At 36.3% G+C, this 72,089-nt stretch overlaps 1 protein-coding gene across 1 annotated transcript; it reads left to right on the forward strand.

Moving 5' to 3' along the window:
- The first annotated feature begins 23,550 nt into the window (after positions 1-23,550).
- LOC150076064 (voltage-gated delayed rectifier potassium channel KCNH8-like) lies at positions 23,551-51,127 on the forward strand. The gene is made up of 14 exons (XM_090387247.1): positions 23,551-23,626; positions 26,078-26,311; positions 28,140-28,286; positions 32,036-32,172; positions 32,299-32,536; positions 32,825-32,985; positions 33,974-34,178; positions 34,911-35,093; positions 41,226-41,425; positions 41,782-42,031; positions 44,542-44,762; positions 47,088-47,224; positions 50,205-50,335; positions 50,436-51,127. The coding sequence occupies exons 1-14, from the start codon at positions 23,551-23,553 to the stop codon at positions 51,125-51,127; spliced, it is 3,012 nt and encodes a 1,003-aa protein (XP_090243373.1).
- Positions 51,128-72,089: the final 20,962 nt, after the last annotated feature.

Below are 72,089 nucleotides of genomic sequence, written 5' to 3' on the forward strand. Positions count from 1 at the left end.
CCCGACCCGCGCACGCGCCGTAGTTCACCTAGAGTGCTTCGATTTGCATAACGACTAGCTGGTCATAATGTGTGTGTGTGTGTGTGTGTGTGTGTGTGTGTGTGTGTGTGTGTGTGTGTGTGTGTGTGTGTGTGTGTGTGTTTATTGGCACATTAGCTGCTGGTCATACTCGTTGGTATATATATCAAGTCTACCAGTAAGGAAAAACTATTCGAAGAGCAAATGTTTTCTCTCCAGGCCCTTTTTGGGTTCAAGTTTCAGCAGTGGACCCCCAAAATATTTCTAATTTACTTTCAATATTTGTACTTTCACCATTCAAAATATGTATGTAGCTTTAAAAAAATAAAATTAAAAATCTATTCCTCTGTCTATATGCAGTCTGCTCAATATACAATACTTATGGTCTTCCAGAAATACTAGAGCAGTGTTCCTCAACCTTCTTTTGCTCGTGGCCCCACGCCTCATAGTTGCTGTTGACAAAAAAACCTTTCGTGGCGTCCTGTGGAAGGCACGAAAGTTTGCGTGTTCCCCCTGGGGGAACTATATGGCCCGTGTTGAGAATGACTGTTGAGCAGGGGCGTTAAACCTTTGTTGGCAAAGAGTCAGAAGCGATAAAATGCTGTTGGTTGAGGGCCACAAGAAGAGAGTTTTACCACTAATCGTTTTTCAAAATGGAGTTTAGCTTTGGACGATCTTGTTTATATTTACAACTTATTATTTTTTACATGTAATAATTAAATAGGAAAATCTCATACCATTATTATATTACACTAACAATGTTCTCATCACATGGTTCAATCATAAATACATATTAATACAACATCAATAAAGCTAACAGTAATATATTTATCTTCCACAATAATAAATTGATAAAGATATAATAAAAGATTACAAGAAAGTAATTCATAAAAATGGGATCAGACTAAAAATGGGTATTTTCCAAAGTCAATTTAAGAAATAATTCATTCTTGCCTTTCAGAATTAGTGTGAAGGGTAAACTTCGGACTGTATTTGTGATCAGCAGAATTTAAACTTGCCTTTTGCAACGAGTTTCCCTGGTATTGCACTTACATTCAAACAGATGGTCACTACAAAAAGTTAAATGTCCATTTTCTTTAAGAGATGAGACTACTATAACAGCCTGTTTCAGGACCAACTGGTCCCTCATTAGATAATAGGTGGCAAACGCTGTCCATTGCGAGCTGCCATGCGGTATACGAAATCAGTTTCAAAAGTTGTAATGTAGCCATCTCTTGAAAGTAGTGCAATACCAAAGCATCTCGTTACTTTTTTTAATTTGACTGCTAACCCAAGGTGGTCAGCGGATTTTGAAAGCCACTACTCTATAAGATAGATTTTCAAACAGAAAATCTATCTTATAGAGATAGATCATCATCAAAAATTCCTAGCGATTATTACCCTTCCATCTAGTTCCAAATCTGCCCTTCTCTTGACCTATTATTGGACAACTAGTTGTTAGATTCATTCGCAGATTAGTTTGCTAATATTAGCGCCGTTAATTTAGAATAACTTTTCACAAACTTTAAGTTCTCTGTAATAAGCAAACAACTGTAGACTCGTTTCATCTTAGTCGAGGCCGTTTGACATCTTTTAGAGAATTTAACCTGCTTACAAACGACTTATTTCCCCTTTATTGCTTTGAATTACTTAGGTTCTAGGAGTTCATTTTAATTTCGCTGCAAGGTCATTCTATCTTTCTCGAAGATTCGGTTGTCAACCTCTCAGCGATGCTGGAACTTTTTCTCCAGGTTAATTACTCCAAATAGAAGTAGCAACGTGGCAATTAGGACAGAGAAATGGTAAGTCATATTACCATGGTAACCAGCAGTTAGGAGAATTAAGAGTTTCCTCACTTGATACAAAGACAACGCCCCCTTTTATTGGTGAACTGATGCAGCAAAACACGACCAACCCACGTGAAAGAGAGATAAGGATGAGAGTAGGGAAACTTAAGAGCACCCTCCAGGCACAAATTCAAAAATAGCTGCAGTTGGAGATTCAAGAATAACACGCGTTTATTCTGTTTTATACGCCTTAAGAATCATTCAAGACAGAATAAGATATTTTATCAACGAACAATTCGTATTTTATTTTAAATACGAATTCATGAAGTTATGACTTAAGTGACTTCAAACCTATGAAAAACAGAGTTTAAGTTATCTAATAAATTAAATGGTTTTAATACTCAAATTAGAAGGAACTTCGTCTTTACCACGAGTTGCCTTTGTATTGTACCACTTTTAAACAACGAGAAGGTGATTTATAAACATCGCCTGCTATTTTATGAGGATCCAGTAAGTACCAAAACAGGCTGTTATAGCAGTGTTCCAACTTTTAAAACTTTCTGGAGTTGCCATTTTTTTTAAAGTAGCAGATTGTAAACAAAAATATGCAATTTTAAATATAGAAACACTCATTTTTGTGTAACTTTGTACAGAGCTAAAGCAAGAGTATGTTTTTGTTGTTGCTTTGGCTGTTTACATAATTTATCTTTAATTGCACTGGTATGAATGGTATTTTAGTAAAACAAAATAAAATTTTATCATTGCGTATAAACTGAGTAGAGTCAAGTCCCGATTCAGTATTCTAAATTAACTTAAAAGATGCAAATTTTTATAATAGAACAATTAGAGAACATTCTTCATTAAAACAAAAACAAAACATTTTTCTCATTCAGATAAATAACTCTAATTTAAAAAAGAAAAGAAAAGGAAAGATAAATTATGTAGCATTACAAACAGCTGTATGTCAGAGTAATTAAATAAAATGCCGAAAGGATAGAAAATGTTTTAGATAAGTGGCAAAATTATTTATTTGTATGAAAATGATAAATCGATTACGTTTAGTGTCTTGTATCTGAGCCACAGAACTACTTTTATAATGGACTGTCATTAAAATAGGCTCTACATTTGAACTCCTTCTTCCAATTGCGAGTACATCGCATACAAATGGAGCTCGGGGACTGTGCCAGTCTCCGAGTGACTGTTTTTGACAGCAAATAAATTTAATTGCTCGGAGAAAAGAGATTTCTCGCAGAATTTGTTTAGAGTGAAATATTCCTAACTCAATAAATCTAACTCGTCACGGTAGTACGAAAAAAAAAGAAGAAAGAAAGAAAGAAAAAATAAATCTTATGTTGCAGGTAGCAGAAACGGATTATTATATTATTGGAAAAATCATTTTTAATCCAATCTCTTCTTTTTTTCACTCACTCTTTGAATATTTGTAATTTAATTCCCTTTATTGTTTTCTAATGGTATTAACAAACAGGAAAGGCTGGTGAAATCTATATTATAATAGCGTAGATGAGTTGAAGGTTGGGAAGTTGGAGGTGCAACGTTGTAATTAAAATGCTATTTTCGCAAAGAAAGTTGAGAGAACGTCTCAAGAATATCTCTGCAAGAAGTTCGGCGATTAGCGAGGGGAAGAAAGCCGTCTCCGATACATAATGCATGACTCTATTTAGGTTAAATGGAAACAGATATTCTCTGTGAGGGAACAGTACATGGATCTCTCCCTAAATACGCTGCTGGCGATTTTTGTATGCGGTATTATCGGAAACAGCTGCCACCTAATTATTAGATGGACAGGAAGAGTCTGGTTCTCTGTTGCAATTTGTCGGTTAATCGATTTTCTGTGATAGCAATTGGGAAGTGTGGATATTCAGAAAGCAATCTGATCGTTCCCTTGTCTGTCACCCTGTCAACGACGCTCAATAAATGCCATAAAATATTCACGTGGCTGATATCCGATTTTTATCCCAGCTTTACGTATCTGAGATACCAAAAGTGACTTTCATCAACTGTCTAAGTAAATTAAATCTACGTTTAGTTAGTCATTTATAAAAATTAAATTAAAGAAATTAAAGAAAAAATTAAATTAAATTGTCGTCTAGCCTGTACACGGCTAGACGACAAGGTGGGCACGATACAATTCTAGTTTCTAGACCATTCTACCCCGACCTGTTCTCTGCATGTCATATTGATAGAAAGCAAACCTCCCAAAAAAATGACATTTATAAATGCCATTATTTATTTATTATCATTTTTTTATTAATAATTGATTAACTAATAATGTATAAAACTGATTGTTTTCACTTCTTAGCACATACCTTAATATAATATTTACTACTCCTTTTCGTAATGCAATTTACTTATTTTTGGAATTTAATTAAAAATTCAATTGTAATGCGCATTTCACGCTCTCTGATTTAATTAAACAAATAACAACAAGTATTTTGCATACTTGTTGCTACTTGTTAGACTATTATATTGTCAACATTTCGTAATGAACTTTACTCATTTCTTCCTTTCCTTCTGAATTTTAATAAGAATTCAAATACGTATATTAAAAATTCATGACATTTATTTAATAAACTGATAACAAAAAACGAGATACTCAAACAACAACAAATTTTATGCATGAAGCGAAAACCTAGAACATTCGTTTCTGGGCATCCACCAATCAGCTCACGACAACAAACATAATATCCAATATTTTAGCTGTAATATAAAATATATGAATAGCTTATGTGATATGTATGAAATTTAACATAGCTGGACCAGTCTTTCGAAAAGAGCTAAATATAAAATTTCGTGAAATTCCGTCCGTTAGGAGTCGAGTTATACATGCGAACGAACTTACGGACATAGTGAAGATAAGTACTTCATGCATATTATTATTATTATATAAAAATTATCGCAGAGCTTTAAATTCATCATGCTCGATTTTGGAGACTTCGGATTTAATGCACGAAAAATTGACTAACATGCATACAAAAATAAAGTTAAGTTAGGAGGCATAAATAACTGCAAACAAATATTCTTTATGCTCAGGAAAGAACAAATTTTTTCTTGACGGAGTTGCACTGGTATTGCACTACTTTCAAATAATTGCCATCTTCCATTTATTAAATAACTATCGGCAGTCTAAAGGGAGGTTATTTGAATTACGAACAAAAACAATTCCAAGATTCATAGCAATAATGTAATAGTCTTTACGCACAGAGCAGAAAAAAAAATATTGCCTTCACAACGAGTTGCATTGGTGTAGCACCACTATCGATTAATAAAACACGAGAGTGGTGCTCCAACGGTTAATGCAGGTTCCTTATCTTAGAAAGGAACCTCACAGGAGGGCCGGCACCGCAAGATTAAGGCGTTTTCACATTTATTTTAAGGATATTCAGCAGTAACAGACATCCTTGTCATACTCTATAAATTTGAATTCAAAGTTACCACGATTTCAGTGATCCCAAAGTGCAGTACTGCACCTTAGGATTAAGTTTCTAATATTTATGCTCGAGCATACTGCTCTAATTATTAATATATGTAAGAAACTATTTAAGAAGGGTGTATAATCTTCTCATACGATATCATTATTCTATTAAAGCCTTTGCAAAAATCTTAAATACTTCATAATTCTTTAATTATGATTTAATATTTGAATTGCTTGTCACGTTGACGTTACAAAGTTAACAACGCAAAAGCACTTTTCAGAATGTTTATGTGATTGAAATCATGTGGGTAGACATTGGTTAAAGGGTATCGTTTAAAGTCACTCAGCCTTTTGCTCACAGCTGCTCGCCTTTAAAATGCACATGAGAAAGAATTAGCCATTATCTTTCTTGGAAAGTGCATTAATGAGCTTAATCGCTAAGAAGCAGACAAAAACAACAACCACACACAAAAAAACTTCGGTCTTTGAAGAATGCTAATCTTGAGAGACAGTATCCACACTTCGAATGTTGATCTTTTCTCGCTGCTTTTTTTCTTGAATTAAAATTTACAAAATCTACATTTCCAAGGAATTATGCTTTTTTCTTTTTTTTTTTATCATTGCCTTCTCTTAGCAAAGCGTGTTAATCAATGCTCCAAACTGAAATACCATCTCACCAATCTTTAAAAACCGCTGCATCGACACGTCTGTGAAAACAAGATAATTAATTGTGGGCGTGTATTAGTCGCTAAGATTATAACACAGACCATTAGAAAGAGAAAGGTGTTGGGGGGGGGGGGATAACAGACATAAGCGCCACCTGACGTAATTTCTCACAATCAAAAACTCAATAGCACATTTCTGTAAAGTCGATGTTCGCCAGATTTAACAGGTCAAAATGTTCACTATGTTTGAATCAACCTTGACATCCATTGTTCCGTTTCCATGGTTACAGCGTAGTTTAGCAATTCGTTACTGTTCCTCTTTTCCGCATCACTCCTCTTCAGTGTAAGCGTTGGAAAATAATGTTTTCTTCAGAAAGCAGCCAGTGTAAAGAAAAAAAAAAAGAAAACAAATTACTGAATGAAATGTTTTACAATCAGTAAGACGAGTGCACGTTGAGCATAAGAAGGACACAGGAAGGAATTCAACTAAAAGAGGAAAGCCTCCCTAATCCGAAATACAAACAAAAGATAAATAAAAATCCCCGATGTTTTTAGAGTACTAATATTTCGATAAAGTTTGTCAAATCGCCAAAGTAAGATAGAAAGAAATCGTTTCTTTAAAGCTGTCTTTTCAAGTGTACCCTCTCGTGTCTGTCTTTCTTGTTAAAATATCTCAGAAGTATCCTTACAAATGGGAAACGAAAAAGTTCATTTGGTACCGACCTTTCGAAGAACTATATCTAAGAAACAAGCACATCGATGGATCAATAGGAACGAAAACTTTTCTTTTTTGTTTCTTTTTTGTTATTCTGTTACTTAAATTACTTTTATGGATAATAAAAACTAAACCGGTTTACAACCATTTACTGGCATTACTATGATAGGCAAAAGCGTTCTTGAGCAATTTGATTGAAAACAATAGAACCTTATTTAGATTAATTTTTAATGTGTTTTGGTTTCTTCGTTTATTAAAAAAATAGTTTTATTCATTTCAATTTGAAATAGCCCAAAACCTTATTGAAACCTTTTGCAAGAATCTTATATTAATAGCATTTTCGTCTTGGGATGTTAATTAGCGAAAGACTGCACTCAATAATCTTCGTGTGTCTGCAGTGTCGACATTTCTCATTTAATGAATGTCTTACCATCCGTTTCTCCACAGCCAAACGTTTATTGCTGCGATAAACAACCATAATTGTGTCCTTAATGATTACACTCGTCGGAAGTATTTTTAATTAGTAATTAATTTCTAGGATCTTCTTTGAACTTAGTTAAAATCATTACGTGTAAACTGGTAGAATATTCTGATTTTACGATGCAGCATGTGTTTATTTGTCCTGACTTAGAGAGAGATATCATTTCTCATTTACAAACGTAGCTGAAAGCACGAATCACTTTCACAAGGAAGCGCTACCTATCGGAATATTTGGGAACAAGATAAAATTCAAAGTCTCTGAATAATTGGCATTACGGGACTATTTTTGACTCGCATATTTAATGTATCGAACTTTAACTCCATCTTATGACTCATTTTATAGGTATACTTCTTAGAAGTGATTAAAAGATTTTCTATAAGCTCCAACTGTATTCGGACACTTGTGAATGTCTGATCTCCCTCATTTTTCTGATATCAACTCTTCCAAATATCTAGAAACCACAACATTCCGGTGAAGGAAAAGCTAAGTGGGCACTGGATGATCTCTATCTTGATACGTTCTTGGTACAAATTACAATGTGGTCAGCAATGACAAGAACGTCACTGAAGTATTTTTGTGGATCTGTTAAAACGGTTTTAATGCTTGATGGAACTGAAAGGTGGAAAGTTGTAGTAAGCAAGCCATTGGAACTAATTCAAGGTCGTGTTATCATGTTTAAGATAAATGTAGGATGTAATTAAAAAATTCAGCTGGGATCGTGCAGTACATTTGGAATATTCCCAAGACTCTGGTATAACTTGGAAATTACTGTTTGTTTTAAATCTTTAAATCTTTTGATTCCAATGCTTGCTCAGACTGTATCAAGAGATTTTATCCTTGTAGGAATGAAATCCTTTAGTTAACATTCCACCTAAAAAAACCTTGTCCTTTATCTAAATCGTAGTTCTCCAATAAATGTGCTAAGACTGTTCAAGATAAGAATGTTGCATATTAGAGATTACATCCAAATCTCCAGATTCATTTTCTGCCTACACCAAAGCTCACAACAGTTGTAAAGCAGTTACTAACAATTCAAACTATATTTTGAACAAAGTAAGAATAGAAAACTTTCTCTTGTTCAAACCGTAGTCGAACTACAAGTGACTGGAACAGAACTGGCAAATAAGATCCAGACAACGAGGACAAAAAAGAAAGCACGTGTGTCTGCCAACACAGCGCCAACTCATTCAGATCGCATTCCCTAACTAAAACATCGTACAACCGGGACAAGCGTGCTAATTAGATTAAAAATGTAATCTAATTAGATTACACGTTGCGAATAATATCATAATTATGTTCTTTGGAATTCGAAGGGAATCATTTCCCCTTTAGAGTTTGCTCAGCTTTTAATGAATACGTGATCTGTTGGGCGTTAGTTGGGGGATCCCTGATGTACGTGTGTGAGCGCGTGTGTCCAGAATAACTGAGAAAAATATATTTATTCCCTTCGCCTAAGATGGGTTAACTACAGCCTTGACTTTAAGATTACCTCCACTCTCCGAAAGGATTTGAACCGAGAATTTCCCAAGCCAATGACAACTGGAGAACCCACCATACTGTAGTGGAGTGGAGAAAGATGGTGTGTGAGGGAAATTTGTGTAATTATAATTACTCGGGGATACTCAAAGGGATTATTTTATTTTCACTCTCTTTAAGCTATGCAAAAACATAAGGAAGTGAAGGATGAAGAAAGCACAGGGACATGAGCGAGAGAGAAGAAAAAGCGGTGCAGTGTGGATAAATGGAAAGTGCACTACACCATCCGATATCCGTTGTACATCCTTTGTTCCAACATACCGACGATAAGCACGTTCTAAAAGGGAGGGAAACACTGCTCCTAAAAATAGCCGCACAAACGTTTCTGACTTAACATCTGGTGCTGTGAATTATTTATGTTCTTTCCATCGCACCGTTGGTATATTTTTTCCATCGACGCCTCATTAGGACAACATCGATCTGTATTTTTCTGTCAGTCTCATAAAAACGTCCCATTCCATGCATCGTGGCCAGAAGGGCGAGGGTAATTGGTCTGCGAGTAATTAATTAAAGCGAAAAACAAGTAACTGGAGGAGTTCGAGTGGCTCGATAACCCTAAAGAATTGTTCGCCAAATAAATTTCGCTCTTTCTAAAAAAAAAAGTAACTTCGTAGGATGAAAGTTACAAAACTGAGTAATTTAGTTTCATATTTTTAATTTCCGAAATGTTTTCCGTTGGAAATAATCCACAATCATCGCTTGATGAGGGTTGGTTGTCAAAACAACCGTTGTTCGATTTTCAACTAATTGGACTGCTCTGAGACACAGCAATTGGTATTTTAAACGAAATGTTTGGATGCTTTCTAACTGACAATCTAAGTCCAGGTAAAAAATTTTCCTCTCAGCTAATCAACTTCGATACGAACCATAATCGAAATGTCTTTATTTTCCAAATGGATCTTAGCTTTCTATCCATTCTCCTAGCAACAAGGAGAAACAGCTCTTTCCTCTTAATTTTTGTTTTCGTTGACTTAAACTAATGGGCATTACCATAGCAACTTAACTTCTCGAGAATAAATTAATCTGATTAGCTAATTCGAGTATACTCATCTCTTATGCATAAGACTTTAAGGATTAAGTGGTTAAAGTGTAAATGATGTGTGTGTGTTTGAGAGGGGAGAGAAAAACCCCTCCAGCTATCTATAAAGTACGTAGATCGCTTAGCAACATACAGAGATCCATTGAAAAAAGAATTCAACCTGTACAACAGCCTGATAGTAAAGATGAAGATAGAAACAATTGATGGAGATGAAAAGATAGATAAAGAGTGACAGTAGATTACTTAGTGCATTCGCAACTTGGTTTTAAACAGTGTACTTAATTTGTCACTCATAAGCGATATCTGTGCTGTTGTCAACAGAGTGATTCTTTGATATTAAGGCAATGAATTGGTAACAGGCCACTTTGCGAGATATCTATATTTAGACGAGAAATGTTTACTTTTGTCACAGCAAATTGCTGGCTATTATTATGAAGCGTTCTAAAAGAAACGACTTTGTAGCTGGATTTAGAAAAAGCCCTATTGATTTTGCTATATTTGTCTGGTCGTCAGCTGTTACTTCTGATGATCTAGGTCAAGGCAGCATAAAGTGATCATTAACTCTATATATAGGCCACAACTCAAGGGAACACAATTGGTCGTTGGTCGAAAGCACCTGTAATATCTTGGCACCCTTTTCTCTCCCCCTTTTTGGGGCCATGGTAGAACTGAGGGACATCTGTAGAACTCCCTGGACGTGGTAGTCACCATTGTAATTGCAAAGCGGGCAGAAAGCGAAAGCAGAGCTTTCGAATAGGCAGATTCCTGGTCAAACGTGTTCAGGTAAGTTTGTAATGAATAGTTGCGTAATTTAAAACGCAATTTATAGTAGCGATTAAAGTATAACGACTAGCAAATGAATAGATGATGGTAAAGTTAAGCCTAACGCCACAGAAGAAAACAAACATTCGAATTAATAGACTTAGCCTTCAGCATTTGTTGTAGTTCTGTCATCTAGAAATGTAGAATGCCTATACAAGGCCTTATCAAGAATGTATTAGTTCAGAATTCGTGTTATTCATAAATATGTCTAAGCAAGTTCAATGTTTTCGTTATTTGTAAATACGCAAACAACAGAAACGTGAGTTTCCAAAGCACGTTGCATTTCTCTCGCGTTTCCAGCACGCAAGAGAAATGATTCCACTCCGAACAGGTGTTATATGGAATTATAACGATCGTGTTAGATGTATATTTGCACCAGTCACGTTATCAACGTAATTTCGCTGATGGAAGAGTGTGTGGTGAAGTTGAACGCACACAGCTGGTATATTAAACATGTTTATGACTTATGTAAACCGAGATTAAGTTTGAGTTTCACGCGTATTGAGATCGATCTTATTTACGTGGTCGTTTATACCTTCTTAAACGTACAAGATTTTTCTGACCGCCCTTTTATTAGTGGTCATGTACTGATAGATCATATTAAAATAACTTATAAAGAACAGTCTGTACTTAAAACTGCTTTGCACAACATCTAATGTACATCACACCAGAAATCCCATTCATGATCGCAAATGGGAGAATAGATTGTTAATACCTCCGATAAGGTGGATATAAAAGCTTGTCAGATGAATCCTTGTTGATTCCCAATGGTGGTGTTTTTAAAGAGAACACGTGAGTGATCAGAAAAAAAATTCGGAAGATATTGCACCTGCCATCGGATTTCAGCTCAGCCGAGCACTTATGAAATGAAAAGAGCTATCTGGGGTTTACATCTTTCTCCATCTCAGTAGGACACAAACTCGAATTCAAGCGGTGGCTTAGACATGGGAGTATGTAAGGTCCTTTTACGGCTCTCTCATACACGCTAAAGGAAACCTAATATGGTCGATGTTCGCTAATATAAAATAAAAGATAGATGCAAAACCACAGTGTACGATTCGATGGTTCTTTTGGGAAAGCCAAACGTCTCTATTATTATTTAAGACATCAAGAACCTTGATGTCTTGTATTAGACAATTTAGGGTCATTCAATCTCATGTCTAGCAAAGAAAGTTAATAGATCCATTATAGTAGCATTTATGTGCTATTCCTATAGACTAGAGAAAACCAAAAGGCTTTGGTTGCATGCGTTTTGTGATCAACTGAAAAATCCGAGTTTATGGGAGAGAAAAATCTTTCAACTTTGCCTAACAAAAAGGTCAGGGTTCGGATAGCTAGCTTTGTTTCAGCTTTAAAGGTGCGAGGCAGTAACAATGAATTGTCTCAGTACTACACTACAAAATAGCAATACCTCCCAAAGAGAAGTATAATATTACTTTGTAATACGGTGTCGCTCTTCAAACCGCTGTTTTCGCTTATTGACACCTCATCAGTGAGTAGCGAACCATCCATTGGTGAATCACTTTGCAACCTATTGTGATGCCAAAAAATATATCGAGCAGACTTAGGGCATGAACCTCATTGTGCAGTTGCTCTTGGAACAATGTGAGACATCAGTGCCATATAAAAAAGACTTTTATGTTCTTCAGATAATCTTTTAGCTCCATCTATAGTGGACATCCGTTATAACGAGTACTGTCTAGAATGATACGTCCCCTATTAGGAGCGTTTTTGAACTGTCAGTTCAATAACGTTAAAAAAAAATTCTACCATTAGAACAAGCGAAATGTGCTTGCTCATTTTGTCTCTCCTTCTGTGTGTCAGTAGCTGTAATTGTATGCGTTTTTTTAGCTCTCGTTATAGAGGACTTTCATTCCGATTCGCTTCGATATTTCTCTCATGAAGCCTTGACACGCCATTCCATCAAGGACAAAAATTACAGGAAAAGCTTCTTCGTACAACCCCCAGAAACCACTAAGTCTTGAGCGAAGATAAAGCCGCATAACCTACTGTCTCGCGAGACTCTTTTTCATCTTTAAACTGAGAATGTGTGCCAAGAAGTTTTTACTGCTCACAGCCAAAGTACTGGCAGTCCACACGGTTTCTACCAAGCTCGCTGAACTGTCTACAAAGAGATAAGCTCTACTGGTAAACACGGATTTTGCTTCTTCAATATACTTTGCTGGTTCTTAGAGTTTCCAACACCGGTGTCAAAAATCCCCTGGAAACGTTTGTCTTGCATGCTTTATGACAAAAAGCCTATTTTTGCGAAATTGAAAAACATCTATTTGACTAGTACTGCTGTTCAGTCAGTTTGTTTTCTGCATTTATTGAAAGCATTTCAAAGTTAGATATAATTTCATTGGAACTTTAACGTTACTCTAAAAATTTAAATACTTTAAGAATAATTTAAAAAATACTAAAAAAACTCTTAGATATTTGAATACCCACTTATTGTTAGTAATGATTAAAATATCAATAATGAATGGAGTTAATAACAATGGGTTAAGAATTGTGACGAAAAAAATACATACAATGATAATCCAGTTTAGCATACACAGGATGTCCAAAAATATCGGTACAAACGTTTAGGGGAGGTAGGTAACATCTAAAGGAATGTGAATCACGTAGGAACCCATAACCGGAAACGTCACGGGAAAGTAGTAGCAGAGGCACAAGAAGCAGAAATAACACAAAACAGTAATTAGTGGCAAACATTTATTTGACATATATTAACAATGGAGTACGAGATGGATGCATTTCATGATGTTACAACAGATGCTCGAAGGTTCCACCATGGAATGCGATGCATGCGTGATGACACCGACGCAGCATGGATTGGCGGACACGGTCGAACACACCTGGAGTTTCTTTGACAGTAGTAGCAGCAGCGCAGATGAGTCTCGCCACGAGATCCATTCCCGTCTCCACAGGCAATTCATACACGATAGATTTGAGGGCCCCCCACAGAAAGAAATCAAGGCTCGATAAATCAGGTGAGCCTAGGGGCCAGGCAACGGGTCCACCACGGCCAATCCATCGATGCCCAAAACGCCTGTTCAAATGGTCACGAACACACCTTCCATAATGGGCAGGCGCCCCGCCATGTTGAAACCAAATGTTGCGTCTCACATTTGCTGGAACATCGTCAAGTAACCCTGGTAGAACTTGTTCAAGAAAAATCTGATATTTAGCGGAGTTCATGCGGGATGGTAACAGGTATGGGCCGACTAAGCAGTCACCGACCATACCTGCCCACAGATTTATGGAAACGATGTTGTGCCGCTTGGGGGCGCACACCGTGTGGGTTGTCGTGAGCCCACACATGAGCATTGTGCTGATTGAATAAGCCTTCCCGAGTGAAATAAGCCTCATCCGTGAACAAAACATAGGCTGAAAATTCGTCTTGAACACTTTCTTGGAGAAACCACTGCGCAAAAGCCACACGTGCAGGATGATCTTGGGGGAGCAGTAACTGAACCCTTTGGAGATGAAAGGGGTGTAAGGAATCGTCGTGCCAGACACGCTGCACAGTGCAACGAGACACTCCTAAGGCAGAGGCAACGGCACGTGTGCTGCTAGTAGGATTATTCTGGACGGCATTCAACACACTTTATTCCATGGCGGGAGTTCGTGTCGAACGTGGTCAGCCCGCACTACCACAGATGGATAACCACATTTGGTTAGGTCTGCCTTCGCACGAGAAATCTCGTTACGTCTAATTGCAATGACTCCAAGCCCTGGAGAATAGGGTGCGGGCAGTGCTATTGAGATGACTGGGTGCATGGCCGGATCTGTAGTTAGTAAATTGTCCGCACCACATTGGTTTGCGGTATACCGAAGTCTCTAGACGTGGGCCTACGCGATGCACTACGACATCCAGGAACGGGAGCGCGTCGTTGACCTCTAACTCTATAATTGTTCTTCGGCAAGAATCGCTTATTACTGTACTTTTGATTGAAAAGTATTTGGAGAAAAATTTGCATATTGTTATTATAAGAAGGTGGGTACGGTTCGAGGGTAAAACTATTAAACGGTGCTCACGGGTCAGCTGCCAGGCTGTCCACCGGACCGAACCTATGTGCTAACTCTCTAGAAGGCCATTCTCAACCTCCTGTTGTTTGGCATTACAAGAATCCAAAATGGGATGATCTGCGAGATTTCTTTTTTTCTTTTCCTTTGGCGGATTACTGTTTCAAATCTTTTGATGTTAAAATTTCTTAGTCAATGAAATTATTGTAGGGGTAAAATCCTTTATTCCACACTCCACCTTAAAATCTTTTCCTTTATCTAAACCTTTCTGTCTACACCAAAGCTCGCAATAATTGTAAAGCAGTTATTAATCAGTACAAACTAAATTTTGAACATATTAAAAGTAGGAAACTTGCTCCTGGTTCAAATGATAGCCGAGCATTCCAATCATTTTAACTTTTGCCAATCTCTGCTCCCACCTATGTCAAAACCAGATGTTTCTGTTGTCACTTCAGCCAAACATAAAGCTAACCTGCTAGCATCATATTTTTCTTCCAACTCGTGTATTAATGATCTTGGTAAACCACCTCCCAACATTCCCAGTACTCTGCATTCAATTTGTGGAGTTTCGCGTACTATGTATACTTTACCTTGGAACCACTATACCGCAGTTGTAAAATCTCCAAAAACAAAAAAGAAAAGAGGCACAGGTTCCTCATTTCCTCGAAGGTCCCTATACGTCATCTGACTGCAACATTCTCCAGAAGATACCCAGGTCTGGAGGATATTTTATTTTCCATTCCCAGGATAAATTACAATGATTTTTCAGAGTGGCAGTGTATATTTCTCTTGAATAATGAGAAAAAATTATATAACATGGTATTTAAAGCACGCATATTTGCACTTCACCTCAGACCAGCTATGTTTTAAATAGTTCTAGGTTTTCTCTCTACATCAACATCTCATTAGCATAATTAGTACCTCTAACTTTTAACGTATGCCTTTTAATCTATAACATCAATCAGACCAGTTTTCCTAACAGTGTTTTAACCGCACTCCACTTCAAACAAAAATCCCACCGGAAGTTCTTCATGAACAAACTATTTACCGAAACCTACTGTTTCAAATTCCTAATCTCATCAAATAAAAAAACGGATAGATGGATATCTTACAATTCCTCTTATGGTTTTCCTTTAAAAGAATGTCAGAAGGGATTTTCCACAATCTTGATGCTAAGAATGCTACAGGTCCTCATTGTATTTTTCCCTTTTTTTTTTTTTTAATCTGCGCTCCTGAACTTTCTTCTGTTCTGTGTTGCCTTTTTTCACTTTCTTATTCGAAAGGTGTTTTTTCCTTCTGCTTAGAAATTTGCTCATATCCAGCCAGTTCCTAAAAAGGGTGACAAATCCCTCCCACCCAATCATCGTCCCATTGCAATTACTTCTACTCTTTCTAAAGTAATGGAGACATCAATTAACTGTCAACTCTTAAACTACCTAGAAACCTTCCGTCTGATCAACGATCGCCAGTATGGATTCCGTCGGTGTCGATCCACTGGTGATATTCTGGCTTATGTTACCCATTTATGGACAAATTCAATGGAAAACGTTTGGTGAAACGCAAGCAGTTGCGCTTGACATTCCAAAGACTTTTGATCGTGTTTACATAAAGGTCTTCTAAACAAGCTTCCATCTTATGGTTTGCCAACTGTTTTTAGTAATTGGTTTTCCAGTTTTCTCTCTGAACGCTCACTGAGGGTGATGGTAGATGGCTCTCTGTCTTCTAACTTCGCCACAACTGCTGGTGTCCCCCAAGGTTCAGTTCTTTCCCCCACTCTTTTCCTCTTGTATATCAATGACCTTCTTCCATTGACTGGAAATCCTATCTAGTTTTTCAGATGATAGCACATTCCACTTTCCATTTTGAGAAACCTTGTCCTGCTCAATCAGCTTCAACTTCTCGAAAATCTGCTGCCAATTCCTTAAATGCCGATCTTCAGGTAATTCTCCAGTGGGGCAAAGACAACTTAGTTGATTTCAATCCTTCTAAAACTCAGTCCTGTCTTATATCTCGCAAAAAGGATTCTTCTGCTCCTATGTTTATCTTTAGTGACACTCCGATTTCTAGGCAAGATGATATATATCTCTTTTGGGGATTACCCTGACTTCCAATCTCTCTTGGCACAAGCACATTACAAATATTGCTTCCTCTGCATCTAAAAAACTTGGTTTTCTCTTTCGCTCTCGGCGTTACTTTTCTTCCAAACAGCTGCTCACTCTGTATAAATCGCAAATCCGCCCAGCCATGGAATATTGTTCCCACATCTCGGGTGGTGCCCCCAAAACCTCTCTCAGGCTTCTTGATTCCATTCAGAAGAGGGCAGTTAGGTTAATTAATGATTCATCTCTAACAGAGTCTCTCCACTCGTTTTCTCATAGACGCACTGTTTCTTCTGCATGCCTCTTCTACAGATACTTCCATGGGCACTGAATTGGCTTCTATAATTCCCGCTCTCTCTTTCAAAACAGTCCGAACACGTGCCGCCACTAGCCAACATCCATTTACTGTCCAACTTCGAACTCACAGAACCAACTTTTCATCTTCCTCATTTATTCATTCAACTGCCGTTTTCTGGAACAACCTTCCTTCATACGTATTTCCTGAAAATTACAATCTACAGAAGTTCAAGTCCAATGTCAACAAATATCTTCTTTCGTCTTCTCAACCTCCAACCCAAGCACGGTACTAAGTACTATAGGTTATAATACCTCTCGTGTTTGGGGTTCTCATAAAAAAAATGAGGATAATTATGAACAAGGCACCGGGTTTACATATGTGGATTAAACAAGAATTTGGCGAGAGTGCGAATGAAGAAGCTTTCAATGTTCGAATTTGGCCCCAAAAAAATCTTGAAGCTGTCAGGGATAAACAAGGGGAAAGTTTTCACTCGGCTGGAAACGCTTTATGAGGGAAGCTGAACTCTGACCACCTTAAGATTTGTCTATTAATAATAGTTTATAACTGGAATTCAGTTTTGTTAAATTTATCGCACAACCTGTTTGAGTGTTATTATTGCGTGAATGCGAATGTTGACTGAGTTCTTTGGCTGAATAATTAGCATGAAGGCTGATTTGGCGATATAAGCTCTGTTATTTGCAGTTTTAGTGGATTCAAATTTGGCGGTAATACTACCAATGTCGTATGTATATGATGAAAGCAGCCTTGTGCAGGCGAAGTGTTTACTGCTCCTGGAATAGAGAAGTTTTTTCTGTTTTATTAGCTTAAATTGACATATTAACTTATTTTCAAGAGTAGCTTTATATTCCTAGTTACGATACTTAGTTTAAAGTTTAACTTGGATAGATATTTTGTAGGTATTACTCAGTATCGGTAAGGGTATCAAATCCACGTGTTACAAGTTGCAGCTCCGCTGAACGAGACGTTTTTTTGTCAAATTTAGCCGCTTTATTGACCAATTCTTATATCAAATTATTTTTTGTAAGTAGCTTATAGATCTAGTCAGGATCCTTAAGTTTATTCTGAATTGAGACAGCGAAATTTGGAAGTTAATTAATATATATAACGTATCGTATATAACCATACGTTATATACGAACTAGATAGCGTTGGCTTAGTATAATATAGTACATAATATAATATTGTCAATTAATCAGTAAAATCTATTAATTTTGTTAAACTTCGTTGTCAATTAAATTGTACTTTTTAAATAAATACATATAACGACTTGGATTGCAAACGAAACATAATTAATTAATACATAACTTGATACGGAAGTTATATAAACGGAACTTGTAGATAATACTCGATACTGAAAAATATATATAGCGTTATAACTGTGATGGGATACAAGTTTAGGGTTATAATTTTGTACTGAAATTGAAATTAAATGGAAATCATGACTCAGACCAGAGCAGCAAAGCAAAAGGCTCAAGCTAATGGGAGTGCTGTGGCTCAGGGGAGAACTGAGGGGGGCAGTTGCCCTCTGAATCACAGCCTTTTAAAATGCACTACTTGCATGATGTTTGTGGAGCAATCGGGTACGGGACATGATATTGCCATGGGGGATGTCTTTGTGTGTGCACCATGTAAGGAGTGTGAGGAAATGAGGCGACAACTCAGCGTTGTTATGGGCCTATATGAGAGCTTGAAGGACAGGGTGGATGCCCTCGAAGAATCTAAATTGAGGGACTAAATTGAAGGATCTAAATTGTTGGTGACTCTATTTTCAGGGAAACGAGAAACATCCTTTGTAAAAAGGATAGGTGGAACAGGACCAGGGTATGTCTGCCAGGGGTAAAGGTTGCTGACGCTGTAGAGCGGATATCATCTTTTAAGGGCACAAAAGGTGATATAGTTGTACACGTTGGCACAAATGATATTAAGAGTAGGAGATCGGCAGAATTGCTTAGCAAGTACAGGTCACTGTTGAAAAAAAGCCGTGAATTAGGGTTGAATTTGAAAGTGTCTGCAATTCTGCCCAGACACAATAGGACGGAGTATATGATGAGAGCCCTGTCGATCAATTCGGCCCTGGAAAGATTGTGCAAGGCTCAAGGGGTAGAATTTTTTTCAGCCTGGTCTGTACTTGTTAACAGGAGAGACTGCTTCTACAGGGATGGGATACACTTAAATAGAAAGGGTGCAAGAATATTTGCTGATGCTATCGAGGCAGTGTTAGGTGGGTCGGAAAACTGCTAGCTTGGGGGAATACAAAGACGAATAGATTAACAGTAGCCACTGGCAGAGGTGAAAGTGATTCTTGCACTGCTTCTATTGGAATGAGCAGAAGCCTGGAAAACAATATGCAGGGTATTTCAGAGACTGCTGGCAGTCATTGCGGTACAAGTAAACACATGGGTTGTGTTAGGGTAGCTAAGCATAGGAACAGGTGCATGTATACTTGTGTGTACACCAATGCTAGGAGTTTAGTAAATAAATTTGATGAATTTGAGGTATTGCTCAAAACATCAAAGGCAGATATTGTGGGGATATCAAAGACGTGGTGTCATACAGATAAAAGGAATGCAGAACTGAATTTGGGGAGTACAATGTATACAGAAAGGATAGACAGGATAGAAAGGGAGGAGGGGGTTATGCTATTAGTTAAGAAATACATAAAATCCAAGGAAGTGAAGCCAGTCGACATCGCTGGACAGTGCAGTGTTGAGTCAGTTTGGTGTGACATAAGCATTGGGAGATCAAAATTGAGAGTAGGAGTGTGCTATAGGCCTAAAGACTCTGATGAGTATAATAAGAAACTGTACAGGGAAATAGAGTGGGCCAGTAAAGCAGAGAGTCTTATAATGGAGGATTTTAATTTCCCAGATATTGACTGGAATTTGGGGGCTGGATACTCTCACACTAGCAGGGCTTTTGTGGATTTATTGGATGATTGTTTTCTACATCAGCATGTTCGGGAGGCAACTAGAGGGAGTAATACTCTTCATTTGATTATCAGCAGTGATTCTTCATGCATTAAGAATCTGTAGATACAGGAACCACTAGGTGGCAGTGATCACAGTGTGCTGAAGTGGGATTTACTCAAAGAAGTAACTGCCATTAGGGGTAAAGGGAAGGGTTATTGCTTCTGTAAAGGCGACTACGATGGACTGAGACACTATTTAAATTCTATACAGTGGGACCAACTGATGATGTTACCAACAGCAAATTCAAAATGGGAAGCATTCAAAGAATTAATCTTGGAAGCTACTAGGCTTTACATACCAACTAAGAAATATTGTTCAAGGTTTGGGCCTAAATGGATGTCAGATGAACTAATGAGACATATGGCAGAGAAGAAAAATGCATGGGATACATACAAATTAACACGTGACACAGAAGCCTATGATAGATATAAGCTGGTCTGTAACCAAGTTACAAAGGAGGTTAGGCAGGCGAAGGCAGATTACGAGAAATCATTGACAAGGGATGCAAAGAAAAACAGCAAAGAGTTCTTCACCTATGTAAACTCTAGAAGGAAGGAGATGAATCAGATTGGTCCACTGGATATTGATGGTTCAACAGGTGAGGATCCTGCTCAGGTGGCTAACAAACTAAACGAGTATTTTGCATCTACATTCACACATGAGAAGTTATTCAGGAAGGGGAATGCCAGAGGTGAAGTAAACTCTGGCAGTGAGCTAGAGAATCTTGTAATAACTGAGAGGAAAGTGGAGGAGAAATTGTTGAGGATAAACATTTATAGCTTGGACAGAGCATGGTTTTGTTAAGGGAAAGTCTTGCCTGACCAATTTGATTGGATACTATGATGCAGTCACAAAGGAACTGGATGCAGGGAATAACTTTGATATTATATACTTGGATCTTAGAAAGGCTTCTGATACTGTTGCACAGGGAAGACTGCTGCACAAATTGGATCAGTGTGGCATTAGAGACAAATTGCTGCTGTGGAAAGAGGGGTGGCTGAGGGGGAGAAGACAGAGAGTGGTAATCAATGGACACTGCTCGTCGTGGACTAATGTTATTAGTGGAGTCCCTCAGGGTTCAGTGTTGTGTCCATTGTTGTTTTCTGTATTTATAAATGATATTGATGATGGTATATCAAGCTTAATGTCCAAGTTTGCAGACGATATGAAGGTTTGCAGGGTTGTTAAGGACACTACTGACGCTATGCTGCTGCAAGAGATTTTGGAAAGGTTGAGCAGATGGGCTGAGAGGTGGCAAATGAAGTTTAACATTGACAAATGTAAAGTACTACATATGGGAAGCAGTAACCCCAGAGCAACGTATCAACTCTGTGGTACTACACTGACAGTGGTAGAGAATGAAAGGGACCTGGGGGTGGTTGTGCAGGCAGATATGAAGTTCTCTGAGTAGTGCAGACGGGCTGCAAGAGTAGCTCATGGTGTATTGTCGATGATATATATGAATTTTTCTAGCAGGAATAAGGAGGTGATTATTCCATTGTATAAAGCAATGGTCAGACCACACCTAGAGTACTGTATACAGGTCTGGAGGCCTCATTTCAAAAAGGATGTGGAGATGCTGGAACGAGTACAGAGAAGGGCAACAAGATTAGTGAATGGAACAAAGGGGTGCTCTTACGAAGAAAGGCTTAAGTTTTGCAAATTACAGTGTCTGGAGACTAGGCACCAGCGAGGTGATCTGATAGAGGTGTACAAAGCCTTGAATGATTTAAGCATGCTCAATGCTGATGGGATTCTTCCTCATGCTCAGAATAATCACCTGAGAGGGCATAAATTCAAATTGAGGAAAGACAGATGTAGGATAGATGTTCGGAAATTTGCCTTTAGTCAGCGGGTGGTTGGTTGGTGGAACAGACTTCCATCCCTTGTCGTGGAAGTTGATAGCCTAAATAAGTTTAAGGCTCATTTGGACAGGTATTTCGAACGAACGGAGGGGTGAAATGGAAGCGGTTTTTTTTTTTTTTTTTTGTATTGGCTGATGCTGCATAAGCTTGCTTTCTTGCATCAAATGCCTCTACTAATGCTAATGCTAATATTAATGATAACTGCTGAACGCGAATGGCAGAGTCGTAGTCACCCGATTACGAACTCTAATGTGCAGCAAAATGTGGTTTAAATATTCTGTAATGCAGTATATTCCAGTGTACGATAACGTAAGACATTTTGAATTGTCAAATAAGGATGAGAGCGTAGAAAGGAAGTTGGAACTCGGAGCAAGATCGAATGATCAAGTTTCCCGTCCACGAGCTTGTAGCTAACCACTGTCAGCGTGTCCCATGCAAAGTGTTGCGTCTCATTTAACCGTGTTACCACAATGTATGTAATTGGATGCCCCTTGATTGCTTCCCCATTGTGTAATATCATCAACCTCCCCATCACTGTATCACTTGTACTCAGCTGAGCATGCGCATAACCTCATTAACTCTGTACGGATGCTCTTTCTATACATTTACGCAATTTGTATTCGATCTAATACTCGCACTGCAATAAGGGTCGATATTATTTTCTTTATTCCTCTCTCTGTTTATCTTTCTCACTCTCTTTCTCTGGCTATCTTTCTCGCGTTCCGTTTATCCTTCTCACTTTCGCTCTTATTCTCTCTCTCTCTTTGTTTATCTTTTATTTTCTCCTTTGTCTTTTTTTCTTATTTTTGCTCTCTCTCTCTTTCCCCTTTGGTTTTTCTTCTCTCTCTCTTCCTGTCCTTCATTGTCTCCTTTTATCTCTTTCTCTGCTTTTGGCATCTCTTATGCTCTCTCTCTCTCTCTCTGCCCCGTCCTTTCCGATATTTCAATCTCCATCTTCCCGTTTATTTTGTATTATAATTTATCTGTCTTTCTGCATCCCTATGTGTGTGTGTGTCTGTGTGGTGTCTGCGTTCTCTCCTGTCCTCACTGCCGTCTGTCTACGATATCTTTGCGCACTGTTAATGCAGTGATCAGACCCGGGGACGCCGTGAAGTGTTTGCGATCGTGTTGGATGGAGGGGGAAGCCTCGGAGGTTTTGAACCTCGCAAAATCTTCGACAAAAGTGCTGTAAAAAAGTGGGAGGCTTCGATCACTTCTGGTTTCTTCAGATAGTTTGGCGTCGACTGGCCGTCGCCAGAGTTGCATTACTTAAGTGCCAGTGACATCGCATGAACGCCGCTTAAATCACAATACCGCACGAGCTAAGCGATGTCATCTGTACCCATGACAACCACACAATGCGAGGAACAGACTCTGCCTTCGCTCTTAGCAAATTTTGCGAGAGATACCTAGTCGGGAGAGATAGAAAGAACGAGAAGGAAGACACAGAGGGGAGGGGAGGGGGTAGGAGAGAGTAGGGGACAATTAAGGTAAGGGAGTGCGTAGTAATATCGATGGGGCCCTTTTGGTTTTAATTTAACCTTTCTTTCTTTCTTTCAGTTTGTGAAATCCTGATGCGCTCTGGGAACTCCCGAAGATAAGGAACATATGTGCCTCTCCAGTGCTCAGCATCTTCCACAATACAAGAGGAAAAAGAGTTTGCCTTATTCTAGCCATCTGTGTCCTCACACCAGGTGTCGCTGCACTCCTCAAAGATCGTTTGTACTCAGTCTGGTTGCCGTGTTGCCCAACTCGATTCCCTGCTTGACCAATGCCTGCAAGGAAGGGTCTTCTCGCTCCACAAAATACATTTCTGGACACAATTGCTACCAGGTTCGATGGCACCCGTAAGTAAACAAACAAATCAAAAATCCTTTTGTGCGCGCGCTTCTGTTTGCGACGACGCCACACGGTTGCCCATCGCGATCAGTTTGCTCTCGGTTTTCTTTTTGCTTCTTTAGGACTGTTCAGACGCGTTTCGGATCTCAAAACTCTTTTATATGACAACGGCGTCTATAACTTAATACATCGATGCATGCTGGGGAAAAACGTGCACCGAATCTAATATCCTAAACCTCTTTCGGCTATCGAGTCTAATGCGACGCGCTTTCATTGTTCTGCACGTGCGGCTATTCTTTTAATGTTCCGACTTAAGAGAATCAGGGGGGTGTGGGGGGTGGGGGGAGAAGCCACATCAACCGGCAGCAGTATATATTCGATTGCTTCGATTAAGGAACATTTATAATTCGGGTTTAGAATGGATCCATTTAAGGTTTCAATTCGAATTAAATATCGATCATTTCTTTGATTAAATGAAGAGCAAATTCTATTATTATTCTATATACCGATACATTAGTGGGGGAATAGTAGTGAAAACCTTGGAGACAGTGATTAAGTGCGCAATCCAGGGATATTTAGATAGACATAACTTAGTTGGCTATTTTGAGACAGTTACTCATGAGCTGGATGTAGGGAACAATTTCTGTATAGTTTATTTGGATTTTAGCAAAGTATTTGATTCCTCCCTCATGAGAAGTTACTGTACAAGCTGGAACACGTTGGGATTACTGGAAAGATTCTAAGATGGATTGGTGAATGGCTACATAGCAGAAGATAGATGGTTGGGATTAATGAATATTCTGATTGGAATATTCATTAATATTCCATTTAGAATATTAATCACGTCTGGCTCAATCACGTCATTCTTACAAATAATTTTGTGTAACTTTACTTAAAATCTTTAAAAACGTGATTCAGCCAGCAATTGCCCAGCACTGCTTTGGTCACAGGCCCGAGTACCTTCATACCGTTTTGCGCAAGAGATCAACAACCACCAATCTTCTAGATACTCCTCTCTTCAGAATCCAACAACCCATCAACAGCAAATCCCAGATCGACATCATCTTCCTGGACATTAAATCGGCATATGACAGAATATACCTTCCAGCTCTGTTTACCATACTTAAGCACTACTTCGGTCTGGCAGGTACCTTGCTACAAACAAATCTTGAAGTCAATTCTATTTCCCAGACATCTGTCTGTTACCGTCAACGACATCCAGGTGACTTTCGATGTCGCAAGAGGCATCCCGCAGGGGAGTGTGCTTTCAACTATCCTCTTTGCAGCTGTTTTGGAACCTTTCCTAGCATGTAATTCTAACTTCGTTTCTTATTCAGATGATCTGAAGTTCTACGTGAGTTCAAATCATCCTCATCAGATTTTTGATATTAACCAACATGCCTCTACACAGATAACGAAACTGGAAAACTATCTAGCCACAATTGGGCTGCAGCTGAACCCTTCCAAATCTGCTCAACTACCGATAACCAAAAAAAAAAAAAAGAGTCAAAAACGATGTTCAAATCTTCGTTTGTGGTGAAAGGGTGCAAAGGGTAACTTCTCATATAGACCTAGGCCTCACCTGGGACGTTGGACTCACCTTCCAGCCTCACTTTGCCAGGATGACACAGAAGACGTACACAGCACTTTGGGCAGTGCGTCAGGAGCTCGTTGGTGTGCATCAGTAAGCACTGCTTGTTCGGCACATCCTGAGGTGCATTACCACTATCCCTCTCTACGCATCTAAAATTTGGTCATGTGCTCCTGCCTCCCACCTAAAAAAGTACCTCAGTCTGGAATATTGGTTACTCAGATGAATGAACAGGGTGGTGGGTCACCCTTTTACTACCTCCAGATCCATCCTCCAAGCTAATCTATGCAGCACTCCCTGGAGACTTCTAATCACGAAAAGAAATGCACTCAGGCTGGCTCGGCTTATCACAGGTCGAATTGATGCTTCTTCTATATCTCCAGTAATCTCTGGGCCAAAGAAGACAAGAGGAGAACACCCCGATTCCTGCCTCCCTATGCGGCTTAACCTTACAAACACTGATTCCCTTAGGGACATGTCCCCGGCCAGTTGCCTTCATTATTTCGGCTGGTATGCTTTCTTGAGTCCATCTTGGTCTCTTGTGATCTTCGATTTGTCTTTTTCTGAGGTTTTTTCCTATGGAAAGCATCTCAGGCTGTTCAGAAACAACTGAACAGCCTGATGTGGTTAAGAATGCTGTTTGCTGCGTCATTATTGACCAAGTACACAAATGCTTGTGGAACCTTGAGAAATTCTGTTTTAATGGTTGCTGCAGACAGCACGCGTATTTTCCCGATAACAGATCCGTATTTTGTTCCTGTGAGAAGTTAGTTATGCAATAAATAACTATTTTTATCTTCCTAAATTGATTTTTGATACTGTTAATGCTCACATATTACTATTTACACTTTCTTTCTATTTCCAATAGACAGCAATTTTGTCCTGGGTAATGCCCAAGTTCCTACACTGTATCCTATTGTTTACTGTTCCGATGGGTTCTGCGAACTGACTGGCTTCTCTAGGGCTCAAATAATGCAGAAAGGTTGCGCCTGCATGTTCCTGTATGGCTCGGAAACCACAGAAGAGCACAAGCAAGAGATAGAAATGTCTTTACAGAATAAAACGGAACTCAAACTTGAAGTAATGTTCTATAAGAAGAATGGTGAGTGCTACTTTACTATGTTTTCATTTATAGAGACCAAACGTGTCCGATAAGTTTTAACTTAAAAATGACTTTAAATCTGTTTCATGGTGATTCTGTATCTTGCGTTTTCTCTTGCTGTCTCAATACTTGACGATATCTTAACCTTACTTCTTCTTTATAGTTGTGCCTAACAGGTATGGCGATACCATCTATCAACGGAAGGGTGTCTGGATAGTAATGGTAGGGCAGGGCAGGGCACGGCGTATACTATATTGAGCTCGTGGGCCTCCGAGGAGACTAGTATGATTGGGAATGCGTTGCCGAAATCGACAGAGTTAAGACTTCCAGCGTGGAATGATAATTGGGTGCCACATAAGCAGTCGCTTTGAACATAATTTCAACGGCACTGAAGATTGCTGGGTCGATGATTGGTGATGTTATCTGCGAATGGAAGCAGACTGGTGCCGAAACCATCACGAAATGATCCGGAAAAACCTACCCAGGCTCTCAATAAGATGATTGGGACACACCTAAACAACACTACAGAGTAGGACACCACATGATATGGTTTATGACGGTCGTGCAGCAATCCACAAACCACTAATTATCCTGACTAGTGCCAGATGCCGTCTAACTTGGTGTAAGACCCGCCGTTCTTGCATGGTAGACCAACAGAACACTGTGCATTGGAGTAAGGGGTTACGGTACATGGTCTTCGAGCCTGGCTGTTGTGAGTGGGTGTGGTGGATTGTACCTTCCCTACAATGAAGTTTGGTGGAGGCAGAGTGATAGCATGGAGTTGTTTTCCATGCTTTGCCTGGGACCATTGGTTGTTTTGGACAAACCATGAATGCTGAGGTTTATGCCTATACGTCCTGAATTAAATCTCTGCGCATATTTATCGGCTTGGTAAGCACTGAAAGATTTCGCTCTCATCGAATCATTTTGAATTAATAGGAGAAATAACTACCTCATATTTTGGATAGGCAATTCATAATATCTGTAGTTTTAGGGGGAGAAATAAATTAGTAACCCATAACGAGGTTTTCTATGATTGTCTTGACATTTATCTACCACACTGTTTCTTAGATGGGTCCATTAGCGAAAATAAGTTTTCTTATCTCGGTTCCTTCAGAGCAGCTTCATTTGTTGTCGATGAAAAAGAAATGCGGTGATGATACCCCAGAATGACGAATGACTTGTCTTCTGTTGTCAGCCTTCAGCTATTCTGCAACGAGACAGGCGCACCCGTATATCAAGTAGCGTATGGGACTTCTGTTTATTGTTCTAATTGATGTCCTTGAAACGTGGTGCGTATACATCCTACACTCTATTTGATGGAGTATGATCGATGACCACCGCGAACCCCCCCCCCCTCTTTCTCTACTTCCCTTTACAAAACACTCCACTGGAGAGAGAGAGAGAGAGAGAGTCATCTTAATCTTGCTTTGTCTTTACTATACATCGAAACTTGTTCACCAGGGATTATTATGATGCCATAATCCTTGAGCTCAACGTTGCCATCATTTTTAGGCTTAAGCTTTAAAAATTGCGCTCTCTGTGTTTGATATGATCCCCTCTCTTTCTCTCTCTCTCTCTCTCTCTCTCTCTCTCTTTTTCTCCTCGTTTTGTTTTAATCTAATTTTGGGAAACAAAGTTGAAAATACCTGACGAAGTTCAGTATATTTATTCCTGACAGCTGGAAAGTATTGTCTTTTGTCGTAGATTATATTGTCCTTATGAGAGCTTGTAAAAATATTTACTATTGGGGGGGGGGATTATGTTTTCGTCCTTTTAAAGCTGCGGTCACAACTCTATTAATTCCGTGTATTTTATTACGTTTCAGGCAGCCCATTTTGGTGTCTTCTGGATATCGTTCCGATCAAGAACGAGAAGCACGAGGTGGTTCTCTTCCTGGCATCGCACAAAGACATCACTAAAACCAAAATGGCCGAACTGGAAGTGAGCGAGTTCATCGAGGGGGGTGAGTTAGGTTAGAGTAATCTTCTTTTATAAAATATCGTACGTTAATGCATTTTTTTGTTTATGAAAGAATTATAAAGTTATTCTACCAACATCTTTAATCGATTACAGAGTGGTGTTCCTATACTTTTTTGCAGTGCATTGCAAATAGATAAGTATTTTGATGAAAATACTGTAAAAATCAGTTGACAAGTCAGATCTTCATTAATATTTCGAAGATTTCTTAATCTTAATCTTAATAATTGTAATAATTAAAGAAATGTTTGTCTAATATCGCACTCGTTAACAAGCAATAATGGATAACCGAATGATAAACAGTGGAAAACGCGTGTGCGTGACACTTTCATTTAAATAGCCAATTGCTGAGATTCTAAAAATATCCCTCGAGTTAGTAGCCTAGTTTTATCGGCACGGAATGAATTTTGGTTTCTTGAGACACATTTCCGAGTAATAATGTTACTTAATTACTCTCCGAACCAAAATAAGTCACTCGCTAATTAGTCAGCCATTCCTACTTTCATCCATCACTGTGATGTGTGATCTGTAATTATCTTGTAACATCCCTCCCCCCTTTTACCCTTTGTAGGGTTTTAGCGTCCTCAAATTGCTGCACGTTTGAGATTTATTTCAAATCGGTTGCTAATTGCAACGCTTTAAATGTCGTTAAAATCGTCGTGTCGCTTTATTGTTGTCCTCTGACCTCCTAAATATTCCGCATCCTTCCTGTTGTACCGCTGAAACACGTGTAAGAAGAGTGTGATAACAGTTACCATGGTTACGGTGACGTCAGAGAGTGGAAGATCACGGCTCATCCATTTCGAGCTTAAATTAGTGTAAATGCTTTAGATTCTTATCAATGTTTCAATTTTTGTTTTTTTATTTATTTCTCATTTTTATTTATTTATCATACACCCCCAACCCTTCACCACACCGCCTACTATCTCTTAAATATAAACTTCTTACTTCAATTTCCACAACTTCTGTCCTCCATTGATTTTATCTGTCATGAATCTGGGTGTAAACGTAGAACTATGTTTACTAATCCACAAGTGAACTGCATGATGGGAAATCTTACAGAACACTTTTTAAGCCTAAATTAAACCATCCATGTTTGTGCAGTCGCATTTAAACTTCTTGTTTTCTAGCAGTTTGTTTGGAAATTACACCGGAAAGCTTATCTATTAGTTACTCCTAGTCCTAATCTAACTTGCTAAAGATTTCATTTTAGACATTCACGCCATCATCAGTATACACTATTGCCTATTTTATCCCACCTTACAACTCGGGTTTCAGTTAGCTTCACCCATATGATTTGCCATTTTCGCAACGAGTTGCTGCTTTTATTCTACTGACAATAAACAGCATTTCCCGATTGACATAAGGAGATATTGTTGAATATGAGCCCCTTCACAGAGTTAATTGACAATGAGTCAGTAGTACCTCAGATTTTTCCTTTGGAGGGGTGGGAAGCTGAGGATCAGATCCACTGCTCGAGCAAGAGGAAATTATCTTTTTTTTCCCCATGAAGTGCTTTGGTAGGCAAGGCTGAAGCCCGGCAGTCACCTCCAACTGGGTACAGCTCAAAGAGTTACTGCATTATTTCAAGCAATTAGAGTTTATCTAATGATATCGATGAAATTATTGTAAAAACTGAAAATATGTTGTATCTGTGCCATTTTCAGAAAAAAATGCGGTTTTTTTTGTTATATTAAAAACTTGTTTTGTTTGTTTGAAATAGTTCAATACAGAGGCAACTTGTTGTGCAGATGGAGTCTGCTCCTTATTAGAGATCTACACTACAGCAATAATCTCTTGCTTTTCTTTCCTTTTCTGATTAAAACATTGGTTTATAGAGAATAAGCTAAACTAGAAAATGAATATGTGTACAGTAATCATTTGTATGTTCATACCTTAGCAAGCTTTAATAATTTTAATTCAGGTGTATCCTGCATACCTTTCCTGGGTGCTCATGGTCATGGAGATAGCTCTAAGGATTTCGGAATCTGTTTGTAATCAATGATTACTTATTCCTTTAAATTTTCAGTACTTTTGATCGTATTAACACAATTTAATACAACCATGACGTCACGCTGATAACATTCATGGCCATTTATTAAGCTGAACAGCTTACAAAAATGGGTGATACCTATAGATTGAGAATGTGTTGTACTTTATGAATGATATGAGTGCTTTCATACTGACTTTGCCAAAAAAACTTTACTCGTATTTGTTCAAATATAAGACGACGTTCTTACAGTCTCTTCCTCTGTGTCCCCTGGCAACAGAAAGGAATTCATTATTCTAGTTTTTTTTTTCTTTCTTTCCTTAACTACCGTAGCTAGGAACACTAAATGAATGCCTTAATCTTTTATGCAATCATCACCTCTTTGACCTCCAGCGTCCTTGCAACATGACGAATAATTAAATATGTGTATTCATTAGTTACTGATTTAATCAAGGAAATCACTTCTGTTGATAATCACTGATAGGAATTTTTAAATTTCTCTTCCCTCTCCTTTATTTTGTGATCTGGGAATTCACTTACTTAGAAGGTAAACAGATACCTACTCGCAGGTAATGAAATAAGGGAATTTGGACGAACAGATGATCAAATCGAACTCAACAAAAATGTTCACCAATCGAACACTGAAGACATTTCAAATTTTCTAGAAAGCGCCATTCTGAGATAAATTATATATTCTGGTGTAAAGTATTTCGCACGAAATATGCCATAGCCGAGTGGTCAGCGCGAGGGCCCATAAATATACGTGTATTGAGTGACCGTGGTTCAAGCTCGTGACTGCTAAATACGGTGCTGTTTCTCGTATTCTCTGTATCTTGTGAACACACAACGCAAACACAACACTTTATCTGTATCTTATGAACTCCTCTGACCGTGTGGTCGTCCCGGAATATAAACAGAAAATTTATTTTATTTATAAATTAGATGTAATTTTAACACAAGTGAAAATAATATACAGAAAGCAAATATCTGTATCGATATAGATTAACAGTACAGCACTGCAAAATGATTATTATCATTTTTAAAATATTCAATGCTATTTTTTTTTTTTTTTACTTTTTATTTTCGTATTTAAAATACACAAAACTTTATAACGCGCTCTCTTTAAATATTTGTCTAGTAAATTTTTCGTAGTCTGAGGCTTTCTGAGACCTATGAATATATGATAAAAAAGGGATTTGTGCAATCAATTCAAAGATGTCATTGTTTTACATTTGAATATGTAGATTATATTTATAAAAATATTTGTAAAATGAAATGTAAATTTATTTTATTATATTTATTAGCTGATTTAATAAATATATTTCATAAATATTCAAAATTTATCAAGATACCTTTTATTTTAAGACTTAACTTTTTTTTTTTTTTTTTTTTTTTTTTTTTTTTTTTTAAAAAAAGGAGAGCGGTTTGTGATATAATGATGCAACGTTTTTTGCTCAAGCTCCTACCGAATAGTGACTGCATTAGGAAGTGACGCAATCTGCGTCATTTCCGTTTCACAATTTCGTGACAGATTGGTTTACTTCAGTCCATAATATAGTAGGTGCAACCAAAGATGTCAATAACTGGATCACCTAAATTTAATGAATTATGATAAATCAAAAAGATTATTTCCTTAAAAATACTTACAAAATAACATTTATTTATTTTGAGATAGTTTTATGCTCATGGTTGTTTTGCAATGACGATTTTGTTATTCCAAAAGTTTTCTTTTTGAACGTTTCCTTCTATTTTAGATGCGAATGGAAATCTGGACCCGGAAGGATGTTTGCCAAATAATTTATATCAGAGGAGAAGAAGTCGAGCAGTTCTATATCAGCTGTCCGGTCATTATGGGCAAGATAAAATGAAATCAAAATTAAAACTGAATAATGTATGTATACTTTGGTATAACGTTACTAAATTTATTTACAAAAATATATACATTATGCTACAAAAGTAACGTTGGCGTAATTGGTAATTATTATTTTTTTTGTCTTTTTTCTTTGCATTTTTTTAGAAACTGCTGCATTCCTCAGCCGTCCCTGAATACAAAGCTGCAGCTATGAAAAAGTCCAAATTTATTTTATCTCATTATGGAATTGCTCGAACGTGCTGGGATTGGTTAATTCTTGTTGCTACATTTTACGTCGCCATTGTGGTTCCATATAATGCCGCTTTTCGAAATAGCACAGATACCCGTTCCATGAATGAAACCATCATCAGCGACATCGCAGTGGAGACCCTTTTCATTATAGGTAAATTGTGTGGTTTTGTGTACTCTTCTACCGCATATGTGTACTTATTAAAGCGCTAGGCAATGATAAAATAACGCTGATGAAGAAAATTGTTAAAATACCTCGAAACGTTGAGGTAGAACATAAGTTCGCATAAAAACAAGTTTTCATGCGAATAAATTTTTTCTAATTATTAATAAAGCTTTTCTTTACTGAATGTTCTGTTTAATAAGATACATAATTACTATACGATAAAATTATTATTTTACCTCCTTGTTTATTTTCTACTTGTTTTATTTTTGCTGATAGATATCGTAATCAATTTTCGAACGACCTTTGTAAATAAGAAAGGCGAAGTGGTAGCCAAACCAAAGTGCATTGCTGTTCACTATATTCGAGGTTGGTTTGTAGTTGACCTTCTTGCTGCCTTACCGTTTGATCTGTTATACGCAGCAAATCTGTACAGCAGGGTAAGTATTGGTTGTTGTTATTCTTGAATCTACATCCCGTATTCTGCAGTTTTCTCTTTTATGCACTTTATTTTGTATTTCATTATAATACTCTATCTGATGAAGAATTACACAAAACACCTTGAAACGTTGCAAGAAAATCGATATTTTTTTTTTAGTTTTCTATGCACGATTTTGCATTTCTTTATAATACACCATCTGATAAAGAAAAGCACAAAACATCTCGGAACGTTATAAGAAAATAGAATTTTTATTTTATTTTATTTTTTATCAAAATATTTATATTTTGTGCATAATACATTTTACTGATAGCTAGAAATTGTAAAGCATGTGGAATTTAGAGAAATGTGCGTGACGCGTCTTATTGATTTTGGTTTTATCTCTATTTGCCTAGCGGAATGAGGACATTGCCTTACAACTTTCGATTATTATTTTTTTTCCCCTCAAAACTTCGGAGGCGATTCAACTTAAGTCCTTGTTATTTTTCTTCTACGATGAATGCGATCAGACTCCAATCGCATTATATACTCAAATAACTACTTCGCGTGCGTAGTTGCTATTCAATGGATCTTGACCTTCGTTTGAACTTTGCGAACACATTCCTTGATCTTTAACGATACCATAAAACTCGCAGGAATTACATAAGATCATTCATGAAAAAAAATAATAATTCCTTTTTTAACTTTAATGATTTACATAAAGGAGAGTACAAGATTCGTTATAATACACCAGTGAATGATTTTATGCTTTGCAGTCCTTTAAAAATGCAAGTTATTATTATAACTTAATTTCCCCATTCGATTTACATTTTAAGTCAACAAAAATACTTTTACTGTCTTTTTCGTAGTTAAAAAAGTAACTACTTTATAGTTATAAGCAACTATTTTATAGCAAAAATGATGTGAGCGCAACATAAATATGTTGTCTTGTTGAATATACTACAGATGTCGTGTGTCATGTCAGTAATTTTCTTTTTCTGTTCTTTCAGAGCACCTTGATTCATCTACTGAAGCTTACTAGATTGATGAGGTTAGCCCGACTCCTTCAGAAGATGGATCGCTATTCTCAGTACAGCGCTATTATTCTGACTATGCTCATGCTGATGTTTAGTCTTGTTTCTCATTGGTTGGCATGCATCTGGTACGTTATAGCTTTAGAAGAGATCGAACTCAACCCGGATTATTGGGATGTTGGTAAGAATAGTCGAATTATTATCCAGTGTAATATTATTACGAAATTTTCCGCAGTTACTGGGATTATGCAAGGACATCTTACAGCTGTCCTATAAATAAATAAGATTTTCTTAATATTTGGTTATTTTTGGTTTTCCACCAACCACATTTTGACTTTTGACACAAAAATCAACGTTAAATTATTATTATTTTTTTTAAATTCATTTATTGGTAGCTACAATGCTCTATATTAACCGGGTAGAGGGGTGGCTATCATCTGACAATGCTGTCATTCGCATCTGTTGTCGTTACTGACGCTGTCAGATGCAATGACGTATTTTCTTAGCTATTTAGGTCTGCGAGATGAAGAAATGAAAACTCCTAACAGGATTATCTCGTTGCAATAGTATCCGATAGATCAGACAAAGAGACAAACTAACAAAAGCTATTCAGGTCAAAGAGAAGAAATTGGACTTCTTGTTATCGGTCCATAAACATAATGTTGCCGAACGAAGATGTCACGCAGTTTTAAAACATTAACAAAGCGTATTATAAAAAGAATGTTTATAAAAGAAATAATAAAAGTTATAATTATAAAAGAAATTTTATCGTGGAATACAAATGATCTCTTCCAGTTTTGAAACTATTCCAGGAAAGCTTTGGAAATAAATAGTAATTAATGTAATGAACAGAAATTTATGTTTATTTTTGTACGTCTTATTTAAGACGTTGTCTTTCTTTCTTTCATTTCAGGTTGGCTTCATCAGTTGTCGGCAAAATTAGGTTACCAACAGGTGAATGAAACAAATGCGGGGACTGCTTATGTGACAGCCCTTTATTTTACCACAAGTAGTCTAACTAGTGTCGGTTTTGGCAATGTTTCTGCTAATACCAACGCCGAGAAAGTTTTCTCCATCCTAACGATGCTAATTGGAGGTGAGAATGATTTTAAGACGTAGGAAATACGCTAATGTAATAAAATTGTACCATAAAGTACCTGTAAAATTACACGATACATAATAAATATACAGTAGAAGCCGGATAAGAAGTTTTTCAAGGCACCGAATGTTTAGAACTTCTTAGAAGGGAAAATGACCTTAAGGGTATGAACTATTAACTACACAAATGAAAATGAAAAGATACACATACATAAGTTTAAGATCATTTTTAAGTGCTATTTCAGAATTTATAAATATTTTACTCTGCCTATGAGACACATTTTTAACTCAGTATTTCTAATTGCTTAACATTCTGTTCATTAAGCTCCTTACCAAGTTGGGAGGATGAACTCCTTTGGAGTTTCAACATACCTTAAAAGGTCACAATTACAATAAGGCAGAGAACAATCCACTAATTTTGAACTGTTCAGAACCGGACAGTTGAACATTAGAACTTAATGGCATGTGCTTCTCGTGGTCGACACTATCCAGTTATAGTTATCGATGAAAGCAATTGCAGTGTCACTTCCATTATATCAAAATATTTATACTAAAAAGGATTTAGCGCTGAATCCTCAGACTAGGGAAAATTCACTAATCGAACAAGTTAGTGCCAAGCATCATTTTAAGTAAACCACAGATGTACGTGAAATGGCATCGTTTCTGTTATTTTTCATATTGTGAGTGCCATCACAACGAGTTGCCCTATTATTGAACTACCTCGAATAAGCAACGTTTCGACACTGGATTCTTGAATAGGCAACACTTCGCCAGTGGATTCTGGGCGGATACTATCACCCCACAACCTCTGGGTGCTGGTATCCGCCGAGAATAAGTAACATTAGTTTTCTACATTGCGAAGCATTACTTATTAGAGGTAGTGCAATATCAGGGCAACTCGCTGTGAAGGCATTCACAATATTCGATATAAAAACAATGCCATTCCACCTACTTCAGTGTTTTATTACGAACTAATATGATGCTATGCAAAAACTTGTTCGATTACCAAAATCTTCATATTGTTTAATATTTTTAATATTAAAAATAAATAATTTCTATATTTAAAAAACGTATTAAATGGGAAAACGTCATTATAATAATACACTGTGTATTTTTTATCACGAACTTTTTATACTGGAAAACTTTTTACCCGGGAAACTTCTTAAGCGGGAAAATAATAATACATTACAATACACAGAGTTGAAATTGGGACTTAATAAACCAAACGTAGTACAGGGGGAACTTCTAATGCGGGAATTTCTTATCCGGGTTCTACTCTATTTGTAACAAACCGAATTATTAAGTCCCTTATTTGTAAAATAACAGACTTAATAATTAAAAATGTATAAAATAAAATAATTTAATAAAAATTTAAAACAATAATAAATCACAATTAAATTGTTATGCCTGTGAATACACATAAAGTGATACACAGAGTGTCCACTCCCATAGACGGTAATGTTAATTCCGGTTACACGTTAAGACGCGTAGACAGTGGCGCCACCAATTTCGGACCTATGGAACAGAAAGATTTGAATTATATGTAGTCTTTTGTAAAATAGTAATATCATCAAATGAACTGTCCTGTAATAAGGCATGTTTGATGATTTTAGTCATAAAATTAAAAGCATGATAAACAAATAAATTAATAATAAAGCAGTGTCACAGTCTTCAATACAATTCTTGATTTCTATTTCTTAAACCGCAAAGAAGTTATGACATGCTGTTAACTGAGACATAAGCTTTGCTTCCTTTGCAAATACAAATATCAGCATCTTTCTTACAACTCCAGCATCAAAATTCAGTCAGTTTTGATACTGGAGTTGTAATAAAGATACTGATACACATAAAGACTCTGAAACGTGATTAAACAATATCAAAACTTTTTTTTTTTTTTAACTATGATGTCAATTCTGAACTATTTTTTTTTTAATAAAAAGGAACAGGTATTTTTCATATTTACAATAATCTTCAGGTATCTGGCTTTCAGAGACATTCTGAATTTTGTAATATCTCTGAAAGCCAGAAGAAGACACTTCAGTGATTTGAAGTTCACCAGACAATAGAATTCCATCCAAATTATGGAGTTGTTTCTGATTTGTGGATTTGTCATGGCCATTCTGAACTATACATGAATATGTATAGTTCAGAATGGTCAATTAATAGGTTAATATTGCTTTGATACAACTAATCTCTAATAAAAAGAATCACAATTTTTCCCTCTAGCTTTCACAGCATATTTAAAATTTCCCAGCTACATGTGTTTAACATTTTTCAATTCTTTTAAAGGGATTTTGATGCTTGACTAGACCGATAAGCCAAGTTCACATTTTTCTCTTTTTGTTTTAACATAATTTTAAAGAAAGACTGAATACGCACTTTTTGCATATCATCTTTGTGTTTGTGTGTCCCAATCCACTCAAGGTCAATAAAACATGTTTTATCACGAAGTTTTTTTTTTTTTACAAAATTTTCATTATGAAATCAGGGCAGAATCCTAGCTTTATTAGCAATGTTCAACATTAAATGCTTAAGTGGTTTTTTGCTTGGTAAATTGAGCTTCCTTCTCAATAACTTATAAGTACTTGGGCTTTGAAGGTAAACATTAAGAGCAAAAGCCTTGTCTATGGCTGTCCACCTTCTGCTTTTCAAGCTGCATGCAGATGACAGAATTTGCGATAAAAGGAATGCACATGCGATAAATTTTTATTCTGCTGAAGTTACAGAACTTTCTTTTTAAGCCAAGATGTAACTGATCTCAACGTTAAGATTTTTTTGTATTTTGGGTGTTGGCTCATTCTCTGCATTTAACCCAGGTACTTCATGCAAAGTATAACTCAGCATAGTTATTTCTGTGTCGTACATGGCTGAAAAACATGGACTGAACGCCTCACAAGTAGTTGAAGGAGAAACTCATTATTCGGCCGAGCAGATTTGATAAGGTTTCCCTTTCAGTGCTAGTAAAACACCAATCATAAAGATGAGATCCACACGAATACTATCATTTTATCATCAATCATTCATTATGCTGAAAGGTGATTTCGATGGTTTTGTTCGACAAACCATCGAACAAGTGGAGCTTTTCCTTTTGTAAAACTGTACTCCAATTTGAAATAGCGAATAAAGCTTCTTGCAAGACGCAAAGATTAATTAAAAAGCTAGATTTTTCTAATTCCAATAAAATTCCACCTGCCAGTTGATGCAAGATTGGCTCCGTCTGTGTGAATATGTTCACATGTCATCATGATGCCACTATAACACAACTTCACTGAATTAATCGATCGGAAATTGCTCAGCCAACGAACTTCAATCGTTTCGGGAATATTTAACAGTGGTTCTTCCAGGATAGCTTGTACATCATGCAATATTCTCTCAAGTTTCGATGATTCATAAAACAAGTTGTAAATGTCTTTTATAATGTGTAGCACGCGTTTGATGGTTGGATATTCATTTTTTTTTGCGCTAGTTAATGCTAATGAAAGTATGTGTGCCGAAATAAAAATTACTATTTTTCACCGGGGAAGAGAATTTTATTCCACCGGGAGTGAAACTCACCCTGGTCACCCCACCTGGATTCATCACTGCTATGCAGTCAAAACATTACGCCAACCTCCGCGTTTTAGCAACAGGCCATTTCTCCCCGCTTGGTGACAAGCGTGTCGCGTGATACTGCAGGTTCGTGGTATACGATTTATCAAAGTGCTTGATCGACATGGACAAGGAACGTGATCTGACGAACTTCGAAAAAGGGATGATTGTCGGGTGCCGTGTGAAGGGTGGCAGTGTTAAGGAAACTGCGAATCTTGTGGGCTGTTCGCTGATGCTGTAGTTAAGGAGTTCCAAGATTGGATGAATAGTGGACAGGGCAGCAGTTCAGGGCCAATGGCGGACGCTCCTGCTTCAACGATGGTCGTAGAAAGTAGGCTGCACTACCTTCTGTGAGCCAATAGACGGAACACGGTGGACCGGCTGATTATGGACTTCGGGTAGTATAGTGGGTTACAATCACCGTCCTCCCCACACTTGATGGAAATGGCTCGAGTTCGAATCCCGTCAATGATGCGAATAAATTTATGGCCCTTTTTCACTCCGTGGCTGACTTGTTCTCAGACGTAGATAGCAAGGTTCCCCTATCCGGTAACTCTCGCTTTTCGTCCAGCAAAACGGGAAAATCGACAGAGAACACGTGTAGTTGAAGGACATGGCACACATGGACAGATAAAATAGCACTTGGGTGGCCCTAATATGACAGTTTTTGACCATAGACTTTAACCAGAGAATGACCAATTGTGTTTCCAAGACCACGATCTAACCAATACTCCTCCGTATGGGCTGTCAAAATAGGCACCCGGTCAAGGTACCTATGCTTACGGCTATCCAACGCCAACGACGCCTAAAGTTTGCATCTGAACGGCGTCATTGGACCATTGACGACTGGAAAAAAGTTGCTTTTTCGATGAATCACGTTTTCTGCTATGCCGTGTGGACGGTAGATGGAGGGTACGGCGATAAACTGCAGAGATTGATCACTCCGATGTCCTGGCCCAACAGAAACAGGCAGGTGGTGGCAGTGTTTTCGTATGGGGAATGTTGTGGAGGGAACGGAGCCGTCATGCCCAAAGAACGCACTCTGAATGCTAAAATCTACCTATCCATTATGGCTGATCAGGTAAAGTAAAAGTGTGTTTAGGGTCTAACGGCACCAGGGGTTACCCCCATCTCCGTGTAGTCTACATTGTCGCGTGTTACAGAACACTGTAAAGGCCAGAGATTTAAAAGTGTATGGATATTGTTGGATGTAGTGTCGTGTACCGTTGTTCATCTGGCTATTTAGCCGCTGGACCCCTACTGAGGCCCAACGTTGATCAGGTACATCCCTTCACGGTGACATCTTCCTGGACGGCATAGGTATGAATCAACAGGATAATACGCCCTGCCACGTTGCTGGTATTGTTCGCCGAACACGAAAGTGATTTCCAGTTGCTACCATGGCCACTGAATTCACCAGATATGAATTCCATAGAACATCTCTGCAATTACATGGATCGACAGGTCCGGCTTTTAGATCCTCCAGCATGTACTATCGCAGATCTGTGGAACACAATTCTAGTGACATGATACAACATACCACCTGCAACGTTGAGAGGCCTTTTAGAGTGATCCCACTCTGGTTTATACAATCTCTACTTACTCTTCAGTCATGGCTGTCTTAGTGCCAAGCTTCCAATTTTTAACCTTGTTGAAAAATCACTCTATTCTTGAGCCTCAGAAGACTGAGAACTTTTTCTATACCACTGATATCAATACCTAATTTCCACAGAACCTTCTTCTCTCCACTGGTGTCACTGTACCTGGAAATGAACCGGACTCCCTGAGTACCGGAAAAACTTTGCTCGCCATCCTTTTGATCGCCAGAGATGTCGTCTCATTACCTCCTTGCCTTCCTAGCTTAGACTCCTGCTGACATGTTTAAACTATAATATTTTTAATGACTGGTGAATCGCTAATGCCATTGCCTTTTGCAATTTCCCGTTAATTTTTATTAAATTAGATGGTCAGACTTTACATCGATTGGGCTCCCTTAGAACAAAAAGCATAATAAAATACAATAAACTTATATATTATTTATTTAGTGTATTCTTTTTTACTTTATTTCACTTTTATTTTATTTTCACTTTGTTTTTTTTATGCTGACACTCACAAGGTACCTATGCTTCTCACAAGTTTTGCCTTTTTCTCCCTGTGGGTGCGAGATATTTTTCTTAATTGTCATATCCACTTGGTAGGTCAGCATGTGCAAAGTTGTGGCCCGCCTCCTCGTGGCATGGACGGGTACTGGGCAGGCTTTTCAGGTGACTAATTAGCCAGAAATAACTAAGCAACACAAAAAAATATTAGGTAGTCATAAAGTTTTGCCTGGGTAGTGCATATGAAAATGTATTGTAGGACTTTAACACATCGGAAGGCAGAGATTTAATTCGTTGAATTGGCGCTGTGTTGAAAATCGCCATCTAAAATTTATTTCTAGTTGTTAAATTATTGCAATGTCTAAAAATTATTATTTATCGTAATTTCTAGATCGCATTCATTGTTAAATTTACATTTTTCATAAGTTTTCTTCGTCTTTCAGCTTTGATGCACGCTGTGGTGTTTGGTAATGTGACTGCCATCATCCAAAGGATGTATTCACGACGGTCGTTGTATCAAACAAAGTTCAGGGATTTGAAAGATTTCTTTCGATTACATCAGTTACCAAAACAACTCAGGCAAAGAATGATGGATTACTTCCAAACCACTTGGTCACTGAATCACGGCATTGACCTCCACGAAGTAAGTAATATATTCCATATATCTGATTTCATAAATAGGCATTCCTCGAGTTAAGCGATTAGAACTTCATATAATAAAATAAAATATAATAAAATCACAAAACAAGATACACAGAGGATTTCAATGACCATATATCTTATTAACAGCCTCATTTATAAACGAGGTTATCTTCAAAATACCAGAATGAATATTAAAGTTGTGAGGCTAATTTTAATCAAACAATTTGAGTGAAATTATCCAGTTATTTATTATTATGGTTATAATAATTAGCTGAATTGGTAACAGGCGCCATATGTGTCCAAAACTAACCCACATTTTAAAGGATTTCATTTCTAATTATATATAATTTATTTCAGGTGTTAAGAGAATTTCCGGATGAACTCCGTGGTGATGTGTCGATGCATCTCCATAAAGAAATGCTCTCCCTTCCCGTATTTGAAAATGCCCCTCAAGGCTGTCTGAAGTTATTATCAAGACAAGTTAAGAGTAATTTCTGCGCTCCAGGAGAATATCTTATCCATAAAGGGGATGCGCTATCCTATATCTACTTGGTGTGCAACGGGTCCATGGAGGTGCTGCAAAATAGCATGGTGGTGGCCATTTTAGGTAAGTCAGAATTCTTCCTTGCTAAGATTAAGGTGGAGCTTAAATGTGAATAAATAAGTTATGCTTGATAAACATAGACAGTGTAATGATCTTAGTGCCCAGTAATCAACTTCGTCTTTACCAGGAGTTTCCTTGGTATTGAACTACTTTTGAGCAAGTGGCATTGCCAGAAGACTAATTAAGTCGTTTATTAAAAACTGAGATACTACCAGGACAGTCAGTTTTTGGGACTTACTAATCCATCATCAGATGGCTTCTGCAGTTCACCTGATTTGTTTATATGGTGCAATACCAGACAACTCGTAGTTAAGGCGAAGTTCCTGGTGCGCGAGCATTAAGACTATTGCATTCACAAAGCAGTTTAAATCTCACAGAAAATAACAGGATTTTAAGAATTTTATCCCTTGTTTTGCACAATTTTGAAATTATGAAAATAATAGACTTATGTAAGCAAATAAAGACCATACTTGAATAAGCTTACTTTATTTGATAATTTTTGATTTTATATTTTAAAAAATAAGCAAGTTATATAGTTCGTAAAAGTTTCAGAATTATTTCAGCCAATGTTTAAATAATCTTTAATGAGAAAAAACTTAATTAGCAAATTTAAAGTCGTTTCTCTCTTTCTATCTCTCTAAATAGGGTTCGGCCTTACAGTTTTAGGGGTCCGATTTAGCAGGCGAACAGTGGGCACCTCTTGGTGGGCATCACAGTTTATTTAAACTTCCTTCCCAGTTAACCCTTCCTAATTTTTAATTTTTTTTTTCGACAAAAAATCTGGCTAAAAATGAGCGAAAACATTACATTTTTAGAAATAACCCAGAGGTCAGCACAGAATAATTAATTACTAATTTTAAAAAAATGTTTTATTAAGTGACAATAAAACTGAAAAATATAAATATCTATAATTAGTATTTTAAGCTAATAACCAATAAACATATTTTAATCCAAAATCGGCTATAATTTCACCATAGTCCAATACGCTAGCAACGTCATTTTCAATCAACAAAATAGCCAATATTTTTTTATTAATTACATTATAACTTTTGTAAGCCAAATCTCATAGTATTACATAAAGTTTGTTTTTAAAAAGAGATACGCTATTATCTCTATTATAAGATTATTTTTACTATTAAAAAGTTGAATTTTTAAGTAAATTGTTAAAAATTAAAAATAAGCTTAAATTCCTAAAACTTTTATTAAAAACTTCAATTTTAATTACACACCTTTTTTTTGTTAAATCATTTCGAAAAGTGTAATTTGAAGCCGGTTTAAATTAATTTTGCTGATACAGGATCATTAAAATACGATTTAATTTGTTGTTGTTGTATTAATAAAAATAGAGTGATGGGGGCAAAGCTAATATGTAATATAGTACGAATAAATGTGCCGACGTAAAATACACCTGAATGGACATTAAGGACATCTTTCAGTAATTGGGAGTTTGCCAACTCGTATAAATTGAATAAAAAGTGAAAAATATCCAAAGAAAACGAGGTCACCAGTTACCATTGGCCAGCTTATCATAACATCTAGATAAAATGTAATATCAGAACCACATTGCGCTTTATAAAACAAGCCAATAAAGAAACTTTTGCTCTTCCTAGTGGATATTAAAGTACAACGCTTGCCTCGACTTAGCTTGTAATTCACAGCTGGTCATTCAGCAAAAGCAGCTGTTTGCTAAAGAACCATCGTGCTCTCTCCGATATAAAAACCAGACAAAATGACATTGTTACCGCAGGTGATAATAACAAGCCCCTATAAAAGCGGAATGCGCCTATTGTACATCATGCGCCTGCATGATGTACAATAGCGTCGTTGAGTGAAGATACAAAAGAAGCGACAAAACTAGTATATCCCAGTGAACACGATGTTTGTTATAAGTCAGAGAGAAACAATTTTTTTTAATTAAAAAAAAACTAAACAAATATCCACACATCACTTTCTGAATGATTTTCGAGTTTGCTGAATAAAAAAAAAATTAACAGATATCCACCAGCATTTCCTGAATGATTTAATTCATTTTATTGCGATATTATTTAACTTTTAATTATCAATTCTACGAGATTCTTTGATATAAACTTTTATGAGAGTTTATTCAGCTATAACATGCTGCACGAGCATGTTTCTATTGTTGATGAGTTCATGCTTTTCTGCACGCGCTTGTATTTGTTTGATTTTACATCGCACGCGTTTTTATTGTTGGTTCTCGCTAGAGGCGCGTGCCCGATTGTTGAAATGTACATGTCATGCTCGGTGCACAAGTTACCTTCATGTAGTTATCGTCTGCTTTATAGCGCAATCAACGTTTCACGCTTCAAGAAATATCCATTGTCAGAGCAAAAGCTCTTATCATAACACGCAAATTTCTTTGACTTTTAGAAGACTCGACCTACTTTAAAACTGGAAAATGGAAATAAATATAATGGCTTCTCTTAATATCAGGAAATAACGGCGCAAATGTGAACTAAAAGAGAAAATATTCTCTGTTTCTTTCTTTTTTATAGGCAAAGGAGATTTAGTTGGATGCGATATTTCACTTAAAATGGCTGATATGGTTCCTAAATCTAGCAGCGATGTGAAGGCTTTAACCTACTGTGATCTGAAGTGCATATATGTTCCTGGGTTGACTGAAGTGCTAAGACTCTATCCAGAATTCGCTAATACGTTTTGTCATGATATTCTTCATGATCTTACGTTCAATTTGAGGGAAGGCTACGAGGGCGAGGTAAGAATTTCTCCCTTTTAGAAGGGGTTTAATATTAATAACGATGTTAATGACGTAATAATAGACAATCAACTTATAAACTAATTAATATGAAGTTTAAAATAATATTTATTACCAGTTTAACTTAAATTGTGCTTATACAGTAATGTTTTTTTTTTTTTTTTTGATAAAAGCAAAGAAAAAGTGTAAAACTGATAAACAAAATTAAAAAAAAAAAAAATCATATACAATAATTGACCACATTGGTGAGGGATGCTAATCGATGTCTATATGAAGAATGGCTTAGCAGACTGCAAAACTTGGAAAATGGATATCACAGGACAGCGTAATTGGAGTGTATAAAGCTCTAAAGTGCATTAGTAAAATAAACGCGGGAGGAATATGCATTGAAGGCTAAAGTACTGTGAATATACACCATATTAAAATTGTTTTAAGTCATTTATTTAGGTGTCCCAATACTTTTGACAGCGTCGTGTATATCGGCAATCACTAACTTCCCACTTTTACAAAATTCAGCTCAGAAACTAATAAAAGGAAGGTTTATTAATATCTGAGCGTCGTCGAGGGTCAGATTAAATTGCTTAGCCGACCGTATTTTGTCTGCCTTTTCTAAAGAGGCTTCTTTGTATTGGTGAGGAGGGATTCCTTTGAATAAGGATTTAGTTGAATAGCGGGACTTTAGTGTGATGGAATTTTGCTTTTGTAGGAAGTAACAAAAATAGGAAACCGGCTATTAGAAAATCCTCCCGTATCGATTTGATCCATCTGTAAGGCTGGCAATCAAATAATCCTCACCCTTTTTCTCCCGACAGAAATCTGTGAAGTTGAAATACCTTAGTATTTGCATATACGGTATAAGCAGGGGAAAAAAAGGCCTCTTGTGTTTTTGTGAGTTGAATGAATAAATATTTGCATATTTATTTGTTAATCTCAGTTAGTTCCCATTCTTTCCTTTCTCATTTAATGAATTCACCCAGAGAAGTGCCTTTTTTCTTAATTATTATAGCCTGAAATCAGGCTATAATACAATTGCCTGGTTTTCAAGCTATGATAATTAAGGAGGAGGATTTTCAATAACAATTGGTGTGCAATTAATAAAATAGAGTGACAAGTAAATAACTAATTAGCTTTTCCACATTTCTTATACTTTGTAATCAAAAGCGAATGAAATGCAACACTTATTTCTGGCTCTGCAATTTGATAAATTAAATAATTGAGTGTACTGCCAACGCTTTTGTAATGCACTTTACTATTTATCCCTACATTTTAATAACAATTGTAATATAACGTTGTCTTATTGTCTTGTATTCTAAACTAAAATAGTGAAAAACATCCGAGCTTTAATTTTTTTAGGCGAGTTAGCATATATGCATAATACACCTATTGTCTTCGCCATGACCGTCCGTCCGCATGTAACAATTCAACTTTCATTGGACGGATTTTCATGAAATATGATATTTTTGGCCTTTTAAAAAAATGGTGGTTATAACAAAAAAGTCGTTGCTTTTTGTTATAACCACCGTTGATTTGATCAATAATCTTGTAGTGACCTTAATAACTTCTACTACCAGAATGCATACAGACTGCAGAAACTAACGGAAATGGAAATACAAATATGTGTAATGATCATTGCACATATTTGTAACAACCGGGCACAGACCAGACACATTAAGCCATCGATTTTACGGACGTTGATTTAACGGACTGATAAAAGTGGCTGGCAGCAGAGTGTATCCTGAAGTGCTCGTGAAACAGAGGAAAACGGGAACTCATGAGTCATAAACAAACTCAGTGTGGTTGGATTAACTCTTTATCGTAGTTAAGTGTTCGTCTGTGCCCTAATTCTTTATTATAACCTCACTTACAGTATATCATCATGGCCCTGAGAAAAAGCGTGACTATCTGAGTGTTGCGCTAAAATTAAAAGCTGTTAGAAAAGTTAAAGAGTGTAGTGCGTCTTTTTCTCGCATCTTTGAGGAAATTGAGTGAAAAAAACTGAATCAGATAGTGTAAAATGCAAGGTTAAGCTTAAATAACCACAGTTATTTAAGTTATGAACAGTAAAATAATACAATTTCTTAAGTCCACACTTTTACACCGCCCTGCTTCTTATTCGTTGTATTCCTATTGTAAACTTTATTGTTATTCACAGGCTGAAATGTTTCTAATTTTCCTCTTATTGTTTATCTTTTTCATAATCGGACATTTCTCATATGTATTCTTATTGTTCATCATTCTATTGTTCTTATAATCCATAGATAACATCGATAAGTTTTATCGCATGCGCAATACATTTGTCAATTTTCTTATTTTCACGAACCTCAGCCAGAAGATAACAACCGACCACCATCCTTGACCTTGCCTTCGATTTCCGAAGATAACGAAAACACAGACAACGATCCTAATCATCAATCGACCATGTTTCCGGAAGTCAACAAATCCAGTCTGCGTGTACAGTCTGAGTAAGTTCCCTATTTTTGTTTTGAGAAAACTTAGTTTTCACTTCCTGGTAATGCCATTTCAAGATAATATATATGATAATAAAGAGCTATTTTAATCAGAAACCAATTATCCTTAGTATATTTGGCTAATGTTAACCAAATAATAATATCAAAACTATTTGGTATACTAATAGAACATCAGAATAGGTTTTTAAACTCCTAAACGTGCAAATCAGAAAGAACTATAAAATGCGTCTTGTTGCAGCAGTATACTCTGATTCCTGTCAGCAACCCATGTATCTTCAGCAAACTTAGACATTAAAGTTGATATGCTTTCATCAATATCATTAATAAATCTTGAAAACCGTAAGAGGTCCGGCACAGAACGCTGAGGAGCTCCACTACTAACATTATTCCATGAACAACAGTGGCCATTAAGTGGCTCTTATAAATATTCAAGACCTCATGAATATGATTCATGAAAATAAAATAATTTTCACGCTCGATATAATTGCCTCTGTTTACTAATACTTTCGACAAATAATTTGATAAAATTCCAACAAGAATATGTTGTCTTGATATCCCAGACTTTATGGTTGAAACTGAATTTTTTGGACACTAGTGTACTTTTATAAACAAACTTAATTTATTTGATTTAAAATCTTGAATAGAAGCATACATTAATCAAAATATAATAACGTAATGAATGCGCTAAGTACTAGCCCTGACTTTATTTATTAAGACAATCACAGGTATCTAAGGTTTTAGGTGACACATTGAACATATAAATAAATCTTAATTAATATTATCAACAACTTTAATTTGATTCTGTATTGCGTACTGCGTCGAACAGTACGCTAGAAAAGGTTACGTATCTCTTTCACTTCCTGTTTTTCACTTCCTCGAGCCTCCGAGTGTGCCCCAGTTTATAGAGCACATCCAAAAAACACTGGTTTCTCAACTATTATTATTCGGCTTGTTGAGCTATAATATGTGCCACTTCCCCTATCATATAATTGACTTCCAATATTCGTTTTATTTTAGGTGATCGAGACCATAAAAAACTGCTTTCCGGGTTAAAGTTTAATTAAAGGATTGAATAGGCATAAATCAGTTTTTATAAGGATCATATCTTAGGGATAGGCTATTTTCATTTAAAAATGCTACAAAAAAGATCAGAAAATTGTAAACAATAAAACGACTTTTAATTTTTTCGAATTAAAAACAATAACACGTTTTTTTCTTCTTCTTCTTTTGAATTTATAATATTCTGAATAAATTATTCAGAATTTTATGTATATTTTGAATTTATGATTTTGTTTTGAATTTATAATGTTCCTTCACTGTAATTAACATAATATATTAAGGATATCCGGTTTCCTTGGGCATGCGCACTGATATGAACTCAGACGCAGTTTTTTTCAACATGGCAGAGTAGGCTGTGTGCTTTAATTTTGAATTGCATAGAACTCTTCTGGTGTTAATGCTAATTATTTTATCATTATTTCGGATCGAAGAAATTAAATTAATTTTATTCGATACATAGGATTTTCCGGAAAGAACTGATTATGAAATTTCATTATCAGTGTCTCATTAAAACCAAAATAAACAGTTGAAATTTTACTGGAAGCTAACTGATTTCAGGAAACAATTTAGAAGCTATCAAAAAAGTATCTGATATATTGAAATAGGTTAAAAACGATCGAAATGATTACAAGAACAACTGTGGTAACTTTAAAATTATATACTTATTTCTTATATATTTTACAATTAGTTTTGATATTATTATGTTGTATGCATATTTGAATAAATTGTTTATATAGTTTATTTATTATTGTTATATAGTACCAGAAATGAAGCTTACAGTTTAACGTTCAGTCTCTTCTAGTGATTAGCTTTCTCAATGAATCTATCACTTAATTTTTTGTCAAAATAGTCAATCGTTTGAACGATTAACGTTCAAAGCTGAATTTCAATATGTACACCAAGAAACCAATTTTTACCAACCCTGCCCTGTCACCAGCGTGCCCTCTGTGACAGTGTCGGGATTTTACCTCGTGTTACTCGTTTGGGGGCGGTTTGGATTCAATTCCTTAAGGACTGGAAAAACTTCTAAAGGTGTCTTCAATCGGGACTGTAGTTAGCCGATGTCAGGTGGTGGGAGTAGGGTTTATTCGTGTTTTTCAGTCGATATGTAATATGCGGCCCGGCCCTTGAACATATACTTGAAGAGACATAATATACAGTGGAGCAATATGGTATTAGTCGCTGATGCTCTTAAAAACCAACAGCTCAATCGGAACGTATGTATTTCTAATCTATTAATATCAATGTTGATATCTATAAAGCGACTTGCTAATTATGTAAACTCCTAATTAAAAATTAATCTGCTTAACATAAACTCATTTCTCAGCAAAACTTTTTCGTTCTGATTAGGATTAAATAATCGTTCGGACACTGGTGTAACGAAAAGCCATAAATCTTTCTTTATACTCTTGTGAATTTTACATATAAGACTTATTTTCTCATACAAGAAAAAACATTTTTACAAGCTTAAAGAGGGAATGAAGTGTTAATAATCTAAATAAAATTTACATTAATTGCAATTATTATAGTTTAATAAAGAGTTTTTCCAAATATTTTAATTAGTACTTTGTCTGATGAAAAATAAATACAGTATATATTCTTCCAATTTCTATGATTAAATGTGCGATTATTATCACTCCTTTTCCAGATCTCTAAATTTTGTTTATGTAAACTGATTTTCATCTCTTTGTATCAAATATATCACCTAAAAAGTTCAACACTCTCGTAAAATTGGATTAAGGATATTAGAAAGTGATTAACACTTTGAAGAATGCTTCTCTCACTGATATGTTAAATAAACTTTTCAAATATTAGTCAAGAATTAGGAAGATTCGATTCAAAAATTAGAAATAAATTTTTGAACAAAACATATTTATAATTTTCACTGTCTGCGACTGTTCGTTTTCTTTTTCAGAGATTCCACATGGGAGAATTCATGTCGAAATTATCAACCATCGATTCCAGCCTTCAAACGTCTTTTATCTGAACACCATCCCAAATGGAAGTATGACAAATTGAGACCTGCAGCGACCCATCCAAACTTAGGTAAAACCAATTTGACGTTTTATTTAATAGAAAAGATAGAATTACGAGCTGCTTATGTAAATCTGGCTGATATTTTACTGATGGCTATTTCTTCTTTTAGGTAAAGCATGGGAATCTTTAGAACTCCGAGAAGATCTCGAGGTGACGCGAAATAGCGTAGAGCGCTTGGATTCCCAGGTGACAACTCTTACGCAAGATGTGGTCTCACTGAGTCAGGATGTCAGAACAACTTTGACTCTCTTGCAGCAACTATGCGCAAGAGGAATGGATCCACCCAAGACTACCTTGTCCTGTGAATTTCTTAAAGAAGTCCACCCACCACCGACTCTCCTTCATCGCTCTTCATCGCAACCCTCCCAGCTGTCCTGTGAATCACCCATTTCCGTGCGTTTGGGCAGTCGGGTGACTTGCTCCACCCAGACAGACTGGATCCTCATGGATCTCTTCTTTAATCAACTGGCCGAAGTTGGTTCTCCGCCACCAAACTCTTGTTACTCTTCTATATCATCGAACGACGATCGCGTGAAATTTACCATCGGACAGACGCCTCCTGGTGGTAAAGAAGAGAGTGAAAGTGCTTCATACGAGTGCGCGCTAAAAATTCCTATCATTTCGGAAAACAGTCGACCATTAGAGTTCCCTAGTGAGAATAGAAAATGTTGGACTCAGACTGAAAGAGATTCAGTACTGTCTCCTACAGAAATAGCTGAGACTGAATTCTCGTGTACAGAACCAGCCACACAAACTGAAGAACATATTGTAGACATTGTGGAAACCGTTGATAACGATTAACAGTCGTAACTGTTGTTGCCTGAAGAGACGTTTGGTAAGAAGCGTTGAGTTTTTGTTCAATATGCGTTGCAACAAAAACAAGATTTGCTGCCTTTGGAGTGGACGATCAAGGACCACCTATTTTAGTAGCCTTACCTGTTGCTAAGTACACTTCATTTGTTGCCTATCGATTCTAATAAGTAAGGTCATATCCATTTGTCAGCTGGTAGGCGATTTCATTGTACAAATTACATCATTTGTCGGCGTAGCAGCGATCATAACACGATTTTCAGGACTTTTTTTTAGATCTTTCACAAAAACACCGAAAACAAATTTAAGGGTTTCTGTGGAATATTTATGAGGTCTCTATGGGGAAGGGGTGATACAGATCGGTGGATATCTGTATAGCTTCCGTGCGGAAGTTATACAAATAGGCATTGACCGTTCTGGAGAGCCTTAGAAACAAGACGATTGCGATCTTTAGTGCAAGTGTGTATATATTATAAAAATAGAGCCTACTTGTGAAAGTGAGAATCTAGTCTTAAACCGATACTAAAACTACTGTATGTTTTTTGTCCTGAAAATTTTGAAGTGATCTTTACATACATTCACCACCCAAATCCTCTTTTTCTAAACGAATAGTTAAGAATAAAGGTAAGAAACACTCCGTACCACGTCAGGTTCTGACATTTCAATGAATGAATCCTGTCAGTTTATTTTTTAGATAATAATCAAATTACTGTTACTTATATTGTCCATAACTAAGAGGGATATACATGAATAAGATGTCTTGTGCATAGCCCTGCCAAAAATGTTTGAACATAACATCGGCTTCAAAACTTGCGTATATCAATCCAACTGTCTTTAATTGCACTATGATTATCTTTAATCTCCTATTGTATAGACCGCTGCTTCATTCTAAAGGATTCTACAAATAGATTTAAGATCTATAGCTGATTTCATTTTTATGACATCATCTTATAAGCTTTACTCTTTAAGTGCTTCACAATATACGCAAATTTTCCTAATAACAAAGATCTATTTATTTTTAAACGATTGTTATCTTTAACAAACTTTAATGTTGCGTGCGATACGCACTTGTACGATATTTGTTTTGAAAAAGATGCGTCAACCGTAGTGCTAATGATACGTATTTATCAAAATATATGACAAGTGTTAACACAGCTCAGAAATTTGATAACTGGAAATCCCATGAAACTATGTTCACCAAAATATAATCAAAATATGTCAAAAATATATTTTTAAAATCATTTATTATTTTGAATACAACAATTTAAGTGTTTAACAGCTCTGTCAAAATTATTCTTACTGTTTCTTTGTCAATGTGTAACTGTTCTGCGATTATTCAAATGCTCATCCGACAGTCTTGGCGCACGATCCCTCGAATTTTTTCATTGGGGGTCTTCTTGTCGTCATGGGCATCTTCTCGGCTCTTTCTGACTCATGGTTTTATCACCGTACACTTTCTGTAACATCTCCAAACGTTTCTACACCATTTTAATATAATTTTATTATATTACCGAAATATTAATCAGATTAAAAAAAAATTTAAATGAATATGTTTGTCTTTATAGCCGCTTATTTTCGTCAGTTATTTATCTAAATAAATATATATAATTAAAACTATAGTGTCTTTTTGAAAACTGTTAATACAAATTTTTAAATTAAGAAAAGATATTTGAACTTTCAGAATTAAACTTAACTTTCTTTCTTATATGTAATATATACTTTCTTAGCTTTAAAGCTGCCCATTAAAAGTTATAAAATAATATGGAGACATTGATTTTAAGACGAATTTTATTTTATAAAGTAAAATTTAAATTAGTGTACTTTAAATTTATTATTTACAATCTCAAACCTTTTTTGCGTACTAAATAGAAATTTATTAAGATAACTTTCCTTTATTTCTAAGTATACAGTTGGCTTTGAAACGAAGTTTACCATTTCTGTTGAGCCTGGTTTTAATTCATGTGATAACTTGATGGTTCAGGATACTTCTCGAGGATCACAAAACTAGAATTTCAAAAATCGAGCCATCCGAAATTAGAAAAAATCAAATAAAAAGACAACAAAGCCAAGTAAATAGAGAACTTCAGATACTTTTGGTAAGGCAATGCCACAATTCTCATATACTTTTTAAAAAAATAAATTAATAAAGTGAACATCTACTACTAGTCAGGAAAAAAATAATCATGTTTGCTTCCTCTTTCCCAAGCGGAAACGTGGGAGCATCCAATCGAAAAGTCTATTTAATATAAAAAGATCAATCGATTACCTAATCTTGGATAGATATCGAAAAATAAATAAATAAAAATAAAACAAAAGGAAAGAAAGAATAAAGATATTCGTATAAAAGCTAGATAAGTATATAAATCTTCCGAGGAAATAAAGTAACTGATATTTCTATATACACCCAAATAAAAATTCAGAAAACTTATACACTGCAATGATGTCATAGGAAATTTCGTTGTTATAGCAACAGAATGGACTTGTAAATTTATTTATCCATTCATTTTAATCCACTTATCCTCTCATTTGTTCTTGCTGCATCGCGAAAATGTAACCCCTAGCGAAAACATTACATCAATTCTTACGCTTGAAGATGCGTTTTTCTTTTCCTTCATTTTTTTCCCTTCAATCTATTAAATCCCAAGAGTGTTTATAGCTAACAAGATTAACATGAGAAATGTTCTGGATGTTTCAAAACGCACAGGATCTGCACAGGGTTATACCAATGCCTTTTATCATTCTGATATCATAAATCGAGGCAAATGGATTTTTCCTTAGAACTAGAAAATGGATGTCATTACTGAAATTTTAATCAAAATATTTCCATTTACTGCTTACGGGTAGAATTCTCTCGCTGTGCTTAGCATAAATATTTGAGCATAAAGAAACATTTAGCCCAAAACAGATAACAGTAAATAACTAAGATTGTCTGTGAGCCTATTGCCCTCGAGCCTTAAGAAAGAGCCATTATATGCGGCTTCGAGAGGAGGTAATGTTCTTCTAAAGAATGAAAAGTCCAATTTTATTGCCTTCATTGTCGACTTGCCTTGTAGAATGACCTGCCTCACATATGACCAAAGATTATCTTTCTATGAAGCTATTGGAGTGTGTTGTGCTGTGTTTGTCTTTCAACTAAAAAAAAAAATGAATTGTAAAATTTTAAAAATGAATAAATTTTATAAGGGTCATTTGAAAAGTTTTGCGTAATTAGTTATTATCGAAAAAATATATATCTTTGTTTAATTGAAAAATTGACTTGGCGTGGCTCTTTTCAAAAAAGTAAAAAGAAGAAGTCGATTGAGGTAGTAAAAGTTAATGAGTTTAAATACATCTATTAAATAGTCTAATATAACTGGGGCAACGATAAAAATTAGAGAAATGACTGAAGATATATCATGAAAAAAGAAACTCAAAATTATTCATATGACCCTGATAATAAAAAAGCTCCTTTTCGAAGTAATGTAATCATCAATAGAATAGTGTGCTTCATTTTTAAACTGTGTATAAACTTCCTCAGAGACTAAATTTTGAAAGTTTTGCTGATTGGATCAACCACTTTGGAAAATATTGCAGATTTATTTTATTATATATGGACAGAATGAGTGCTGTTAAGATAACTGCAGGTGCTTTGTAGTTTTAGGAAAAATACCAGAATATACTTGTACAGTGAAAATATTTCTCTAAATAAATTAGACCTAGAGTAACCTTTTTTTTTTAATGGTTACTGCTGATTCTGTTAATAATATCTATTTAGCCAGCCTCTATGATCATCAACCAACTATAAAATGGTCGTATTTTTAATTTATTCACGATTGCTACAGTACTTCTAGAAATAAATACGTGATAATTGAAGTTCTTTGGTAAATTTATTATCTTTGTATACACAAACATACATACAATCGCACACACACAGCATGTGTACAGTCAGAAGTGTCCTCCTCCAGTGTCCTACGCTTGACCTTTATTTCCTTTATCATACAAAATTTTACAAACTACATAATTGGGTTTGTAATCCAAAGTAAATTTTCGACATCTTGACATCCTGGATGGAGCTGTCAAAAGCTTAATCTGTGGCTACCTATAGAAAACTATCAGTTGACGTCACACACAAAGAAGATAATCCCATTAGCTGAAGGAATGCTGTCACGGTTCTTTCACTTGACGAAGGCTAATTAGCAATTATTGATGCAAAAGCCAGTTTTCAAGAAGACGTGGTGTGTACCTGAATTTGTCCAAAGCAATCAAGTCAGAACACCTGGTAAACCTTGAGCAAATGATTGCCAAGGTGACCCCAGAAATGTATCCATCATTATCGTGCAACTCTTAACACATCAAGAATTTTTTAAAGAGGCTTCAGGAGGAGTTAGCACACCAGAGGAGGACTACGTGTCTGTAAATTGCTTTGTGTGCTCTAAGTCGTGTTTGTAGGATGAAAAATTCTATATGTCTGCCTCAGGACTGCTAACTCACTCACTTTGGAAAATCTCTCAAATTTTAGTTCATTAAGGTCAGATTTTCATAAACGTCAATTGAAAGGTTGTTGACGATATGGCAAATGAAAATATGTCACGGAATTAACAGTATATACTGCTCTGTCAAATGTATTTGGACAATATAGGATCATCTTCTTCATGAGTGATGTGGAGAGGAACACTTCATGAAGAGAACCTACATAAATCAGTGTTATAATTGTCCCATGGTGTTTTTGTGTTTTAATTATCCTGATTAATTAATGATTGAATGGCTGATGTCGATCATATCGGTGAAAAATATTTACATTTTGAAGATAACTTTTGAGCAAATTCCCCTTTCAAAGTTGTTTAAAATAACACTACTAAAACTAATTAGTAGATATTGCAATATTGATTACAATAGACATAATATTATCATTTCTGAATGTTTACACAAAAGGTTTACCACATATATTGAGAAAATTTAAATGTTGATAACCTTTGTATGTGAACTATACGAATACAATTTTCCGGTAGAAAAGACAAAAGTCATTTCATAGAAATCGTTTTCATCATTTCTCAAATAGTGAAGCAATCGCTAAAGAATTTCTCCACATGTGAAGGTAATTATCTTTGCAAAAACGATCTTGAAGTTATTCTATCGCTATTCGAAGCCAACCACTTTCGAAACAGTGAGTGCTTCACTATATAAGAGATCGATGCCATACGGGAAACTATTTCATTCTTTTTAAGGGTAAACATAAAGCAGTACATCAAGTAATATGATTTGTTAGATTTATTAGACTAATTCTAATCTAAATTGCTAAAGTGTACGCTAGCAAACCTTTATGAATTTGTCACACTGGGAATCTGAGTTGAAGCACGTATTAATATCATGCTGAATTTTTATTGCAAAGAAACGCTCAAGGCAATTGTCAATAAATGTTTTCAGGCAATAAGCTATTGGGGTGGATGGTCCCACAATACCGCAGCTGTCAATGTAAGCTCGAACTAAGTTTCTCTAAGGTAGTGCAAGCTGGAACTGTTCACGTGTTGGATTCAGTTATTGCATATTAGCGCACAAGTTTGACGCTTTTAAATTATTTTTTTTGAGTATTTATATGTCGGTTTTAAGTTAGCACCTAAAGTATCTTGCAATCATAATTTTAATCTCCACTATTTGATAAGAAGTGACTCGTAATACCAGAAACAGTATATCGTTATTTGCCCTCGCGATTAGCAAAGTGGCTACAGGATGATTATATAAAGTTCTTTCTCACTTTAAAAATTAATAACTTAAAATACAGTTGGTATTGAGAAACGATTTTTTAGGCGCTTTAGCATATATGCATAATGTGCCTATTGTCTTCACCATGCTCGTCCGTCTGTTTGTCTATCCGTCCGTCAGTCCACATGTAACATCTCAAAGGATAGAGTTTCATGAGAAAGTTTCATATTTGGGCCTTGAGTCATTCCAAATTTCATTAAAAATTACACCGACAGAAATCCGGCAGTTATTATTTCAACTTTTTCCATCCTCGTGTAATAACTCGACTTCCGATGGATTTTCATGAAATTTTATAGTTCGCTTTGTTAGAATCATTCTTCCAGCATAAAAATCGATGTTTTTGGCTCTTTTTTTTTATAAATCATAAATTATTATCATTTGCTAAAAATCCTGAAATGTAGCGTACCTCGTACGTATTGTTTGCATTGCAATCAATATGTGAGGTCTTTTTTTTGTGTTATTTTTAACATTAAAAAACTAGTTCGAAATCTGATTCCACAGGGCGCACGGAAAGTGATCAATTTAGAAAAATAACACAAAGATAAATTTTTCACCAGTCTTTATTGATGATAAAATCTTCACTTGACCACCATTATTTTATAATAAGCAATCAAGACAAGGAATTGTGTTGTCCACAGCTGCTCACAAAAGTCTGCTGAAGTTAGGTCAGACGACCTTGCAGGGTAGGGATGTGGAAAATGGCGACCGATAATTCCCTGTTCCGTGAAAGTGTATCGTAGCTGTTTAATATTGTTGTCAATATGCAGCATAGCGCCATCCTGCATAAAAAGTATGCCTCCATGGAAACTACGCTCATTAATCTCTTGTATAATTTTGGCCCACAGTAGGATTCCACACGATGTGCTGTTAACTGTACATGTCTCAAAGTACCCCCATTGTTAATGGTCTCAAATAAAGAGGGACCAATAATGCATACGCTGTAAATGTATGGTGTGGACCATACTGAAACCTTTGACAGGTGGAGTGATTTCTTCAACGTCCTGATAAAGGTTACTTTAGCCGAAATTCGACAATCTGTGCCAATCACAGATTCATCAAGGTGAAACTACACCTCATCCATCCATAGGATGTTAAATAACCATTCTGGGTCCTGCTCAATGTTGTCAGTCACGATGAAATTACAATGGCTTTGATAACCTTGTAGTTCCAATCGATGCAGATTCCTGATTTTATAGGGAAACGGATGAAGGTCTACCTTTAAAGGCTTTACGTATCGTGCTCCAAGTAATACCAGTCACAAAAAATGCATGGCGAGCACTAGTTAAATTTCAGTGAATTCGGTTAGGCTTGTTGTACTTCATCGATTCTTTGAATCACTTCTTGTGATGCTAACGGACAACCACTTTCTGATTTAGGTGTTAGGAACTCTTCTTCGAAAGACTTTGCAATATTTAATACGGTTCTTCTAGAACTAGGAGGAATTGAGTGATTTTTCTGTCTTTCATACGCGCTTAGGGCTGCAATTCTGGTAATAAAGGTTGACTAAAAGTGCTTTGTCTTTAGGAAACATTTTAAATCGAACTTCACTAGGCTTGGTTACTTAAAAGCAACAGCTTCATACTTTTTATTTTGAAGACGAAGAATAAGACCACGAGGAGAAAGCATTAGAATTCGATCATAGGGTAATTTATTTTTATGACGAACTCAAAAGCTAATTTGTTTTTTGGAATGAATACAGCGCTTTCGAACTAATTTTTTTTACTATTTTAAAAAATCCTAAATATACTGATTACAGTTAAAAAAATAAAGAGAACCGTTTTTCGATACCACTTAAGGTGGAAAACCATTCGCACGCTTAGTAATACTCAATAAGTCCAAGCTTGACACCATGCCTGAAGCATAATTTAATGAAAAAATTGCCAGCCTCTTCTAAGTACTCGGCGACTCCCTAGGGGATCGAGACCCAAAGCTTGAAAACCCTTGGTTCAACCCATTAATTAAAATTTAGTGTTTAAAAATCGCATTATTCATGCTCTATTTGATTTGAACTTTGTATTCCATTTTGATTTGGATATAAACATTTTTATAATTTTTTCCCACCATATTTGTATCCTAATAGCATTTCCATAAACGCTGAGCTTTGAATAAATTTGCTAGTTTTATAAACGATGACTTAAAAATATTTATATAACTAATTGTATTAAAAAATTAGGTTATGTGTGTGTTAAGCACCAAAGCAACGAAGGCTATGAGGTCAGTATACTGTGCCAGTAACTGCGTGTACTCTTTGGTAGGTTTACTGGACCAAAAGCGAGTTTTCGGAAGATAAAACCACGTCAGAGACAAGTTAATACAATACAAGTTCTAATACATATACCAGATATCCTTCAATCACCATCCTTCCACAACAAATGGAAAAAAGTACTGGGTTCAAATCCCGGTCTGGACAGGAGGAAATTTTATCGTGTTTCTTCACGATAGAGCCGAGTTAATCAATTGAGGGTTGCTTAGTTTTATTACAAGGAATTCTATTCTGCAAACCGACCGAAGAATACGCATTATTAGACACAATATACTGATGCCTCATAGCCTTAGTTGCTTTGGCACTAAATACACATGTCAACACAAATAATATCCTTAATTTTACACATACGAGATTGCATATATAGGGCGAGTCTTTTCTTGGCCGGGACCGCCTAATACAATAAAATAAAATAAATATTCTACTAACTACAAAACAAAAACACCTACATGTAACTGAAAATCCACATTGCACGTCCTATCACTACACCGGAAAGAAAACCACTTAAATATAATCCTCATATACTGTCTGTACTCGTACTCATATACAGGGTTAATACTCGAGCACTCTGTCACGGTACGAAACGTGACTTCCTCCTTAGCTTATATTTTACAGTTTAAGTAGCCTCCAAAGGATAATCCTACCTCTACCAGAGGAGTTGCTTGGCACCATACATCTCATCATTCTTCAGCGAGTCTTCTTGCTTCCGATTTGTGTCATGATGTAAATATTCATTACCGTGTAGACGAATGATTAATATAATAACAATGTGTGCGTAGCGAATTTGTGCCCGGAACTTTCAAGGTTTGTGTGGCCTTGGAAGCTATTCTACATTACACTGTATTAAAGACGCTGCACAGCAGCTGTGAAGAAAGTGAACACGTCATACGATACTTCAAGAAGTAAATGATGGATCGATATAATTTAGTGAAAAGGTATGAAAGACGGATACATCAGATACCTGAGCGACTCCTGACTAGTGTTCGTGACTAGATTCTTCCTCTGGTCAAAGCTACGTGCGGAAGTGGGTGAGATTGAATGTACCACGATAAGCCTCCTGTCAATACGTACCATTGTATTAATATTCCCTTTTTTTAATACTTCATTTCAGCAAAGTGCTGTTAGAGGGCGCTTCGAACATTCAATCTACGATTTTTTACTTTATCAGCTATATTAAGTAAAAAAAAAAAAAAGAAAGAAAAGCCGCTCTAGCAATTGCAGTTTTTTAAATTCGATAGAAGAAATGAAAGCGAAAATGGAAGGTGCATCTGAGAAAAGCGCTTTCAACTTTCCTTTTTTACAAAACAATTGAATTTTGGAAGCAGAAAAAAAGCAAAGGCCATCCCTGATCGTTGTGTAATATATAGAGAGAAAAAAATCATTTATTTTATTTTATGGATATGAAATACAATAAGTGACATTAGACCACATCAAACCTACAGCAATTCTAAAATGACGAAGGAAAACAGCTACTTCTTAATTAACTTTGTAACATTTTAAACAGCTACTTCTTAATGAACTTTTGTAACATTTTAAACAGCTTAACCTTAAGGTGGTATTACTGTCGCTTAACACCTATAAGAAGAATAACCACTTGGCGTCCTGCTGTCAGCTAATTTCTTTTATTTATTAATGAATTTTATTAGTTACATGCATTTACAGTAAATCTTTTCGCATCGATCTGAAAATTATAAATAAAATAACACTTAGTAAGTTAAACGATGCATAATCCAGAGTCGGGCCCAAGCTCATCTGACAGCCATGTTGTGTAACTGCTAATGTTGGTATAAATAGCTGGAATTAAAGGAAAGGCACATCCGAATGCTGAAACAAACGAAGCTATTCCAATAGCAACTGATTTATTATTTTGGTTAATCACTAAAGGTCCCCCGGAATCGCCCTACAATAAAAATAAATAATAATAAATAAATAAACAAAATGATAATAAATAGTGTACCTATATTTCAACTTTTACAAATTATGTGTAAAAGAAAGAGGTGTTTTGAAAAGTACAAAGTTACTAAGAGGATTTTCCATTTCTAGATTTTATAATATTATATTAAGATATTTTTATATTAAATTTTTGTAATTTTTAATAATAATATACTTTTCACCTACTTCCATTCTGAAATGCTACCAAACTTCATCCGGTAAAAATACTCCCAATCTGCCAATTGTCCTCTCTCATTTTCAAATAATCATAAAATATTTTGTAATGGCTTAACGTTTATATTATTATGAATATTCACTTTACAGGTAAAAATATTATTCAAACCATTCCTTTAATATAACTTTTAAAATATAATGGACATACATTAAAGAGCGCACAAAGTACAAATAGGCTTCATAAAAATTTGACACAAAAATTCTTTAAAAATAATTCAATAATTGAAGAGATAAAAGTATATTTTTAATGCTGGAAATATTTGAAGATTGTGATTTAGAAATTGAATAAAGGTAATTCGGTAATTCTCTATAACAATAGTTCCTAAAGCTCTTCGAGAGATTAGCAAAGCGTAAGGGTCCATGAATACGGGGCCCCACTGATCTGTCCCGATTAAATTTTTATAATTATTAAACAGTATAAATAAAATTATATCAAACTCTTACTTCATTGTTCTTTACCGAAAACGTATATTGATTATTTTTAAAACTATTTATTCCAAATCGAATGGCAAACAATCGAGATCATATTCAGATGTCCAGAAGTGTTATGTTTAATTATTTGCCAAAAAAATACCTTTTGCAGTTGGCACCGACAGAAAATTACATGTACCGTATACCAACGTAAGTTGTCATAGGGTATGATCTCAAGTTCCTTAGTATTAAATAAATACTGTACGCTTTCCTGGAGCTTCGTAGTTGATCAGGTCATGGGGTATATGGGTGATCTTTCTGATTTTCAAAAACATCTTATTGTTGCAGCACGTTTAGCAGCAGCCACAATTGAATAGAAAAAAGAAAGAAACTGAAATCAATGGTGGGTCGAAAGCAACTATTTCAAAAGTATGCAATGAGTGGAAGACGAACGGAGAATGCAGCTCTAGAAGTAAGAAATGTGGCAGAAAGTTGTTATTCCAAGAACAAGACCACAGCAATTTAAAGCGAATTGTAAACCAGGAAAGAGGGCCCAGCGTGCAGCAAACATAACTGGAAAATTAAATGTAGGCAATTAAAGACCCATTTCCAACCGAACTAAGCAGCGTGAGTTGAAAAATTTGGGATTTGATAGTCTCATGCCTAAACTAAAACCACTTCCTTCTGTTTAAAAATCATAAGATTCGATTTGAGTGGAACCTCGAACGTCAAGATTGGACTGTGAATCAATGGAAAAAGATCATTCGGTCTGATAAGTCTCGATTTACATTTATTTTTGTATCAGTGGTAGGGTGAAAATTTGGCGTAATCCTCATGAAGACTGCTTTGTATCCACAAATCAGGAGACTGGAGACAGTATCGTGGTATGTTCTGATGGTAGGAACTGGATCCGCTCATATTGTTAGAAGGTCGTGTTGCCTCCAATGAATATCCTTCTGTCGTATCGGACCAACTTCACCCTGCAATGCTTCATTTTCAGCCGGATTGCGATGGATCCTTTCAAGACGACAACGCAACTATCTACCGTGAATTGTTCGAGGAACATTCCCAACAACTAAACTGGCTTCTTAATTCTCCCGATCTGAATCCAAAGTTCGGCTTCGCAGTACTCCACCGACCAAAATACATCAACTGACAAATATCCTGATTACGAGATTGGTCGAATCGGGAGCTAGACTGCCTCGAACTCAACTCCTAGTGGAATTCATGCCACGACGTGTACCGTCTGTAACAAAAAGTAGCCCTACTAGATATAGTAAAGATTTCATCGCGGTTTGTTTCACCTTGAAGTACGCATACTGATTTTACAGGGACTCATTAAATATGTTTTATTTTTTTGACTCAGTATTGTTTTATAAAATTAACATTGCAAGAAATAAACAAATTATTTTTGATACTTAGTATAATTAATGAAATGCGACAGCACTCAATGAAACTTATGTTTTATATACATTATACCTTAAAATTTTATGTACACATCACTAAGGATTGAAATGAAAAGTTTTATGAAACGGAACTCTAATAAAATATCTGATTATTGCAGTTGTGAAGATGAGATTTTCCCTGATGTAAGAAAAGACCATTGCATTGACGCTACGAAGCTTGGAATTGTGTTTGTTCGTAAGTCAAGTTGTATTTGCCTTTAAGCTGTCTGTAGTCATTTAAAAGTGATCTTCCACCCACCCTATATACCAATTTCTGATTCTCCATACATATTTAATTAATTTTGAAGAAAGTAATCGTGGAGATTTGATTAAGTTTCTCAAGCTGTATTCGAATACTGTTTACAAACTCTCTTTCGAAATTATGCGTAGTGACTGCGCAAAATGACTGTGGTCATACGGACCGGACCCTCAGAAAGATAATGAAAATCCAGTGAAGCGCAATGCCCAGCTTTGCCTTTTCATCTGCTGAAGGTTCTCAGGTAATAAAACACTCAAGAGTGCCAATCGCCTGTTTATGCAAGCACAAAGCTGTTCGTTGTCATGCCAACGTCATTATATTCTGATTTTAATAATGGTGGCGATTGTGCCTCTCCATAGCGTCTTTGCACATTTGCATGTTACAGAATGTAAAATGCAATATTACGTAGCCGAAGTCGATGACAAAAATCAGACAGGACCCTGGCAACAAAAAGTTTTGTTTTATGGGCTGAAATTATGTTAAATTTCTTAACACATACTTAAATTTGTATAATTTATGGTTCTATGGTTATTTTGATTGCGCATGACCCATCTATTAGATATGGACGTCTGTTTGAAAATAATGGGTACGCATGCTTGTTTGTATACAAGAAATTCTAGTTTCGATACGACCTATTTTGAAACGAGTCGAACTCCAGTTAGATCCTTTTACGAGACTAATATAAGTTTCAGCTCGGTTTCTCTTTTGATACTAATATTCGTAGTAAATTACTTCACCTATTCAAATATTTATTTCTTGTGTTCAGTTTAATTAAAAACTTCCCGTTGAATCCGGGTGGTTATTACCATTTTTATTCAGATTTTTTTGTGGAAAGTATAAATTATAATACTATAAAGAAACAACACTAAATTAGCATTTTTATTAAAAATTTACACACGATGCATTTTGCTTGGGGAAAAAAAGTACCTAGCCATGTCAACATTACTGTGTTTACATTTAACGGGCCTGCAGAATCCTTTATCTATCTACTACAACTTCCAAAGTGGTGTCATATAAAAACAGGTACATTTAAAATTTATGTAACGTTGGCTTGTCAACAGATGTTCGTAGATTGTATAACCTAGTAAACACTAGCCCAGTTTGTAGTTTCGATAGGAATTTTTCTAGATTTCTTTTCTGGTGCTGCTGACACTGATGATGAAATGAGGTTAGGGGCCCACACTGTCGCTATTTCTTAGCCAATCTTTACACACAGTGACTCGTGTTAATGTTTGACTCAGCAGAAAGTATACGGTCAGCATATCTGACAAGAGATCGAAACAGCGTGAGGAGAGTGTGAAATTAAACTATTCCAGACCAAAGAAACCTCATTCTAATGTTCACTGCTCACTTTGCTTCCCACTGTGGATTAATACTCTGAAGAAAAGGCCTAGTGAACGACCTTGAACCACCTGTTTTCCTCCCAGCTACAAACTAACTATGAGGGCTAAAACTTCTTAATCACAATGCCCTTTTCTTGGTAAAAGAAGAAAATATGAAATAAGAAAGGTAAAAGGAAAGTTAACAAAACTGTTAATTGGAAACAAAACTGGGAGGTGAGCTGTTGCTTTCATGAAGGGTAGATTTACAGCCGTTGTAAGGGCTGAAAAACCAGAATAAATCATAGGGGAGAGGATCCTATGACGTCCGGCTACATATGTTCCTCAACGAACGAAGATTTTGTGTACAAGGTGTTTATAATTAAACTACGCCACTTCAGACGCCTGCAAACGTGGAAACTGCCAACCGTGCGGAATTGAAATTTTCAGTGGCAACAGCCAGACCATATCGAAATTAAAGGCATGAAAAATTAGTTCTTAAAAGTTTAAATATGTGCTGTACTCAATATGCGAATTAGATACCGCTGAAGTGTCTTTGAGAGAGCCATAAAAGTAGATGATTGTATAGCAGGCAAAAAAAGTCAATGTGAGACTTTAAAGAATGAGTGAAGTATTATTAGCATAGTTCTATTAATTGAAAAACAGAAGTTCCTTGGATGAGTTGCATAAATATCGTAATTTGAAAGGAGACTTCTGAGAGGACCTCTGTTACAAAATGGGGTGTGCAGCTTGATGAATAAATAAATAAAATAATTACTTATTTTATTTATTTATTCTTATTTTTTATTATAATTTATTTATTTATTTTTTATTTATTTATTTCTTCTTTTTTTAAATTTATTTATATATATATATATATTTTTTTTTTGTTTTTTTTTTTGTCTCCGCCAGGAAGCTCAGGCAGCCCTGGCAGAGGCCAGCCAGAGTATAATGGGCAGCCTGGCTCACCTCCCAGTGGTGGTGGCGGGCAACGTGGGGTTCCCTTAGGGGCCCTGCGGCTAAGCAGCCAGGGACAGAACAACAGAACATAGCACTACTCTGTCACAAACCAGACACCACACTTTTTCTGGCTTTTACAGAGATTCTGTAAACTCTTCACAAAGTACCATGGTGCAGATGTGGGAAACCACCGGTGGCGCCTTCCACAAAACACCATGATCTGCCTCTTGCTGAGACTACGCACATGAGAGGGCACAAAGTTAAGTCGAGGAAGGATGGTTGCAGGATAGATGTGCGGAAGTTTGCTTTCAGCCAGTCAGTGGTTGATTGTTGGAACAGGTTCCATCTGTTGTTGTGGAAGTAAATGGCTTGAATAAATTCAAGGAAGAACTAGATAAATTCTTGATGGGCATGGATGGGAGAAGTGTGTAGTGTTTTGTTTTTGGCTGATGCTACATAAGCTTGCTTTTTTGCACATTTGACACTATTACTACTAACATACCTGCCTTCAATACGATCAACAATTGTTAATATAAATTCCATTAATATCAATCTACAGGGACTGCTTTAATTTGTATCTCTTATCACTGGAGAAATTTCATGGAAAATTTTGGAGAAACTCAAATTTTGTTCGAGGCATTTCGAAGGCATTTTGACCAGGTTTAACATAAAGGCCTTCTAAGCAATCTTCCATCCTATCGTCTGTCTTCTGCCTTTTTATTTTCAGCTTTCTTTGTTTGATAGCTCACGATGTGTGATGGTAGATGACTCTGTCTTATAACTTTCACCTAACCCTGGAATGCCTCGATTTTCTGTTCTTCCACCTATTCTTTTCTCTTGTACGTCAATTGATGTACAAGGGAAATATTTCTCTTTCCAGATGAAAAACTTTGTTTGGCACAAACAACCAGAAGTACTTGCCGATCAACGGCCAGTTACTAAAATTCCGATCTCCATAGGGAAGAGAAATTAGTTTGCTTTAATCCTGAGTCCTGCTTTATTTCTGAAAAAACAAAAAGTGTAAAGCCATTATCTATAGAAAGCTGTTCCAACATCTGCAAGGTGTCGCCAGAACCACTCTAAAATTCCTTGACTTCATTCAAAACAGGGTACTTAGATTTATTAAATAATCCCTCTCTGGCCAACTCTCTTCACGCCCTATGTACAAGCATTCACTTTCCAACAACTCTGAAGAATGCATTTCAGCTATCGGCTCATTGGTTGGAGTTTTTGAATATTAAATGGAATTTGCGAAGACCGGATTTAAATCGTTGCGAATTTTAAATACGGGACTTCTTGAAAAGACTTGTTTACAAATCCCAGCCTTCGGGATTTATCAGAACTGAAACATAAAGATGTAATTAAAGCAGAACTTTTCAACATTTATCCAAAGCACATACCGAACACTTGAATTAAGGTTGGCGATTCTTCGCCCTGAACAGATTTTGCAGTATTTTGTATTCCGTTGAGCTAATAAAGAAATATCTGTTTATAAAATTTAAATAATCATGGGACCTTATTTTAAAGATCACCCTATATATGAACCTGAAACCAACACGGATATATTTATTTTTATATAATTATTTATTTTAATAAAATTTCTTATGAAAGCGCCACCAGGTGGTGTTATGTTGTAATGCGCTGAAGTCGATGAGCTTGATCAGCTTAAGATCAGAATTATTATTATTAACGTCTTAAGAAATTGTCCTGGTTAACTTGTATAAAGAGAAAGAGAATTATTAGTTCGTACCTAGAGAGAAAAAGTTTTCGAGAAATGGTACGTTAGAGCTCACCACCTTTGCTGAAGGCGTGAATTTTAAAATAGCAAAATAACGCTACTGAACTCTAGTAACGAATTTGGAAATGTTTATTCCCAATAAATATTCCGTTATTGCCTTCAGCCATATTTGATGTTCCAGAAAGTTTTAAATATTAATATTTACGTTTGTACCTATCGAAGATATTTTCTGATTTTGTTTTCACGTCATTTGGGCGTAAGTTTAAAAGTACTTTCGCAACTTTGGAGTTTTCAATATCGACACCTCTAACATTCAAACAATTATTTGCTAGCTGTATTTGGATTAAATAGAATGGAAAATATTTCCAAGAGTTTCCCGCTTCGCTGAATTTTATTATTTTTTATTTTTTCCAACTTTGAGAGCTCATATTATTACTTCTCTTTTTAGGGGAATTGACTCCAGCACCGTAAGACGTTCCAATAATCCTCACTCTTCCCCCTTCACACTCCGATCGTAACAAAAGAATTCAAGATAAATGACTGTCAGTTACTGTTTTGTGATTATTGTATTTTTGAGAGGAACAGAAAGTGGAAATAAAATGTTCACCGAATTGGTCTTGACCTCGGTTTATAACAAAGTGACACGGCCAGGCACATGTGACGTCACTCGTGACTATTTGGCACGTAACTTGGAGAGAATCGAAATAAATCGAAGCGCTTCACATTTTCAAGGAAGCGGAATTTCGAACTCGTGTTCTACATTTAGTGAAGCGAACGAGGAATTATTTTCAATTGGTTTGATAGCACGGTATTTCCTTTTAAGGAACACAGTCACTTATTGAAGAAGTGGTTCACTATAATGCTTTACGGCCCTGACAGTGTTTATTAGAGTGAAATACTTGTCAAGTTTTTTAATGATTTCTGGCTTTTATTTTTATAGTTTATAATAAAAATTATATATATTTTAAATATATTTTAAAATAACAATTTTTCTATTCCTTATTTTTACATTCATGTGTATATTTATGTTTTTTTTTTATATTACACCTCTTAATTATTTTAATAAATTCAAATAAATAAAGCTTTAAGAGAAATTTTAAGTTTTCTTAATAAGCCAACTGGTGGAAATGTGACCAATAATATTATAATAGTCAACCGGAAATCATTCGATTACCTAAAAGAAAAAAAAATGACAATAGAGACTTTCTACCCTCCTTAGTGAAAATAAAAATTTTCATTTTCTATAGGGATTATCGATTATTATATTTTTTTATTATTAAAATGCATTAACTATTTTGAGTTTGCCCTCACTACAATATAATTTCAAAATAACGGCACCTTCGGGTATTCAAGGTGCCGTTATTTCGATTTTTCCGTTATCTAGAAAATTTTATTATTAATATATATCTAATGCAGAAATAATGAGGCTAAATAAGAAATAGAGAGATGAAGAATACGATTTTATTAGCTGTCCATAAAAAAAACAAATATGTTGACGATTCAATGTTATATTCTGCCATTAATACACTTCTGCTTACGCCCCGTTCTATTTTCTTTATTATACCAAGTTCAGTCTACGCAGGTAGCACACCGTTGCTGTCACCATCCTCCCCACACCGGGTGAAAAAGGCCCGGGTTCGAATCCCGTCGATGACATGAGAAACTTTTACGGGCCCTTTTCATTCCGTGACTGAGTTAGTCGGTCTCAAGTAGATAGCAAGGTTTTCCCCCCCAGAAGCTGGGATTGGTTTTTCGTCCAGCAAAACAGGCAAATCGACCACAGAACACACGCAATTTACAGACACAATGCGCATGGTATATGAATTAACTTTCGGGGTGACCCTAATGTAATAGTTTGGATTACACTGAAAGGACAGAATTTCTGGGATACCTGGTTCCTGAGCAACGCGACATTGTCACTCCTTTCACTAGTGGACGAATCCACCGCTTGGCAGGTATACAAGTACACTGCATTCACGTAGACGGTAATTCGATGTCAGTATGGATAAACGTCGTGAGTTAACCGTGCAATTTCTGTACCACCTTCCCGAAAAACCCACACTGTCCCCGTTCGACAGTATCAACAGTGTATCGGGAATACGCCATTTCCGGAATAACATCTCATCGTGGACAGCGCTGTGGGTGGAGAAAGGTGGTGGATGAATGTGGCGGTCGAGGTTTGTCTCGCATTGTTTTGGCTAACCGGAGAGCGACAGTGGCACAAATCATCGCCGAATTCAACAAGGGGGGGGGGGTACCAGAAACGTCTCCACCAAGACCATCAAGCGATCATTAGCCGCAATAGGTTATGGGAGCCGCCGACCCACCAGAGTCCCGTTGCTAACACCGCGACACAGGACCCAACGCCTAAACCGAGCGAAGGAACATCGGCACTAGACCTTGGATGGTTGGAGACGGGTCTCCTTGTCGGTGAACCCCGTTTCCAGTTATTTCGAGTAGGGTGCATATCTGGCGGAAACCGTACGAAACTATGCACTCGTCATGTCAGCAAGGAACTGTTCAGGCAGATGGACGATAGATAATGGTCTGGTGCATGTTCAACTGGCACACGTCAGGACGTCTTGTACATCTATATACATCTCTGAACGATCCAGGTTAATTGTCCATCCTTGCAGCCATCTGCATCCCTTCATGGTCATCGTGCACCCACAGGGCAATGGACTCTTCCAGCAGGACAATGCGCATCCTCACAGAGCCATGGTGACTAGAACATGGTTCGAAGAGCATTCCGCAGATTTTACGACCATGAAATGGCCTCCCAGTTCATCGGACATGAACCCTGTGGAGCACTGGGATGCCATGGATAGGCCCGTTAGAGCTTTGGATCCTCCACCCAGGAATGCGACGGAATTATGGCGAGCGGTGCAGCAAGCATGGATGGAAATACCTGCGGAATGCTTTCGTGAACTAGTGGACTCAATGCCTCGCCGTGTGACTGTCCTTATCCGGGCGAAATGCGGGCCTATCCGTTACTAGGTAGGTCTTCCAAGATTTCTGTCCACTCAGTGTACTATGCTTGCTGTTTAGCATCTTCAACCTTTTAATATGTTAAACAAATTTTGAGTATTATAAACAATAAATATGGTACTCTCGGGAATTCAGTGGTGCCGGATTTTAGAGCTCCTAAAACAGACGAAAGGACTCTTGTCCTTTCGTCTGTTTTAGGAGCCAGCGAGACTTAAACTGCATGATTAATGCTATGGTCTTAATTGTCACAGTGGAACAAACTTTGCTTTTTAACGAGTTGCTTTGATATTGCACTACTTTAAATAGTTAGCTCTAGCTATATTAAAACTTTAAAAACTAATTTTGTTTTTAATGACCATAGAAGAACTGCTTTTCAAGTATTTCTACTTCTTGCTGTCATCTGTTTGAGAGTAGTACAATACCAGAGCAACTCGTTGCAAAGAGAAGCTTCTTTTATTGTGAGAAGACCACTGAATTATTTGTTCGGTTTAAATCCTGTTAGCTGCAAAAACAGATTAAATGACAAGAATAGTCCTACAAGAATATCTTGTCATTTAAAAAAAATAATAATAATATGAAAGGTTGGTTCTATGAGTTTGAAGGTGGACAGTGAATGGATGGTTGCTGTTCGCAGCACGTGTTTGGAAAAGAGAAGGGTGATTATAGATGCCAATTCAAAAGAACAGTGCCTATGGAAGTATCTATAGAAATGGCTCGTAGCAGAGACAAAGAGTGGAGAGACTTTGACTTTGTAAGAGATGGAGCATTAATTAACCTGAATGCCCTCTTTTGACTCTAGAAACGTGAGAGAGAGGTTTTGGGGGCACCACCTCCAGATGTGGGGAAAATATTCCATGGTAGTGCTGATTTGAGATTCTACAGAGTGAGCAGTTGCTTAGAAAAAAGTAAGCCCGGAGCTAAAGAGAAAACCCAGTTTTTTTAGATCAGAGAAAGCAATATTTATGATGAGCTTTTGTTAAGAGAGATTGAAGTCAGGGTAATCCCTTAAAAAGATATGTAATCGTGTCTATAAATCTGAGTTTCGTCGTAGATGAGCAAAGGAGCAGTACACTCTTGCGATAAAAAGATAGAACTAAGTTTTAGATGGATTAAAGCTAACTAAACTTTCTTTGCCCTATTGAAGAATTACTTGAACATCGGAATTTAAGATATTCTGGAGGATAAGATTTCTCAAATAGATAGGTAGAATGTAGTGTAACATCATCAACAAATCTATGATAGGAATTCAGGTGGAGGAGCGAGCTTATTAATATACAAGAGTAGGAGAAAGAACTGACCCTTGGTGAACAGAGAGCCAACCACCATCACTCGCAGTGGGCGATCAGAAAAAACCGGATACCCAATTGCAAAAAGCACTTGGAAATCCATAAGATGGAAGTTTTTTAGAAGACCTTTATGTCAAACACAATCGAAAGCTTTAGAAAAGCAACTGATTGTGTTTCACCAAACATTTCACTGAGTTTGTCCATAGATGGGTAACATAAGCCAATATATCACCAGTGGATTGACACTGACGGAATTCTTACTGGCGACCATTGATCATATGGAAGATTTCGAGATAGTTTAAGAGATACTGTAATAGTTAATGGATTTCTCCATGACTCTGGAATGAGGTAAATGTAATGGGAAGATAACTGGATTGGA

This window comes from Mastigoproctus giganteus, chromosome 13 (genome assembly GCF_048544385.1).
Source record: "Mastigoproctus giganteus isolate SK-2022 chromosome 13, ASM4854438v1, whole genome shotgun sequence".
In the NCBI taxonomy this organism is placed as follows: Eukaryota; Metazoa; Arthropoda; class Arachnida; order Uropygi; family Thelyphonidae; genus Mastigoproctus; species Mastigoproctus giganteus.

Coding starts and splice junctions, on each gene's coding strand:
- LOC150076064 (XM_090387247.1), top strand. CDS start 23,551: ATGCCTGCAAGGAAGGGTCTTCTCGCTCCACAAAATACATTTCTGGAC. Junction 35,094..41,225: donor CCTAACGATGCTAATTGGAG/GTGAGAATGATT, acceptor TTCGTCTTTCAG/CTTTGATGCACGCTGTGGTG. Junction 41,426..41,781: donor ACGGCATTGACCTCCACGAA/GTAAGTAATATA, acceptor AATTTATTTCAG/GTGTTAAGAGAATTTCCGGA.